Source organism: Muntiacus reevesi, chromosome 5 (genome assembly GCF_963930625.1).
Source record: "Muntiacus reevesi chromosome 5, mMunRee1.1, whole genome shotgun sequence".
Taxonomy (NCBI): domain Eukaryota; kingdom Metazoa; phylum Chordata; class Mammalia; order Artiodactyla; family Cervidae; genus Muntiacus; species Muntiacus reevesi.
In genome coordinates, this window is record NC_089253.1 from 87073148 (window position 1) to 87145236 (window position 72089).

The 72089-nt window shown below is 40.0% G+C and overlaps 1 protein-coding gene across 2 annotated transcripts; it reads right to left on the reverse strand.

Annotated features, from left to right (window-relative positions):
* Window positions 1-3207: 3207 nt before the first annotated feature.
* TNFSF4 (TNF superfamily member 4) lies at window positions 3208-23168 on the reverse strand. 2 transcript variants are annotated; one of them, XM_065936783.1, is made up of 3 exons: window positions 23019-23168; window positions 5709-5757; window positions 3208-3970 (listed from the first exon to the last, which is right to left on the reverse strand). In XM_065936783.1, the coding sequence occupies exons 1-3, from the start codon at window positions 23166-23168 to the stop codon at window positions 3621-3623; spliced, it is 549 nt and encodes a 182-aa protein (XP_065792855.1). In that variant the 3' UTR covers window positions 3208-3620. The 2 variants fall into 2 exon arrangements, with proteins under 2 accessions (XP_065792855.1, XP_065792856.1); XM_065936784.1 differs by lacking the exon at window positions 23019-23168 and adding an exon at window positions 21214-21335.
* Window positions 23169-72089: the final 48921 nt, after the last annotated feature.

Below are 72089 nucleotides of genomic sequence, written 5' to 3' on the forward strand. Positions count from 1 at the left end.
TGGGGGGAGATGAAGGCTCAAGAGGGAGGGATATATATATTGTTATAACTGATATACGTTGAGCTACAGCAGAGACCATCACAATATTGTAAAACAACTATCCTCCAGTAAAAAAAACAAGTCATATAAAATGGTGAATATATCTGGCATATATGTACTCATTATATGTTATCACAATTATACATGTTATTACAATTATACAGATGATTAAAGTAAGTGTGACCCTGGAGTAGGAGACATCTGAGCTGGAGAATGAATTTAGGTATCATTGGTGTATAAGCAGTGGTTGAAGGCATAAGAATCAATGAAATAGGCAAGTGTATGAAGCAGAGATCACAACTTGAATGCCCCATGGCCAGCAAGCGAGTGAAGTGAGTTGGTGTAAGCACATTTGCACACAGTATGAACTGGGGGAACTCTAGAGAAATGAAGAGTGCATAGTTTCTCTAAAGAGGGAGGCTGCTACCCAGACTGAGATGATTTCTGTCATGTCAAAATTGGGCCCAGTGTCACCAGATCTTCTGTTTTCCATTGTTTTGTTAAAACAAGTCAAAAATTTCCCAGTATTTAAGTGTTGGCGACTAAAGTCAAACTTAATAAGTAAACTGAACACGTACGTAAGCTAGATAACGGCTTGTCGGCTGCCAGACTGTGATCCCCCCAGTGTAGAGAAAGAGGGCTGAGGATGGAGCTCTATAGAGCATTATCACAAAAGAAATAGGCAGAGAAAGAGGACAGGTGAAGGAGATCAGACAGGTAGAGAACAGAGATGGAAAGAGTGGCCTGGAGAGAGGTGAATTCAGAGAAATTCCAGGAAGAGGAGCATTCAGAAAGAAGGTTTAACACCACCACAGGTGGCACAGGGATCACTGTGGCCAGACTGTGCACGCAAACGCATTAAGAGCTGGGACCTCTACTTAAGACTGCAGATATAATTACTTTGAAGGAGAGGGGATGTAATACTCAAGGAGATCATCCCAGACTTAGAAACAAGACAAGTAGTACTGAGGGAAAGGATAACAGTGAAGAGAATTCTATTTGAATCCACCTCTTGAACCAGGAAGAGGAGCCCTGAGAACTTATGGTGAATACATTTTCAAAAGCAAAGGTGGAGTCTGGCAGCTCAACTATCCCTTGGATATAATTCCAATGGCTGTAATTGGAGGCAGATAGGAAACCAGAAAGTTTTCCCAGTACTCCCCTATTTGGGGAACTAGCCAATCAGAACATGGAAAGGAAGAGAAAGATAAATAAAAACTCTCAACACTCTAACCAGTAGTGAATTCTAAGATCTTTTATTTGTTTTCATGTAAATATCAATATTATTATTAGCTATATTATTAATATTAATATTAACACTCTCTGAGAGCCAGGAGAGCACTAAATACAAAACTACGATTTAAAATAGGGGACCTGCCCGATATGCTTAAGAAAAATTACGATTTGACTCAAGACTGGAATCCTTTCAGTCATTCCCTAAACAAAAAGTCACTAAGTAACAACTGGCAACTATTCTCAAAGGAATCGGGGCCTCCCCGATGGCTCATTGGGGAAAGAATCCGACTGCAATGCAGGAGACACAGGAGACATCGGTTCGATCCTGGGCTGGGAAGATTCCCTGGAGAACGAAGTGGCAACCCATTTCAGTATTCTTGCCTTGAATATTACATGGACAGAAGAGCCTGGCGGGCTACAGCCTATGGGGTTGCAAACAGTCAGACATGACAGCACGCACACAAGCTCACAGAAATCACCAAAAACGCTGAGGGAAAATACTAGGTGGTCCAGAAATAAAAAAAATTACTCCACACATTAAAAGAGAAGATTATATATCTTGACTCACAGCAACCAGTACATAGGTATTTACTATGCACATTCACATTTAGTTTTATGAGCGTAAGATTCTAAAATGATCATTCAACAAGAGAAAAAAGCAGAATCCCAAGGTAGGAAATTAGTTGTCCAGGGTCCTGTGGCCAGTTAGTGACAGAGTCAAAATTAGAATTCCAATCTCCTGACTTTTCATTTACACAAAACTGCACTGTTTTCAGAGAAAGGTTAATTATCCCTTTGATTGAATGATTAAAATGGGACACATGTACTTTGATGGGTGGAAGCTGGCAGAAGTATCCCTGTGTCGCTGAAGGAGGCCAGCATGGGAGAAGCAGGCCACGTGTACCTAAAAGGAGGGGGCACCTGTGAGGAGAGGCCATAACGCAAAAGACAACCAACTCACAAAACAATTAAGCTTTGGCCTGGAATACATATGTCCAGAAGAATTACAGTCAGAAATTCCAAACTTAAAAAACACGTATTTTCTTAAATATTATCTACAGTGATAAACATGTACTTATTAGCAACCACTCTAAATAACTTTTGACTTTGCAGAACACAGTCAATAACAAACAAGTACATACACACACACACACACACACACATTTAAATCCTCTAAGTAGTCAAGACACATATCATAGAATATCTTGCTCAGAACAATTCATGTCGGGGACTTCCCTGGCAGTCCAATGGTTAGGACTTGGCACCTTCACTGCCGTAGGCCTGGGTTCAGTCCCTGGTTGGGGAACTAAGATCCTGTAAGCCATGCAGTGCAGCCCGAGGGTGGGGGGACAATTCAACTAAAGCATTTTTTTGAAACCAGCAAGGTGGTACCTGAGCACAAGATGTGGGGCTGAGTATGTATCTCAGCATTAGGCATGTGTTACACTGCCTCTCTGTGGCAAACAATGTGATTTCCTCCCCAGACTATTAAAATTTCCACTGACTTTTATCCTGAGAGGTCCAGTTTCACTGCACTCCTGTGTGATAAAGATAACCCTCACAATAAATTATCTTACTCTCCCAGCTTAGAAAAGTCCCATCAGCTTTCCTTAAGTCACTGATTAGGTTTTTCAAGCATCACACCCCCAAGATGGTTCTTTGAAGGGAAATATCTATCAAGAACATTTGGAGGCTGGGAAAGAAAAATGGAGAAAACGAGGGGGAAAAAGCCCAGAGCAGAGTATTCCTTAGCCAGCTATCCTCATCAAGTCCTGACAGCTGTTCATAAGGTGATTTTCCTTTTGAATTCCTCCACATGAGGGAGAGATCGGGGTTCTATGCAGACTACAACAAATTTCACCTTGGAGAGGCACCTCTGCTCGCAAGGAGTCAATCCACTGGCTTTGCAGATTCAAAACCCCTCTCCTTGGTCTTCTTCATTTTGACAGTGTCAGATGACAAATGGTAGTCAAGTGTCTTTTTCAATAATGAAAGTTTATTACGATAATTTCCTGACCAACAGGAACAACATCTTGAGGAAGAGGCACCTTTTTTCTTACTCTGGTGGAGGTGCCTAACAGGCTTGAGGCAATCTTGAGGGATGAGGAGGGCTAGGTGATTTAGAAGACATAGGATAAATACATAAAGTTAACTGGTATGTAAAAACAAGTTTTAAATATCCCTGAGTGGGGGTGGGAGTGATCTGCTTCTGGTCACATCTCACATGGCCAAATATGAGGGCTGAGCTGGGACAACGCCTCCACTCCCAAGGAAGAATCAGTGTCCTGTCCACCCCCAGTGTGGCATTCATGCTGGTTCCTGGCTTGGGTATAACCATCAGGTCCTCAGTAGACACAGAATCCACCAGGATTTTGATGAATGAGAATCAACTCCCCACCATTCACCTGGATGTCTTCGCAGGAGGCATTCTGAGTGGTCACATTCAGGTAGACTTTGTCCTTGAAACGCAGATAGGCCACTGTGACAGAGTCAACAAACTTGACCATGTTCAGGGAGAAAAGAGGTTCCCGACCCTTTCGGTACAGAAGCCTGAGGCTGAGATTCTGGGAGAAGTAGCCCTTCAGAGAGATGAGATAAAACCCATCACAGGTGATGATGATTGAGTTGTTCTGCACCTTCATGGTTCCATCCGTGTCTGGAGATGTGATGATGAAACCGTTCTCATTTTCACACTCTAAGGAGGGTAGGGTAAAAAAAAAAAAAAGAAAAGAATGATTCCTCAGCTCAGCGTTGGGCAACAACCTTCCAATATATCTAGAAACATATGAAGAAAAAGTCATAGGGAAAGATTTTGAAGAATAAAAGTAAGAGAAGACTATGTTTCTATATGAGGGTTGGAATCCACTTTCCCTGTGGAATGGAAGAGGCAAAGCTAACACTAGTAGTCAAGCGAGTTTCAGAGGGGGCTGGGATTCAAGAGTGGAGAGATTAAAGCAACTGGCAGTTGTCACAACACACCTGTGGCAGGAAATGGAGTCTCAAGGTTTCCCTGATTTTTCAAAATCAGGAGGGATTGGCAACTTCAGTGCATTGAACTTTGTTCAATGGATTGATTAGGGCAAAGGGTGGTGGAAGAGCCTCTTGCCTGGGTCCTACACACCCCGTCCACACAAAGTAATCGCTTTTAACTCTTCTCTATCCTCTCTCCAAGCTTCCCTGGTGGCTCAGATGGTAAAGAATCTGCCTGCAACACAGGAGACCCGGGTTTGATCCCTCGGTTGGGAAGATCCTCTGGAGAAGGGAATGGCTACCCACTCCAGTATTCTTGCCTGGAGAATTCCATGGACAGAGGAGCCTGGTGGGCTACAGTCCATGGAGTTGCAAAGAGTTGGACACAATGGAGCAAATAACACTTTCACTTTTTTTTTTATTCTTCTCTCCATGTCACCATGAAATGAAAATTCTTCACATGCCCTAGCAACTAGACTTCTCAACAACATGTATTACTGGCCTTTGTCAACAATCACTTAAGCTTAGTTATGCTTCAATACTAAGTGAAGCTTAGTCTGTGGGTTCAGGTTCTGATATAAGAGCTCAAGAACATAGACTTATTTCTCCCTTCTCTCTTCTACCTTTTTATTGTCAATTTTTACTGGAAGGTGCCTTGGGAATAGTGGTTACCACAGGAAAAAGAAAAGGAAAAGTAGCAGAATACAGAATGATAACTGTAATAGCTTTGTGTGGGGCCATTTCAAGCATAAATCAAAAACTAAATATCTTCTATTTCCACGGCAGCCTCAGTATCATCCCAAATGGTCAAGTAACGACACTTCAAACTCTCCATTCTGGCCCATGTCCCTTGGTGATAGGAAAGATTAAGTTCCCACTGCTGGGCACAATTCAGTAATTCTTGCTTTGAATCAAGTCCAAGGGAAATACTTCGAATTGAAAATGAGGATCACTTATAGAAGGCTAGATATACTTCCCTTTGACTCAAGAGGACTTAATAAATGAATATCCATACAGAAACCACTGGTGGTTGTCCTAGTATTAATCTTGGATCCAAATAATGCTCTCTTGTTAAAGATATCACATTACCTTTAAGTCCCCCAACTCTCATTAAGGTAAAATTTTATCTTATAATAGAATTACTGGGGAATGATATATCTTACAGACAGACTTGTAAGAAACCTTCATTTTCTTACCTAAAAAGTGAGAGTAATTTCTACTCAAAGGGTTCCTGGGAGGATTAAGTGAGGAATATAATGTACAGTGACAAGCACTTATCTGTTAACTAATTACTCCCCTTTTCTTCTTTGACCTTAATGAAAATAATATGCAGGCTCCAACAATTTCAGGATTTAACGTTTCCCTAAGAAAATGGAGAGATCATATGTTCTAGGGAAAATTAAGACGCTGGAGAGAAGATTCTTTTAAAACTATGAACCAATTAAACTTTTGACAATACTTACTGGTAAACCGTACTCTGATACTCTGGATTGGAGGGTACTGAGATGGCACCTAAAGGAAGAAAAAGCATATATTTTTAGGGAAAAAAATGAACAAGTAGAATTGACGCATCATATCCATCCTATGAAGCAGAAATGCAGCAGGTAAAGAGACTGACTTGAGACTAGACTTGCCTTTTTCTACGTGAGTTAGACGCAGCCTTCTTGACTGCCCCCATTGCTTTTCTGTAACATCTCATAAGGTAAGTTAGGAGTCTTCTGCTCTCTCATGAGAGCATCTAAGTAAGATCAATCCTCACTTGCCAAACTCTTCCTTGGTATATTATTTTGGCTCCCTGAGCCCCAATTTCCCATTTTAGATGATAGAGCACTTAGAAGTTATCTTGTTAAGAAACCCATTCAGTCATAGAGATTCTTCACGGACAAGGCTGTGACCAGTCAATCCTTCACGGCCACAGACTCCCAGAATGGACAGGGAGTGAAGTCTGGGAGCCTCCTGGCTGCTCGCTTTTTCACTGTAAAACAGGATTAAGCATGTCCTACATTCAGAGCCCACAGGCAATAAAAACTCTTCAAACCCTTCAGAGATGAGTAGATCTGTATGTCAATTTTTAAAATGTTGGGTCTTTCTGTACTCTTTAGTTGTGTGTAAAACCTAACTTGAACTCAAAAGCAAGAAAGAAGTAAAGCAACAAAGAAAGAAAAGCTAATAGATAAAACATCTATGGAAATTTGGTGGTTAAAAGAACAAAGAAGTTCAATATGGGGCAAACTCCAAAATATATTAAGTGAAAAAAGCCAAAGCAAAAGGGAGAATCACGTATAAAGTACATTTCCATTTGTGTTCAAAGAAAAAAAAGAATTTTTGTGTGGGCACAGAATTTATTTAGAAGAATAAAGCACTGCCTCTGGAGAAAGGAACTAGAAGCCTGAGGACAGGGGTGGGAGGCACATTTATTTTCCACGACTTACTTTCTTGTATTTTAAAATTTTTACATTACCTACTAAGAAGGGAAATAGAAACTAACAAACAAACAGAAAAACCTACCACCCATTGTGCCTGCAGAGAACAACAGCTCCTCCTACCAGGTTATTTTTGGCAAGATGTCCGGATCAAAGGTCTGGGGAGGAATTTGTTTTCATTCTCTGGGGTGTGGAGTCCCTGCTTCCCACTTTTCTGGCACTCAAGGCAGCAGCCAAACGGACTCCACTGTGGCCTGCCCACGCTGATGAAGAGTCCCCTACTTCCCTTGTACGTAAAGTCACAAGCCTCACCAAGCTGAAACCAACAGGCGGTGTAGGAAGAAGGGAGAGCCTTGCTGAGCCCTGCCAGTGGCTGGGCCCCTAGAGCGGTATTAGTCAGTGGTGAGCAGGCAGAGAGGTGCTGACTCGGGAAGACCAAACAGTCTTTCCTCTCTCCCCTCTGTGGACTGTTTGTGAGGCTGGTCTAGTGTCCTTCATGCTTAAAGCAATGCTCTGGAAGAAGGCCTCTCAAAAACTACATTACCCAAACACCGCAATTCCCTGGGTAAATGAATGCCCCTGCTGCTCTCAAGGCAGGCTGGTTCCTTGGCCACCTTGTTAAAGTCAGACGCAGACTGCGCAGTTGCACCAAGAGCAGGGCTCAGCATGCAGCAACCTGGTCCTAAGGCCAGCCAGGCAAGTACTTAGGCAGGTTTCATAACGTCTCTGGGTGTCAGTTTTTTCTATCTTTAGAAATTCCTCAAAGATCAGAGACACTCCTTTCAGCACTCTTTATGATTTAAAATTTAAAAGTTGCAACCCTACACCAATTTCAATGAAAGAGAGAAACAGGAAGCCTCTTCATCCCAGATTCACGTCAAACTCTCTGACTTAAAAGTCCTCATGATCTGATTATTTGACTGACTGTGCAAACTTTCCATAAGGTTCCTGCAAAACAATGACATTTCCCAATGTTCTGAAACACTGTGATGAAGCAGTCAGAGCGGTAATGATCAAGAAGACATTCTGAGATCAAGATGCTGACAGGCAGCAAGGAAGGCACACAGGACTTCCTCTTTTAGGGAGATTCACTTCTACTCCAGGCTTCCTTTCCTCCTGAAGCTTACCCAGCATTAGAAATTTGCATTTTCTCATCTTCCTAGCATCAACACCACCAGGCCTCGGTCATTTGTGGAATAAGATGGCTCTTTCTCTTGCTCCATGACCTTCCACAACCTCTCCCGTCATCCTCCAAACCTGATTACTTCATGCTGACTACCCCACTGCCCAGAAATCCCCCCACAGTGCCCAATTCAAGGCCTTCTATGGCCTGGTGCCAACCTCCTTGTCAAGCATTACTGCTACCCATATCCTATCTGTGCTTTATGCTCGGATCAACTATTTCCTCTAATCCTTTAAATAAAGCCTGGTAGGACAAAGAGGGTGCAGTCTTGGGAGTAACATTTGTTCAAATTGTGACTCCTCTAGTTCTGTTGAATTTGGATGTTATATACCACTTCTGAGCTTTAGCTTTCATGTCTGTGAAAATAAGGCATATTATTATTGGAATCCTCGAGGAGATGACTGTAAAGCTCAAAGTTAACATATATGAAAATACTCAGGAGTTTTCCTGGCACGTGGTAAGCATTCAAAAAATACTTGCTTCCTTTGTTCTCTCCACCAAGAATGTCCCTTCATCTACGTCTAAAAATATCAACTTCAAGGCCTAAATCAAATTCCTGGCTTCTGGTCTCCCATAGCAAGTACTTAAAAATTACTCTATTCACACATGGATGTTTATAATAGCTTTGTTTCTTATTGTTAAAACTTGCCAAGGAAAAGCAATCAAGATATCCCTCTGTAGGTTGAATGGGTAAATAAACTGTGATACATCCAGACAATGGAGTAACAGTGTTAAAAAGAAATGAGCTTTCAAGCCATGGAAAGACATGGACAAACTTTAAATGTATATCACTAAGTAAAAGAAGACAATCTGAAAAGACTACATAATGTATGATTTCAAATGTGTGATGTTTTGGAAAAGGCAAAACTATAGAGACAGTTAAAGAGCAGTGGTTGCCAGGGGTGAGGGAGGAGGGAGAGATGAATAGGTGAAGTGTAGAAGATTTTTAGAGTAGTGAAACTGTTCTGCATGATACTCTAATGCTGTTCATTTGTTAAAATCCATAAAATGTACAATACCAAGAGTGAACCCTGATGTAAAAAAAAAAAATTTTAATCACTCTACTGATTTTCATTCTACCACCACTGGGTACATGTCTCCTCTCCACTACAAGACTACCTAGCTGTGTGCTCTTGGGAAAATGTCATTACCTTGTTGACTTTTAGCTCCTTCATCTATAAAATGGAAAGAGTAAACCCTGTATCTCAGAAGGTTGTTGTGAATGAGATCATGTACGTAATGAGATCATGTAGCACTGTAGCATCTGACCTGGAACACTGTAAGGAGTTGATAAATGTCCACTATTATTCTTGGACGCTCATGGGAGACAAGATCCATGTCATGTTCTTAATTTAGCCACTATAACACTAATTTAGCTTTACATATGACTACAGAATGAGAGAACTAATAAAAAAAAAAAAAAGGAAGTCCAATCAAATCCCTAAAATATCAGCTCTCTGTAACCCAGAAGATCATCACAAAATTATTCTGGCTTTATAAGAAAAATTACCAGAAAAAAATCAGATAATTTTACCCACAGGCATAGTTGTTTTTTTATATATCAAGAAAATAAAAATCCTCATATCTTCTCCAGATAATAGAAAAAAATGGACTATATCAAAGATCCCAAAGCGCTTTCATGTAAGGACAAGCTATAGAACAAAGCTTCTTCAATCTGCAAAGTCTGAAGAGCTCATACTATCTTCAAAGGGGACTAGAAATTCTTGTAAGTCAGTACACCAGGATCAAAGTACAGTCCTGAAGTTTCAGTGAGATGGCCTCAGAAGCATGAGTATAAAAGAAGTCATCTTCCAACTGAACACTGTATTCTACAGATGAAGAAAATGAGACCTACAGAAGTAAAGGGATTCGACTCCAGCCACTTGGAATCCAGAGCAATTTTCATTGTTTCACACAACAACAGTTTTTCTTCTCCTCATGCAAATTTTAAGTGGAGAGAAACTTCTTTGAAGATTTTACCAATAGTCCATTTCTTGTGTCCACTTTAGTGCCGAGTTGGAGGAAGGAAGATGTGATCATGCACAGCAGATTGGCAGGGTGATGGTCTCATGATGACCTCATCATGGGAATGCAAAGGGAGAGCCAAAAGTTTAGGCTTCCCTCCTGGGTATGGGGGCTGTCATAAATAGAGCCAAGAACACAGAGTACTCAGAGGCAGCTGATACATGGGCTATCTGACCAACTGACTGAATAATGCATATGCCCTGTCTAGGAGCAGCTGACGATGCAACTAAAGGTCAGCTGGCCCAGTGTTATCATATACATTAGTCACCTGGGAAATCTGTAAAAATGTGTAGATGGCCAGTTTATTCATAAAGATTCAGATTCAAAAAGTCTAGATGGACGCAGTAATCTCATTTTTACAAGCACCCAAGGTTCAAGATTTGAGAATTACTACACTCTACTGTGAACTCCTGAAGGCCCAAATCCAGAAGATGTATCTTCAACCATTCCCTTGGCAAAAATCATGCCTGTCCTAAAGCTGGTGCTCAACTATCAATATTATTTAATAGTTGATTGAACAGATTATATGATTGCCATATTATTGGTGATTTGAAACAGTATTGACAATTATTGAGTACCTACTATTTGGCAGGTATTACATTCAACTCTAAGAACACAAAGGGAAAGAATACACAATCCTTAGTTTTGACAAACTTGTATGTCAACTGGGGAGATAATTCCTCCACATAAAACCACTGGTAAAGAGCAATAGGCAATTTATGCCACAAGGTTCCAGAGAACAGAAAAAACCACTGCAGGCTTTGGCAGCTCAAGGAAGAAAGACGTGGGCTTAGGCCTTGAAAGAGAAAGAGGACCCAGAGAATCCAAAGGCACTGCTTAGAGGAAAGGTCTAGAAATGAGACCATTTTTGGTGTATTCAAGAAAAACAGTAAAAGCTTATTCAGAAATTAAAACATGCCATGCACTGCATTACTCTTTCTGAAATCCATTACCTTGTTTGCTTTCAAAATAATACTATTAAATAGAAATAATATTTACTCATGTCTTGTAGATAGAAAGAAATGAGAATCAGTATTGTTAAGAACTTGCTCAGGAATAAACAGGTATTAACTTGAGTTTGATTGAACCTCAAGTTCATGATAACATCCTTTCTCTTTATCCTATTCTATCTTGAGAGTAAAAAACCGCTATGAAAACATTTGTCTGAGGGTTCAAGATTAATTTATTTTTAATTTTCAATACTAAACAAGATTAAAAGATTAGGTTTTAGATAGTTGTCAAAACACTTCAGATACATCTCAAAATATCTAAACATTCTCCAGAAAAGAGCTCTTCAGTCAACTCTCCAAGGTTGTTTGTATAGTTCAGGTTGGCAAAGTCGTTAGCTGGACTCTAATTAGATGCGACTGTCCTGGCAAGGGGCAGCAAGACAAATGAAGTAGGTAGCAAGTACGTGATGCAAACAGTCAGAATAATGTCCTTTCCTGACCTCTCTCAGTACCTCAAACACTGAACTATCTAAGAACAAAGATGGAAAATGTCTGATATTCAGCATTTATCTAGCAGCCTGTACCATGTCCCCCAAAAGGTGCTGCTTACTTCATGAGCTCATCTCTAGAATGTGTGAATTTCTTATTCTGACTCACTGGGATGTGACATGAGGCTGCCAACCTTATACTCATGTGGCATTTGTCCTGGAGGGGGTGTATCTGTGGCAGGAGGGAATGATACTCATCAAATGTGAAACCAGGAAGTGGGCTCTGCATTCACTATGTGGGCCTTGCCCTTCCTCACTTGCTATCAGTCAAGATCCCAGGTCGGAGTGGGATGAGATGTGAGTCAGTGGAGGGCAGTGCAGAATCAGGTATGCGATCGTGGTTCAGCATGCAACCTCCACAAGGATGTGAATGTCTCCTCCCCCAACAATGGGCTTCACGTCAATCAGAGAAGACCTGAGAGATTATGAAAGCAAAGTCTTATAGGCTCTGAGGGTGTTTCTGAATGAGCCTCCAAAGAGGAAGATGGAATTTTCCATATTTACCCATTACAGTAGGTTGGGAAGGCAGACTCTTCTCCTGGTGGATTTATATACTCAATGGAAACTCCCTTACAAAGCACAGGGCCCTAACTTCTGATCAGGAAGGTTCAGAATCCAACTCAGAGAAAGGAATAGGAAGAATGAACAAAAACTGATTATTTGGCCAGTCTTCCATAATCAGGAAAGTTTATCCTCAAAGTGATATTTCTTAGACATGAAGATGTGTGACTTTGAAAATCATGTCGAGTAAAGTCTATTAAGATGAAAGAACATAAAGAAAAGCCATTTTAACTGCCTTTCTAGACTTTCTTTTTCTCTGTCACCACCCTTCACCATGGCTGCCAGCACCTTTCTGCTGTAATCCCTCTTTTTAAACTCTTACTATAATCTCTACTACACAGCCCATGTGATATTCTAATATAGCCCCCTCTCTCTAACCACTTCCACTTTTCTTGTCAAATTTATTTAGTAATGGCTAGCCTCTACTCACTGACCCTCTCCTCTCTATCTCAGGGAACAGGAACTGCGGTTTCACTGTCCCAAATGCTTAGCAATTAATGGATCCCTATGAGGGACGGGGGTGGAGAAGGAAATGGCAACCCACTCCAGTGTTTTTGCCTGGAGAATCCCAGGGACGGGGGAGCCTGGTGGGCTGCCGTCTATGGGATCACACAGAGTTGGACACGACTGAAGTGACTTAGCAGCAGCAGCAAGAGAGACGGGGGAGCCTGGTGGGTTGCCATCTATGGGGTCCCACAGAGTCGGACACGACTGAAGTGACTTAACAGCAAGAGGAGTATCAGGTATTCAGATAAACAACCAAATGAACCAAAAGCATCCATGTGACATGAATGCACCTTCAAAATTTTGTGATTTGCAATTCTTTATATCCTCAAGGGGAAGATTTTCTTTTATCTGGGTTTCCCTTTCCACAGTTGCTGGTAAATTCCTTAAGTACACTAACAGAGGGGTCTGCCAAAACATTTCTAAGAACTCCCATAGAATAGTGAATATAACAAAAAAAGAAACAGACTCACAAATATAGAGAACAAAATAGTGGTTACCAGTGAGAGGAGAGGGAAGTGGGAACTGTAAAGTACAAACTACCATGTATAAAATAAGCTATGAGCATGTACTGTACAAGGAATAAAGCCAATATTTTATAATAACAATTAATGAAATACAATCTTTAAAAATTGTGAATCACTATTATACACCTGAAAAAACTTACATAATCTTGTACATCAACTATACCTCAATTTTAAAAAATTAAATTGAAAAAAAGAAACAACTTCCTTCCTCACCTTGGGAATCAGGTAACTTTCAAAATATCCTAGTTTTTACCTTGATGGCTCAGCAGTAAAGAATCCGCCTGCAATGCAGGAGGCCTAGGTTTGCTCCCTGGGTCGAGAAGATCCCCTGGAAGAAAGCATGGCAATCCACTCTAATACTCTCGCCTAGAGAATTCCATGGACATAGGAGCCTGGCAGGCTGCAGTCCATAGGGCTGCAGAGTCGGACACAACTGAAGCGACTCCGCAGTAACAGCAGCAAAGCAACGGGAAAGGTTGACTTACAAGGTACCTATTGCATTATCATAAATTTTACAATGCCTTCAACATAATGGCATTTATAAATAAATGGTCACTGAATCCCTTAGACTGTACCCTGACACTTACTCTGTGCTGTGCATAGTCACTCAGTCATGTCCAACTCTTTGTGACCCCATGAACTATAGCCCACCAGGCTCCTCTGTCCATGGAGATTCTCCAGGCAAGAAAACTGGAGTAGGTTGCCATGCCCTCCTCCAGGGGACACTAGCCAACACCATATGTGGCTCAAGGTTTTTTTAAACTGCCCCATTCATCCTTGAGTACAAAGGGAGTAGCACCATTATTATGATCAGTATCTTTCTATCTGAAGTTACTCATTCCCCATCTCACTGGCCATATAAAAGAGTAGGCACTATTGCTTTGGAAAGGCAACCTAGTAGAAATGGACCAGGCATTGGGCTGGGAACAGGAACACTCAGGTCTGGTCGTAAGCCAGAACAAGTCCTTTCCTTTCTCAGTTTGGAATTTCCTCATTTTTATATCCTCATTTTTTAACTCTCAATTAAGATGGCTGAATAAGCAGAGTGGAATGGAGACTGTCTAAGGACTTTTTCAATACCAGAGATTAGGAAAATCCTAACATTCAAAAGAGAAAGCCCAAATTATTGGTGGATAAGAAGATCCTTTGAACGGAAGATCTTTTCAACACATTAATACATGATAATAAATCCCTCAGCCACAACAAAAGAACAGGTTTTCTCCCCAAGTGGCTCCCTCTGATGGTTAATGAAGAATCATGAGTATCTTTTGTGTTGTTTATGCAATGAAGCTCTTAGCCTCATTTGCAGTAAGGCTAAATAATCCTCAAGCTACATTATGGTGTGAACCAAGACTGGTGACTGGTAAAAATCATCACAGAACAGCAGTGGAATGATGATGGTGGTGGTGGTGACAATAATGATAATGACATTTTAAACTAAAGCCTTCCTGTTAAATAATGGAAGAGAAACGAAGCACCTGATGCAAAAATTAAAGTACGCTTGCTTTAGAATCCCAATCGAGAAAATAGTTATTGAAACTAGCCCTCTGTGAAATTCTTACTGAAGAGTTGTATTCAACTAGTTTTACCCAGTACTATCAAGCCAGGAACGCTAAGGATTGCTGGGAGCCCTCAGAAGCTAGAAAGAGGCACGGAAGGATCCTGGAGGATTCTTCTCTACAGCCTTCAGACGGAGCAGGGTACTGCTGACATGCTGAGTTTGAATACCTATCCTCCAAAACTGTGAAAGGTTAAATTTCTTTTAAGCTACCAAATTTGCAGTGCCACCCTGGTTGAAAAGATATTTGCATATAGTGTGAAATCACACTTACAACATTAAAATAATTCTTCGAATCAGTCTGGCAGAACTAGAAAAGCCCATGGAGATTATATAGTCTAATCTCCTTATTGTTAAAAAAAAAAAAAAAAAAATTACCTCTTGGAGTGAATAAATGACTGAGCCAATGCCCCAATCCAAGTCCCCTTTCTCTTCTATGAATGAATCACACATGGCAATGATTTGTTTTATCAAAATAACCTATAAGGTATTACACATTTGTTGAAGCTTCATTGATTGTGTTATCTGAATTTGTGGCAGGAGATTCAGATCTCTTTTTTAAAAGAATCTTTCTTCCCTTTATTCCAGGTTATAAATCTTCCCCCAGTTTTTCTACATAAGCAATTAATGTCAGGAAAGGAAAAAATTTTAAAACAGCCAGGTAAAATGCTTACAGCTTAGAGCCACAGAGTCTTCACCAGGTGTAATGGCCTAGTCCTGATTTATAACCAGACCTTCCTATATTGACCTAGACAAGTCTCTATGCCTCAGATTTCCTCACTGTAAAACTGCCTACGAATATCTATCACCATCCAAGATCGTAGTGAAGAAGTAAGGACAACGTAGGGACGAGATCGCAAAACCAGAGATGGTATTGCAAGTAGCACCAGGAGTGACACCTGTCAACCTCTCCCAAAAAAGAGCTGAGTTTCCAGTCTTCATCATACCACATACAAGGCCAGATTAAGATTTTTACAGGCCATGGAAATTAAAAACATTAACCACACAACACACTGCTAACTCAAAATATGTTTTACATTACTAAGCAGTAAAACATGTCTTTTACAACTTCTTTTATAACCCAGTAAAGATTTTATCATTTCCCTTGGTGACTATTTTGATGCTTATAATTTTTTGCAATGTTAATTGTCATTTTCATTTTGATCTTAGGTTCTGTAGGCTCGTGCTATGTGACCTACAGGACAGCCCAGCCTGAAAGTATATCATTTACACTCATCCCCCCAGATCCCCACCTGTATAACATCCTGGGAGTGACGCTTTCTATCCGTACCCCTTATTCAATTAGTATTGGAAGAACTAAAGTTTGGGTCGACTTGCCGCTCAGAGTGTGTTCTTAACTAGCATTTTCAATGTTATCAAAGCAAGACAAATTAATACAAATTAATAACACATCAAACTTGCATTTCAGAATGAAAGGTTTGCTGAAAAGAAAAAAAATACATAATTATGCCCCTCTTAGCTCCAACATTTCTAGCATTGTGAGCCAGACCACTCTTCTAAGTATAAGTTTCTGCCTTATTTGGAAACCAAGTTATTAGAGGATTGGATGAACTACATTAATGTAGGGGGAGGTGGAACCCATCTGGGCCCTGTGTTCTAAGTGAACACATCTATCTATTTTAGATTTCTGAACCACTTTCAGACACTAACCTGATAATTTTTATATGCTCATAAATTCTCCCCTTCAGTTTCCCTTGGCTAATACAGCCATGGCATCTTAATTAGACATCTAAATTCAAATAAGCTAGAATTATTTCAAAGGGTTTTTCTTAATCTTAAAAATTACAGTAAGAAAGCCAAATTCATGAAGTTAAGGTTGACCTTACCTATGATATGCTTTCTGAGTTTAAGTTATGGAGTTGCATGTGTACTACAAGGTAAACAGTTTAGTGGGTGGTATGCTTATAGAAGCATGTTTATAAATAATAATAATTTAAACATTTACAAAGCTCTGTAACAGAGTTGTTCCTCACAATAATCAAATTCCAGTTTTGGAGATGATTAAATCGATACTTGGGGAATTTCAGGGAATTTACCCAGAGTCACAAAGCTAAAACACTGGACTGAACTAGAATCTTCTAGTTCCTGATCCAATGTACTCTCTCCTATACCTCAATGACTCCCCTAAAATTTTGAGAAGATATGGTGCATTTTTGTATAAAAAGTGTTTTAATTCCTTCATTTAGCTACAAACAAAACACACTAGCCATGGGATATTGGGGAATCCAATTCCATCCCAACACTACCATATATTTTATCTGTGACTATGAGAAATAGCCTTTCTACTTTGCTATTCAGCTGCTACCCTTTCATTTCCTAAATAGGAATAACAACACTGTACCTGCCTCCTTAGAAATCTGTATGCAGGTCAAAAAGCAACAGTTAGAACTAGATGTGGAACAATAGACTGGTTCCAAATCGGGAAAGGAGTACGTCAAGGCTGTATATTGTCACCCTGCTTATTTAACTTACATGCAGAGTATATCATGAGAAATGCTGGACTGGATGAAGCACAAGCTGGAATCAAGATAGATGGGAGATATATCAATAACCTCAGATGTGCAGGTGACACCACCACACTTATGGCAGAACGTGAAGAACTAAAGAGCCTCTTGGTGAAAGTGAAAGAGGAGAATGAAAAAGTTGGCTTAAAACTCAACATCCAAAAAACTAAGTTCATGGCACCTGGTCCCATCACTTCATGGCAAATAGATGGGAAAACAATGGGAACAGTGACAGATTTTATCTTTTGGGGCTCCAAAATCACTGCAGATGGTGACTGCAGCCTTGAAATTAAGACACTTGCTCCTTGGAAGAAAAGTTATGACCAACCTAGACAGCATATTAAAAAGCAGAGACATTACTTTGCCAACAAAGATCTGTCTAGTCAAAGCTATTGTTTTTCCAGTAGTCATGTATGGATGTGAGAGTTGGACTATAAAGAAAGCTGAGCGCCAAAGAATTGATGCTTTTGAACTCTGGTGTTGGAGGAGACTCTTGAGAGTCTCTTGGACAACAAGGAGATCAAACCAGTCCATCCTAAAGGAAATCAGTCCTGAATATTCATTGGAAGGACTGATGCTGAAGTTGAAACTCCAATACTTTGGCCACCTGATGCCAAGAACTGACTCATTAGAAAACACCCTGATGCTGGGAAAGATTGAAGACAGGAGGAGAAGGGGACGACAGGGTGAGATGGTTGGATGGCATCACTGACTCAATGGACATGAGTTTGAGTAAACTCCAGGAGTGGTGATGGACAGAGAGGCCTGGCGTGCTGCAGTCCATGGGGTCACAAAGAGTCGGACACGACTGAGCAACTGAACTGAACTGAACACTGTACATAGCTCCCTCAACCTAAATGGTCTCAGAAGATTAACATTCATTAACCATGAACGCAAAATTCCTAAAGTGGGTGTGAACCTGCTGGTTCTCTGAGAGGCAGGGATACAGAAATAATTTCTATTAAAAGAAACAGAATTGGAAGGGCAGGGTGGTCAGCCATTAGGCAAGGCTAGGTCTACTCAGGGCTAGCAGCTAGGAGCTGAAGTCAGAGAAAAGCAATAGGGAGGTTATATTCCAAGGTCTATACCAAGAGCCTCTCTGCTCACTTTACATCTCTCCTCTGAGTGTGTACATTTGTTTCTACTCATGTGTATATACGTGACATTTTCCAGCATGATTCCTGTCCAAACAATCTCTGTCCTATTTTGAGTACTTGGGTCAGAACCTATATCTAAATTTTTCTTGTAGAAAATATCATCATTGCATAAACAGTGAACAATATTAGGTGCTCCTTATATTGTTCATCCTCTTACACACGATGAGCACTTGGCTTCTTCAGAAAAGTGTTCTAATCTTAACTTCTGGGGGGGGGTGGTAAAAAAAAGAGTGGATTCTCTTTAAAAGCTATTTGAGAACTGTTAGTTTTACTGTGGTGCCCCCTAGTGCTACATGAGATGAGACACATTTTCTGTATTTGCCAGCATGTAGACCATGTAAGAGAAGTGAAATCTGGAGAAGCAACAATTTGGGTAATTTTTCCTGTATTTTCTTTTGTACAGAATGGAATGAAGTTTGTTCCCTTAGCACATGTCACAAGGCCCTTTGTGTCCTGTCCCCACCTAGATTTTCATCTTCGTCCACTTTCTCCAATGAACACTCACCTCCAACCATTCTGAACAACTTGCCTTTTTACCTAGAAAGCCTTCTGCCCCTACCCAGCCACCATCATTCCTCTTGTCTATTTAAAGCATTTCTACTATTTAAGATTTTTTGATATGGATCATTTTTTGTCTCTACTGAATTTATTACAAGATTGCTTTTGCTTTATGTTTTGGTTTTCTGGCCCCAAGGTATGTGGGATCCTAGTTCCCCGACCAGGGATCAAATCTGCACCCCCTACATTGGGAGGCAAACTCTTAACCACCAGACCACCAGGGAGGTCCCTCTACTCCTAACATCAGCTGAAGCATCACCTCCTTCTCCAGCTTCTACTCTCCCTGAGTTTCTGTTTTCCTATCTGCAAGTGGACTGTGTCTAATGTCTGTTCAACCTAACAAGTCTATATATTTTCTGTAGTATCTCCTTTAAGAGCCTCAAAATACTTAATGACAAATCAGTTCAATACTTCAGGTGTTTCTTTTTAATTCCCATAAAACTGCCATTCCCTCCTCCAGGGGGATTTTCCCAACCCAGGGATCAAACTCGGATCTCCTGTATTACAGGTAGATTCTTAACCATTTCAACCATCAGGGAAGCCCAGAAAATTGCTTCAGTTCAGTTTAGTCGCTCAGTCGTGTCTGACTCTTTGCAACCCTGTGGACTACATCGTGCCAGGCTTCTGAGGCCCAAGATACTGGAGTGGGTAGCCTATCTCTTCTCCAGGAGATCTTCCCAACCCAGGAATTGAACCAGGGTTTCCTGAATTGCAGACAGATTCTTTACCAACTGAGCTATCAGGGAAACCCATAAAATTGCTTATAAAATGCAAATTCAATTGCACTGAAAATTATTTCTTTCCATGTCTATCATTAAAAATGTCTTTAAAAACTTGTTAAAATCACATGGGGACACATCTAATTTGACCTAAAATCTGAGACAAAAATTTTTAAACAAAAATGTCTCTTATTCTTTCTAAAGGATATAAAGTCCAAGTTATAGTCTGAAATTTCACCAAGAAACTGAATTCTAACTCTGGCCATTGTTGATACAGAGCTGGTCAGCTCAATGACCTCCCCTTCTGTCTTCTCCAGTAATAAGAGTGATAAGAATATAAACCTTTAACTGTGGGTGGGATTGCTGATAAATAATCACTAAAAGCACATTTTTCAAGTGTTCTGATACAGATCTTGGAAAAGCCCAGCATCAATAGCTCTGAGATACATGGGTATAATTTACAAAAGCTTCTCACCTTATACATCAACTTTTTTCTGCCATCATTCCCAGCTGAAGTTACAGGGAAGCCTGGAAGCCTGAAAGCGGCAGCCCCAATAATTGTACTGGTTTTTGTGACTCAATTTTGTAACTTGCATCATGGATATTATTGTACAGTATCTATTTCTTTCCCCTTTCTAAATAAGGTATTTTGCTAATCCAGAATAAGTTATTTAGAAACGTGCATAGTATATGAATAAATACAGATTACACATATATGTGCAAATCTGATTTCCCCCAGTCCCTTCTTAAGAACCAGGGTATCCATAAGCTTAGGCACAAAAATCTGTTCACTTAGATTTGTATTTCTCAGATCCTCATACCCATTTTATGAGTATAAACTACATATTCACAGGAAATTGACCTGGAAGAGATATTTCTGACCATTTGATCCAAATGCCTCATGTTTCAGTAGAGAAAATCAGGGTCCAAAGAGGGAAGTGAATTATATAAGGAGTGGGTAAAGTCTTTTTATCTGCCATCTCAAAAACAAAAACTTCTGCTTTTCACATAGTAAAACTTAACCAAGTGGTAAGAAAACAAATATTACTAAATAAACTTAATTGAAAGGAAGCCTGACTGCCAAATGGAGTTTAACAGTTACATATCTATTTTTTTTCACAGAGTCTTCCACACCGGAAAATTTTTATGAAGTTAAAAATTAAATCTAAGAAATAAGGAAAAATCATGATTATTCCCCAAATAACTTTCCCCTACAATAAAAGATCCAATTTAACTAGGTAAATGATGAGTATTTCAGCTCTATTTCAACTCCTCTATAGATCACTGTAATACAATGTCTTATAAAAGCAGAGCTTTGATAGGCATCCCCACCTACCTATCCTTCAACCAAAATCCCAAACAATCTTATCCATGAATTTAGAAAAGCTCCTAGTCTATGTTCCTTCTTCAGCAGTTACTTTATACCGTTTTCTCTCAGTCTCTCTCCTCTACACACTGCTGCCACCATGACTGATCAAGTTCTGGGAAAAACACACACGACCTCTCTAAGCTATCCTTTCCCTTAACAAAGTGTATGAGATCACAATTAAGGACACATCCTACTGCCTTGGGTCCCATTAATAGTGTGAGAAACTGTTAGCTAAAACAGTCTAGTGAGAAATAAGAAAATAATTAATGTCAAGTGAACAACTCCAAATATCTGAGCCAAAGAAAATTTTGTATCTAGAATATATAAGAACACAGTTTTTGAGCAAACAGCTCTAACGTACCTCCTCCATCTTTGCTTCCCTCTCTGTGCCACGACCAGAGAAAGCTAATTCTCTCCCAAAGATCAGCTCACCGTGAATTCCAGCATCCTAGAAGCCAGCATTCAGCTGCCCTTCCATGCTCTAGCACAGAATTGCTGAGTGACTTGCTAGAAAGAACCCCTCTCCAGCTGCCTCCCCTGGGAATTAATATTCCAGGGTGGCCCCCTGCCACCAGCTAGCTACACGTCTCTATCTGTTTCATGTTTTGCTCTCTCCCATCCTCTAAGCCCTAGTGCAATTAATTGTTGAGGCTTGACTAGGGCCATCTGTTCTGTTTTTCTTTTTTTTTTTTTAATCATCCCACAGTGCAAGGAAATATGTAACATTGTGGTTGTTTCAAAAGCAGTCTCAGGGCTCCCGGACCTTGTGAATAAACTCAGCTGTTCTATTTTGGGTTACTCTGTTTTCTTCTCGGAAGAGCCTAATTCCGGTCTTGTCTTGGGCATCCTGCCATGGACACCTTGCTCCTCCCCCCACACCCTCTCCCCAAAATCACCTACTCTAATTTCACCCAAAGAGTTCTGCGCGGAGAAGGAAATGTGTGGCATGACGAAGACAGTACGGGTGTGCTGGGGTGCTCACTGGTCTGCAGACTTGAGCATGACACTAGTACCCTTTGGGAATTTGGAGACACGAGCACCCTCTGCGGGACAGTGATCACGACCGCACCCCCACTAGACTGCAGGCACCGAAAACCCGTTTCCTGTAGACAGAGACAAGCCCAGGCATCGTCTAGGACTCTGCTCATCTTAGCCTGATCTAATGTGAGGTACCCAGTCTCTGACCTGGCCATCAGAAATGAAAGTTACCATTGTCTGACCTTTACCAGTGAGAGACTTTTCTAACCAAGAGCAACCCCCAGGCAAACAAGAATTATCAGACTAGCCCCAACAAGGGAACACGGGGCCACTACACATTTATTTTCTTTTTCAGTGGAATCTCCTGCAGTGAAGAACATCCGTAAAGAGCTAATAATGTTTTTATATATGAACAACTATGAAAGAAAATAATAATGTAAACAGGACCAGAATAAAGAGATGGAAAAATGGAAAGAATTTCTTCATTAAGCAGCTGCGGCGGGGGGGGGGGGGGGGGGGGGAATAATAAAATGATGATCTTCCACTACTTAATGTACTGGACAAAGTGATGTCAGTAAGTTGTGATTGGTAGAGAAAGACTGTGAAAAACAATGTCTGATTAAGTTGTTGGGATAAACATTCAGCCACGTGCACATACAGACATGAACACATATATCTCTGCCCTTAAATATATATAGGTTAGCTATTTAAAAGAACTTAATATTGATACCTTCAGCATTCTTCAGAAAGCATATCTCCTTGAGTCTATGGGGTTTATGAATACAATGAGAAAGTATAATAATGTACAAAGGAAATAAAAAATTTATTATTTCCTTTTTACATTAATTTCCTGATCAGTTGCTTACTAGCAGAACAGATAAACCAAGTAGGTATGTCAGGGACTCAAAGCTTCAAAGTGACAGTTCACAAAAGAATACCAGGATTTTTGTGTTGTAAAGAAAAAGATTAATCCAGAAGCAGTGCCCCTGCCCTATCTCCACTGTGCCTCACCACTGCCACCTCTGAAAAAAAGGAAGGAAAAGAGAGACACGAGGGTGCTTGACCACATTTTACAATCGCCGAACAGAAAAGGGAAAACAATTTGGTGTCAGACTATTTCCAAGTGACCATTTGCAGCTGCCATCAGCCTGAGCTGGAGGAAAGGACATGTTGGTTGGTGCATCTTACCTGAGCATAGAAGTGCAGACAGATGTAGGTGAGACACAGGAGAAGCCCCAGCCCCTGAATTATGGAGGCCACCAGCAATAGCTTGTTCCTCAAGAATCTCCGTCCTGGTGCGTTTCCCACATTCTCGTCCAGGGGTTGGACCCCTTCCATCTTCACAATCTGGATGCAGGGACGATGAAAACTGTGACAGAGGGAAACCTGAGGGAGAACTGACTTCTTCCCCACAAAGAAGGAGATGAAGCCAACACAAGGTGTATCAATTAGAAGATACACAGAGGTCCCAGGACCAGAGATAAGAGGCGATTGAAAGAGCAGAGAGGACTCTCTCAGTTTTAATGCTTCAGCTTTTGCAGGCAGGCGGGGGAACTTCTTTGTGACTAATCTGAATTTCCCCTTTACTTTCTTTCTTTTTTTTTCTCTGGGCTAACAGGGAGTTGTTTTTGTGGCATTCCAGTTCTGATTTGAGTGACTGTGAAAAGACAGTCATAAAAGTGTGCTATTTTCTTAATTTCTCATTGCACCAGTAACCAAATTGTGGGTCACTTGATAAAGATAAAAATCATCATCCGTTGATGTAGAAGCTCACCTATCTCTTCCCCAAGGTGTCTTAAATCATAGAAGAAATTTAAGGAAAACACTAGCTTAAGTTCTTGCCTGCACTTCATTGGGTAACTAAGCATTGAACCCATTCTACAGATTCAGGAAAAAAAGGCACACATAGACCATCCTTGAAGTGAAAAAAGAAAAAGAAAAGATGAAGATAGGATGGCAAATTATGCAGAATAAAGGAGTGAGATCCTCTAGTTTTAGTCCAATGCATTATAATAAATAAACTAGTATATACTGAGCATATACAATGTGTCAGGCACTGTGCTAAACAGCCTTACTATCTTTTTCTCATTTCATCTTTGAGGCAAACTCAGTAAATACTTACATGACTAATTCTAAGCATAGGAGGAAGGAAGCAGAAGAGTATCCTGACTTTTTCCCCTCTTCTCTACTTTACATTTTCTCCATACTTAATTTTTGCATGAATGAACACATGCATAGCTTCAAATAAGCTATGTACCTTTCTTTGAGGTCAGGGGTAGACTTAGAATTTGGAAAGTAAGAGTATCCTACCAGTAGGCACTACTTACCCTTTACCACTGAAATGAATGATAAAATGAAATAAATGATAAAATTATTGATAATGGCAAGTTCAAATTAATAAATATTTACTGAGTACACGGTAAATGCTGTGCTATACTGGACAGCCCAGGTACAGCAGAGGGGCTGTTTAAGACACAACTCTTCCATGAGCCAGTGTGTCTCTCTGGGCTCCCCAAAGCTGCTCAACAGATATTTAAAGAAGGGAAGGAGGGAGGAATTTTCTAATATCAACAAAATAAATGAGCTGTCATATGCAACCTATTTTTACAGAAAATTGGTATGAGGCACACTCAAAAGGAAAACAGCTTATAGAAAATGGAAAGTATGTTTATTAATACAATAACACAGTTTAGATCAATTAGTATATGAATTGATACCTTCATTATAATCATCATACCTTGCATTTGCAGAACACACCGGTCTTTTAAGTTTTTGTCTGAAATGTACAGTGACTGAGACACTACACTACATACTCCAAGCCAAAACTGGAAGTCAAGTTCCATCTAAACTTATTCTAAATAGTTTTTAAATTCTAAATAATTATTCCTATGAGAGTCTAATTCTTGAGTAATAGTTAATAGTCCTAAATAAATAAACATTAAAATCAGTAACTGTTTCAAAAACTGACTAGAAGAGCCACAGCAATAACAACAAAAAAGCCTAATATAACTACTGGAAACAATAGAGACCAGCTGAAAAATAAATAGTGAAAACTATTAAGGCTGAAAATAAAAAAATAAACATTTACAGAGTTCATCCTTGTGGCCTAAGCAGCATGTTTTCTCATTAACAGCTTGGCTTCTCTGAAGCAAAATGGACAATTACTAATATACAAATTACTGTCTTTACAGACCAATGAGAACTCTGCAACAGAATGAATTTCCAGTTTGGCGATGTCCCAGGAAAGTTAAACCAACTATACCAACACTTGGGCCTGCACATCTGAGGCACACCTCTCATCTCCTACCTGCCATATTTTACCTACTTACAATTTTTTATTGACACTTAAATGATGTTTTACAATTAACTGTTTCTTTTTAAATTGAATACATTCTCACAACTGTTTTAACATTCTTTTTGCAAAGAGGAGAAACACACATGGAAAGATAAATAGCAACTGGGTTGGAGGTTCTGGGCAAGAACTTTTGACAAGATTATGAAAGCATTTCAAAAGTTCATCATTGGGTTAGTCTACATTTGGAACAAATGAAGCCATCAATCAGAGATCAGTGTTGGGCAGATGGACAGAGTCCTCTATCTCCAAAGTTGACATGTTTTTTAGAGGTCAAGTACGTCACCTGAATCTGTGTGCAATTTTTTAAAAGCATTTCACAAAGATCAAATACACAGACCCACCAGAGCAAATCAGCCTTGGAATGGCAGCCTCAGATTTCATTCAAAGCAATTATCTTCTCACAGATCTTCAATCTCCAAATAAACAGCCACTTCAAGACTACAGAAAAGTATAGCGGAAGGCGTTAAGAAAAAGCTTTAACTGACAGGACACCTCCTGTTTAGGAAGCAGCAAAGCTTTTTTGTGTAGGAGGGTGGTGTCTGCCTTTTTTGTTGTTTTGTTTGGGGGGAGACTTTTGATTTGGGGGGGTTTGGGTGGTAAAATCCACACTTTTCACTTGTTTCTTAAGTCGTCAGTCTATTCGACAAGCATGAGCTGGGTGCCTACACCGTGGTGCTGGGGGAAAAGAAATTACTAAAGAGGAGGTCACAGACTGGATGGAGAACCAGCATAACCAGGAAAGGACTGCATCCGAGGTGCTTATACAGGGCTGGGTTAAGAACTTTGAACTGTAGCCTGAAGACACTGGGGAAATACAGAAAGCAGGGCACAACAGTATTACATTTCAGGGAAAAAAAATCACTGAATGAAACAGAAATGGCAGGGTGGGATCCAGCAGATCAACTGGGGGACTTTTCCAGGGTGTTCTGTGCCAGTTGAGGGGATGGGTAAGCCTAAAAGCCCACCTCTGCACTCGGCTCTCCATGCCTGCCGACCTAGAACAGGAGGTTTCATTCTATGAAAGGGAGCCTTTACCTTCCCACAAAGGTGTGCTCTGCTTCCCAAGTCCTGAACAAAGGGTTGCCTCCACCCATATAACTGTACCTTTCTCTAATTGATAAACTCAGACAGGGCTTCTTGTTCTAATTCACCCAAAGAATGGGAGCTGGCGTAAGAGCAGGGGTGGTCCTCAAGCCTGTAATTATTCGAGAGAAATATTACAAGGTCCTGGTCTAGAGCCAAGAGGTTAAGAGAGAAGATATTCACAGCGGATATACAAATTCATCAAACATTTTGAGCGCTTACTTCGTGCTACCCTGCAAGTGTACAAAGGGAGTCATAACTAAGCTCTGACCTGGGACAGGTTACAGAGTAAGATGGTAGGTGATAGAAAAAAATGCATTTCAAATATCAAAAACAACTGACTTGCCATCTGCTGTCACTATCTTCTCTTGATTTTAATGTTCCCATTCTAGTTGACTTAGCACTCCAAAATCTCAAAACCCCAGAATCAGCTTTCATTCCTCCTTGCCTCAATCAGTCAGACTTCTAGGCCTATCCTTGCAGTATAGCTCATATTTACTGCACTAAGCTTTGCTTCTGTTCCAAGTCCTTACTACATCTCATTTGAATCTCTGAATTAAACCCACAGTTGTTCTCCCTACTTCCATTCTCCTTGATGTCTAATCCACACTGCTTTGGCAGGATCAGTATCCATCTCACAGAGGATTAAGTTGAAACTCTTTAGCATAACACTCAAGTCACTCTGTAATGAAACCCCAAGTCTCTTCTCCAAATTTATCTCCATTTTCTGTTTATTTCTGATGATCATTTTCCCTCAAATATCCTTATCCTCCATCTCTGATGATCAAAATCCTACACCCTACACACTTTCTATGAAGGGCTAGCTGCCTTGTAGGTAGTGAGCTTATAGTACTCCAAAGAGTCTAAACAAAAATCCTGAGGGAATGAGTACTATTCACAGAATTCTGGCACTGAGTACGGGATTTGTAGGATCAGAAGTTCGCAAAGCCCAGTTGATGATCAGAATCACTGGGAGAGCTTTTGAAAAAGTCAGATTCCTAATCCCTATCTCTAGAAACTCTGATAAATTTGGAATAGTGCCTGAGAATCTGTATTTCGAAAAGCTTCCATAAGAGCCAAAATTATGAATCTCCCCAAATGACTACTTAAAGTCTATTTCATTGTTACAGTTCTAGGATATAAATTCTTGCTCAGGGCCTCCCAGAAGGATGCAATTGTTCCTGCCCCTGTGTAGACAGCATTTTTCATGCTCTGTCATGTCTTACAGAACTATTCAAATCTGTTCCCATCCCCCTGCCCGCCCCCATGATATTGAAAGATCTTGAGGTTAAGAGTCTTCTACTTGCACACACTCACATGGCCAAAGTAGTATAGTCTTTCTATAAAGATTTGCCAAATTAAATTAAATTTGCTTGCAACAGATGTGAAGTATGCTATTTTCAGGACCAAAGAAGAATGAGAGTCTAAACAAAACTGAAAATGGCACGATTAAATACAGAAGTCTCCTGATAACTGGACTTTGATCTTAGATGTGAAAGATTAGCAAACCTGAAATGTGTACTTTTCATTGAAACCGGATGCACACCATTAGTGCAAATGTACATGTGAACTCGTATAATGATATTCCGTTGGGTTTCAGACTCATTAGCCCCTTATTTGTCAACTTCTCTTCTTCCGATACTGATTTTCCCTTTCATTCTTCATGTTTGTTCCTTCTCTTTATCTTGAATCGACCACTGGAAGTTATTTTAGAGCATGATGATAGATTCTAAAACTTAGTGGCACGGAACTGCTGCAGAATCTTTTTCTCTCTATGGAAATATGCCCGTGAAGTACTACACCGTTATGGAAAGCAAATATATAGACAGTATTTTTGGCTCACAAAATTACATTTTAAACTGTGCATTTAAAATATGTATGCAATGCCAAGAATACACAAAAATTTGTAAGCAAAGCTTTCAACTAAGAACAGTATAGGCAATTTTTTTAAAAATCAACTTTACTGAAATAGTTACAGATAAAACTATCTACTTCAAGTTAACAATTAGATGAATTTTGACAGTTGTACATTCTCAAGAAACCACTATCACATACAGAACATTTACTCATTCCCAAAAGAAAATTTTCTTTAAATAACAATCATTCCACAAACAAATTTAAACTGAATACATAAGAAATTCCCTTCTCTTTCCAAAATATTTTAAATTGGTTATAAATTGTGTAAACCAGTGATCCTCAACTGGGTGATTTTAACTGTTCCCCCCGAGGAGTCATTTGGCAAAATCTGGAGATGGTTTTGGTTACCGGGATTTGGGGTGGGTGCTACTGATGCCCAGTGGTTAGAGGCCAGGCATGCTTGCCGCTAAACATCCTACAATGTACAGGACAGCGCCCACTACAACAAAAGATTATTGGCCTAAAATATCAGTAATGCTGAGGTTGAGAAACCCTGGTATAGATGTCCATGTCCATAACTGATTAAATGAGGCAATGCAATATCCACTTTCTGAGCCTTCACATTTGCTTATTGTCCTGCCTTAAATGTCTCTCCAATGCCCAACAACAAACCTGTAAAGAGGGCACTATTTTTCTCCCCATTTTATAGCTGAAAGAAACTAAGGCTTAGAGGGCTGAACTAACTTGGTCAAGGTCACACAATAAGTGTGTGGCAGGGCTGGGATTTGAAACCTGGTTCTTTTACTCCAGAACCTGTTCTTAAATTCCATGTGACACTATTGATTTTTCCAAATAAAAATATAAGCTCTATGTCTGGCCTGGGCAACTCAGTAAACAGTCAATACATCTAAACAGATATTAACATGCCAAATGTATACAACCACTATTCAATAAGAGAAAATAACTTCTTTTATCAGCTAGAGATTTTTTTCCAAATTGTTGGGGAATGTTTGTTCATAGCACTGAAGCCTCTCTTCATTCAATCTTCCTAGGAACACTGCACATGAATTACTAACCACATCTTTAACATGAGGAACCAGAGTCTCAGACAAAATTAACCACAACAGTGTTGGGATTTAAACCGAGACCATCTGGGTTTGTCTATTCGTTTACTTGTACCAAACCCTCAATAGCTGGTATTATAAACTGCAAGTCTGCATCTCTCCAAAATCTATATGTTGAAGCACTAACCCCCAATATCATGGTATTTTGAGATAGGGCCTCTGGGAGGTAATAGATTCTGAGGGCAGGACCCTGATCAGCCGGGATAAATGCTCTTAGAAGAGATACCAGTTGCCTTTTCTCTCTACAGCCAAGCGAAGCTACAGTGAGAAGGCAGACATCTGCAAGCCAGGCGGAGAGTTCTCATCAGAAGCTGATAATGCTGGCTCTTTGATGGCCTTCTAGGCTCCAAACTGTGAAAAAAAATGAATTTCTGTTGTTTAAGTACCCACTCAAAAGTATTCTGTTATGGCAACCCAAGCAGACCAAGACAGCTGAAAATAATAAAAACTGTACCAAAAGAGCATTGTTTCTTAAACTCTCGTTTCTACCCTTAGATATACCCACTCTTACCAATTTCACCCTATCATCTTCAATGTCCTTCTAAGAACTGTTTTTTGAATGTTCTTCCTATTTTGTAGCTAGAATGAAATAAGCTATACAATACACCAAGCAATGGGTCTAGACAGAGTAGGCCCTAAACAGATGGTATTGTTTTGTGTTTTTTTAAACTTGTAAGTGCTTTTCAATGTTTATCCTTTCACTGATATGTTACATTAACCACTTCTTAAAGCTTCTGGAAGGTTCAATCAGCAGTCTCTCTGTGAATGTAGTATTCACTATGTCTTTACCCCCAATACCACTGTATATGGTTTGTTCACTCATTTCTGCCTCCCTAAACTGTACTGATAAGTCCTTAGGGTATATCTTTCTGCAAAAATCACATACACACAAAAACCCCTATAGCTTTATGCAAATCGGCTTAGAGAATTCCTCCAGGCCTCCCTTTACTACTATCTGCTGTGTTCCTTGGTGCTTTCTGCAGTTCCTACCATTTTCCTTCCTGCACTAGCTCAAACTTATCTTGGTTAAACTTGGACCCTAGATCTCAACTTCCTGTTTTATAACTGATCCTGAAGTCCCAAAGGATGTCCTGCTAGGAACTGCTCAGGCTCCAGGTCTCTCCAATCCCTCTGCCCTAGTGTTTGGTTCTTCACCATACCACCTTCCTCCTCCTCTAGGCTCAATCTGGGGAAGATGGATTAGGCTCTTCTTTTATCACAGATCACAGTCTGCCCTATGTCAGAGTTCTGCATGTATGTGCCTGTCTCCCCACATGGAAGAGAGTCCACGCCCCATTCATTCTCATATGCCTGTGCTCCCCCAGCCCTGTCCATGGCTGTGCTCAAAACTGTAGGTGAATCAGACCGAACTGGGGCTACAACTGTACTCCAGTTCTTCAGAGCTTTTAGCCTTCTTTTCTTCTATCCTTCTAGCTTCTTCTTTGATTCCACTTTGCTTTTATTCTTGACAATCTGGACAAAAGTCAGAAGACCTGTATGCAAATCAAAGCTTTGCTACTTGCTGTTGGACAAGTTATTTAACCTCCCAGCCTTCATGCACTCATCTACTACAGATGAGAGTGAATATCTGATATAAGTTAGCATTCAACAATTGTTAATTGTCACTATTAGTATCATTATTGTAACTTGAAAATTGCCATGGTGAGAGTATTTATATCACTGAAATTAGTTAACACTTGGGATTTTTTTTTTCAGACAGCTGCTTTACCAGCACACCATTAGGCTAGTACTGTATATTGAAATGATGATATGTTTGATCTATTACGTTAAATAATTATCAAAATTAATTTCACTTGTTTCTCTTTACATTTTAAATATGGCTACTAAAGAATTTTAGATTACATTGTGATATTCTTTTTGGATAGCACTGGGCTTGACAGACCCTAACCCACACGGTAGCATGAACCCATCAACACCCCAGAATGTGGTTCCCAGATGTTTTGGGGCATCCAGGGAGAGCGCAGGTGCTCCAAAAAATGGTCCACGTTGATATCTGCCACCTTTAACAGCAGTTCTGTCTGTGAACCATTGTCCTTCCTGAATCATCATCCAATCACCTTGACATTCCAGACTGATCTCTCTATATTCTTGTTCAATTTGCTGCGGGTTAGGTCCCTTCCACAGCTATTAGAAATGTCTACTCACAGGACCCAAGAGCCCAATATCTCTACTTTAAGGGTCTCTATCCACTTCATCACAGTTCCACGTGGCAAGGTAAGAGAAAACTCAACACCCACCAATGAAAAAATCTTAAGGCTCCTTATACACAGAAGTCCCTTCTTCTTTTACACTCTCTCCCCAGTTACTGAGACCTCATGATCTATTCCTGGTCCAGAGAGAAAAGGAAAAAATTCCACAAGGGACAAAATTACCCTAACATACAAAAAACTTTGGATGTTAACTACTGCCCCCTCTTCTAACTTGTTCATTAAAGCCGCTTCATAATGTGTTAAATATGAGGTTCTGTTATTGCAAGTTTAGTAAAAATTATGTTTTTCCTGAGTCTTTTAGTTACTGCTTAGATAAATGAAAGGGACAAAGATTTACTTGTTTCTTTCTTTTTTATTTGTTCATTAACACTGATAGAAGCAGTTAAGACCCAGTAGTCCAGGTATGATGTGAAATGGCTTGATTACTTGGGTCATGGTAATAGAGATGGTGACAAATGACCAGATGTGGGCTAGACTCTGCAGGCAGAACACTGAGGCTTACGGGATTAGATGTGGTAGGTGAAGGAAATCAAGGACTCAAAGGTGATTTCTGAGTGATTTGGCTGAGTCGTTGTGCAGTGGTGTCATTTACTGAGCATAAGAGGAAGACAGGAGAAGCAGACAGGAGAGGCAGTTTGCAAGTCAGGAGCTCTGCTTTGGACAGTTCCTCATTCAAACACCACAGAGGTGTTCAAAAGGACTCCAGGCATCATTTTATTTTCCCCATTTTACAGATGAGGAAAATAAATCACAGAGAGGTTATGTAATTTGGCCAAGATCATTTGGCTAACTCACTCCGTGTGATATTTCCCATTACACAGCAGCACAGAGGTTAAGATTGCTGAATCTGAATCCCAGGACCACCATATACTAGTCATGTGACCCTCTGACAAGGCATTTTATTTCCCTGAGGTGTGATTTTGTCCTCGTGAAAATGGAGAGTTTCAGGATCCATGTGAGGGTTAAGTGAGACAAGACAAAAAATGTGCAAGACACGGCATATAATAAATGTCAGGTAAACATTAGCGAATATTATAGTTGGTCACTTTCAAAGTTAGCAATACTGCAGCACTATGATCTTGGGTGTACTCCAACTAAAAGGACCCATCTAGGAGGTATATTTTCTCTATCCAATTATCCTTCAGCTTTGGCACTAGTTGAAGACTGGTTATGACTCATTATGAAGACTACATACCAGAATGACAATTTAGTTGCCTATGATGTATATATTCTAACATCTAAAAATTAGGTGGGGTGGGAGGAAGGGGACAGAGATGTACTAAATGAAACCTGAAATAAAGCCTGACTAAGTAAAGGAAACATCAGAGACAAAAGACAAGATACAAAAACTCCACTGAATGGGTCTGAAATGACCAAAGAGAAAAAGTCCCAACCTTAATCAGGGAAAGTTAGTTGCATCAGTGAAAAAAAATAACCACACACACGATACAATCATGCAGTAGACATCTTGATACTGGAAAACTAAAGGTGAGGAGTATTCAAGAGCCTTTCCCCTACTCTGACCTCACAGGAAAAACTGGTTCAGAATTAGCAAGATTGAGAGGTTCTAGTTTAAATGCCTGGAAAATTCCTTCCCTGGTAGCAACCTCTTGCACCATCCCAATGGACACCCTAATTTCAGAATGTTTTTGGTGATATCATCCCTTCTCCATCAATGGCCAAAAATACCAGCAGTAAAAAATCAGTGACAACGGAGGGCAGGCATAGGGAAGGGGAATGACCCACTACACAGCCACCAAAATGGTGCCTTTTCAATAACTTAGAAAAGTAAAATGAGGACTTGACTATTAATTTTGGTATGAAAAGCTATGAGAGGAAGTAGGGCAAAAGCAAGACCACAGAGAGACAAGTGAAAATGGCTGATGTGTCATGCCTTTTTTCAGAAGTATAAGGTCCACCCCGCCCCAGGCAGGCTTCCTCCAGGCTGGATCCTGGCTACACCTCTGGGGTGGGGTCTCTGGTGCCTGCAGTCCGGGGAGACAGTCTAGTAGAACTATTAAGAGCAAGAGTTCTGCAGGCAGGCTGCCTGAGTCTTAATTCCAGCTGGTCTCAAGCTTTACAAAGTCGTAATGGAAGAATTATTGGAGTAACCAGGAAAATTACTTAACCTTTTAAAGCCTTTGTTTTTCTCAATAATAAATGAGGGAAAGCTATAGTGACTGAATCTAGTATCTAACTCTGCAAGGTTGCTCTGAGGTATCAGTGAGGTAATGGATGTAAAGTACCTGGCACATAGCTTTTAATAGGCATTTGCATTATTATATCATTATCTGTGGTTTCATTCTGATTAGACCAGGATTTCTCAGTAGGAATAAGTCTTTAAAAAAAAAAAGTCACGAATTTGTTCCTTTTCAGTCCACTTCTGTGGCTTGCCACCATTCTAGAAATGAATATTTATTGAGCACTCACTAAGGGCCACTCCAAAATTTTTTTTTAAAATTAGTAGGAAACCATTACTTAAAGTCGCAAAAATTAAAAAAGAGAGACAGGAAGACTGGACAAAGGTGTATTTCATAAGTTCTTTGAAAGAGATGAATCAGTGAGGAGGGGTAACAAAGGCCAACTTTTACATGACTATGAAGGTTAGGATCATTTCTAATCTGTCGTAAAGAATTGTGACTTCCTCATGTAAATTAATTTTATTCTTCTTCTTTCTTTTCCCAAACATATCATAGGAAACCCACGCAACCAGAAAAGCTGTGTTGGTTGGAAGCAAATATGAAAGGCAAGGGGAGAAACCCTATTGTTTCTTTATCTTGTTTCAGTAAGAGCCTAGGAGGAGAGAAACCCCAGGGGAGAGAGTAAGTGGTGGCCGAAAGCAGACAGCCAGCCAGTCGATCCTGGGGACCCCCTGACAATAAAGACACAAACGAGGTGGTTGCCTGGGGGGATGCCTGTCAACTCCCCAGCTTCTCTGGAGGGATATGCCCCAGTCCAAAGCCCCCAGGTGATTTCCTCCCCAGAAACGGCAGCGTGGGATCACAGCTAGAATGCTAGACTGGAGGGCAGGAAGGTAATGGCAGTACTAGGGTAACTTATTGCCAAAACAAGATTCTTTGTGAGGAAAAAGAAAGACTACTCAAAGTAACGCTGCTCAACAGCTCATACCAAGAGTACCTGGGCAAGCCAAGACAAGACCTTTGTCAACACCCATTGTCTTACTCTCTGCACACATACATAACTAGAAATCTAGAAGCTGAATGTTGGGGAACAAAGAGAAGAGTAGAAGGCAGGAGGCAGGTTCAAGAAGGAGAGAACATATGTACGCCCAAGGCTGGTTGATGTTGAGGTATGGCAGCGTACGCCCAAGACTGGTTGATGTTGAGGTATGGCAGTGTATGCGCTCAGTCGCTCAGCCGTGTCTGACTCGGTGTGACCCTATGGACTGCAGCCCGCCAGGCTCTTCTGTCCATGGGATTTTCCAGGCAAGAACACTGGTGCACATTGCCATTTCCTACTCCAGGGGCTCTTCCCAACCCAGAGACCAAACTTGCATCTCTTGCATCTACTGCATTGCAGGCAGATTCTTTACCACTAGCGCCACCTGGGAAGCCCTATGTATGGCAAAAACCAATACAACACTGTAAAGCAATTATCCTCCTATTAAAAATAAATGATTCTTTTCCAAAAAAAAAGTGGATAAGTGATGTGAAAGGTAACAAACTTATCATTTTTTCAAAACAACTTTTTATTGAAATATGGTTGATTTACAATGTGTTAGTTTCAACTGTACAGCAAGGTGATTCAGTTTTCAATATATTTGTACATTTTATATATATATATTCTTTTTCAGGTTTTTGGAAACAAACTTTTTTTAAAGGCATTGCTGGTGTACCAGGCCTCTGTAGAGCAACTTTATATTCATGATCTCACATAATCCCAGCAGAGTGGGAACTATAAGGGTAGTGCTATTGCTGGAATGTGAACTCGGGACTGTCTGAGATTATAACACTTCACCCCTTCTTGCTCCATCCTACCACCCTGGTCCCAGCACTCATCATCTCATTGTCAGGCTGCATATGGCCATAGTAACTAGTCCCACTGAGTGCTCTGAAAATGCTAATGGATACATTGTAGATGGTGGTTCATTATAATTATCAAAACCCTGCAAGGCAATAAGGAAACCTAGGTTCAGAGAGGTTAAGGGCCACATAGGGGTACTAGTGAAGCCAAAACTCAAACTCAGGTCTGTCTGGTTGCAAAGCTCACGAGGCTGTAAACTGTAATGGGATTAAACTGAGAGTGGAAGAGCAGACCTGCAGGGCTATGCAGCACAAGCAGACAGAGAGAGCATGGTTGCAAAAGCAAACCTTCCCACCCAGTCTTTGGCTCGAGCCAGGCTAGTCCTCCCTGACACTTCGGCCCCTGCACACAGGGTCCTTGCCCCCTTTGCAATTAATTGGCCACACTCTTCTCCCACTTATAACCATCTCTCCCTCCTCTCTGCCAATCTATAAATTAGCCTTTGTCTTAGTCACACTTTATTTGCGTCACAGTGTTTTACCAGTATGTTCTGTTTCTTGCTGGTCCCTGCGGGCTGCAACCTTTCTTTGCATAAAGACTCTAAGTGACTTTCAGAACTGTGGCTCTTGGTCCCTTTGCTATCCCACAGTGACTAGAAGGCTACTGTCATGTGGTGAGAGGTTGGTTAAACCCTCTTGCATTAGGCTGCATGTTTATAGTGCTCTTCCTCCCCTGACCCCAACATCGAAAGAGGAATTCCCCAGGAGAAAGAGAAGTCACCCTTTCTCACACACACACACATCCTCTTCTAAGTCTCTTCTGACTTCTAAACATCACCAACTCAATTTTCAAAGACTATGGTGGAATGACAAATTCATTAAAATGAAAAATATAAGTAACCCCCAGATTTTTAATCATTAATTTTAGTCATTAATTTCTTCCTCCTCACTTTGAACCAATCTTTCAAAGTGACTTCTGTCTCTAACACATGCTTAACCCAAGCTTGACCTTGCTCTTGGGCCAGATTTTTTTCAAAATGCACCAAAATTCACTAGATGATATGCTCCAAAAGGAGAGGGACCCGTGTTTCTCAGTGCCTGACACACGTAGGTACTTTACATATTTTTTAAATGAATGAGGTCCAAATGGATGATGGCTGTTCTAACAACACCAGGTTAGACAGAGCCCCAGTAGTTTCTGTGTGCTATGTAAGCCCCTAGGATTTAGGTTCAATCTGAGCAAAAAGAGGAACCATGAATTGAAATTAAGTTGCCATGCCTGGGCCAAAATAAGTGAGGGTTAAAAATAGAAATTAGGTTGGTTACAATTCTTGAACACAGAGGTTGTGCAAGAAGACTCCTATCAGCTACAGAGGTGGAGGAGGAATAAGAATCCTCTAGTCATTTTACTAGAAAATGAAAGAACGAAACAAAGACTATTAGGCACCCGGTAATCTAGTAAATCCTCAAAACAAGTTTATTTTACCTGACTTACAAAATGTGAGTAATAGTGGTATGTATAATCTTTCTTAAATTAAAGAAACAAATCAGGTATTGATTTGGTTGGGGCATAATTTGGCATACCTAATTACAGGTACATCATCCCTTACACCATATATTTTTCAGAGTATGATCACAGAGTCAGTTTTGCACAAACATTCGTGGGGCAGTTAACTAGTCGTCCCTCCTCTTATTCCTGGACTCTGTCACCCAGGTAGAGACTACATTTCCCCGCTTCACTAGCATTTGTGATCATGTGATTTGATTCTCCCTAATAAAGTGTGAGAGGAAGTGATAAAAATGCAAGGAGATCAAACAAGTCAATCCTAAAGAAAATCAACCTTAAATATCCATTGGAAGGATTGTTGCTAAAGCTGAAATTCCAATACTTTGGACACTGGATGTGAAGAGCGGACTCACTGGAAAAGACCCTGATCCTGGGAAAGACTCAAGGCAAAAGGAGAAGGGGGATGGCAGAAATTGCAATGGTTAGATAGCTTCACTGACTCAATGGGCGTGAGCAAACTCAGGGAGATAGTGGAGGACAGAGGAGCCTGGCATGCTGCAGTCTGTGGGGTTGCAAAGAGCCAGACAAGATTTAGCAACAGAACAACAACAAAAAGTGATAAATATAATATCTATATCACTTGCTTAAAAAGAAGCAGTCTGCTTTAGGCTTCCTCTGTTCTCCTTTGAACTGAAACATGGATAGACCACATGATTTAGCTGTGTCTATGCAAATGAGTATTACTTCGTAGAAGGCAAAGGAACAAGGTGAAAGGAGCCAGGATCCTCATATAAGAGAGACATGATTTCTGCTTTAAGTCACTGTATTTTGGAGTCCCTTTTCCCATACCTGCCAGCTTTTTCCTTAACTAACAGAATTTGAGAGAGATTTATCTATCTTCTTAAGGGCTCCCTTAATCCTGTGTATCAAAACCATTCTTCTTTGAATCAGCTAATCATGTTATCATCTTTATCAACTCTTCTTCAGTTGTCACCCCATGAGGATGGACAAGTGCCTATCTCTAAGTTCATCTGCCCACTCCAGAAGTGTTTACAGAAGTACTCTACAAGGCAGCTTACATATGTTGTAAACATCACAAGGATGTTGCAAATAAATGATTACACCCACTTCACATATGAGAAAATTTAAGCTTAGTGATGCAAATGACTTAATGTTGATCACAAACCCAGTGAGTGGGCACTGGCTTATATGACTTTGGAGCCCACATTATCTCTACCAGACTATTCAACCTCAAATCATGAGTATCAGTCCTCTTCTGATGATGACTACAGATCTGATGATGCAATCATATAGAAATACAAGTTTGAGCCTAATGCCTATGAAATAGGAACATAAAAAGAAAATATTAGAGGACTGATTAAAAGTCTATGGATTACAGTACACCATTATAGATGCTTTTAAAATGAAGAGAAAGAAACTGGAAATGACCAAAATATTTTTTGAAGTGAGTTACACAGAGTTACTGATATGGCAAAATATTACATTGATATATATACATATTACATATATGTATTAAATATTACATATGTATGTATGTACATGTATATGGAATATACATATAAACATGTATTTTATATACATTTTTTTCATCCATTCCTTAAAATCTTCACATTTTTTCATTTTCAAGATATGACTTTTGTTTTATGTATTGTGGTTGAGGAAAAAAAAATGCCCATGTACATATGACTAATATGTTGTAAGAAAAAGAACTTAAACCTCTTACTTTACAAATCTTATACAAGTTATTATACAGTATTCTTAAAAGATGAGCGATCACCAATCTCTTAACACCTGGTAATTTTCCTTTATATATATAAATAAAGTATAAAACTAAGACATATAATATAAAACATAATATGCAAAGATAAAATTTTACATATATATAATATAAAACTAAATTTTATATATAATATAAAACTAACCAGTCCATCCTAAAGGAGATCAGTCCTGAGTGTTCATTGAAAGGACTGATGTTGAAGCTGAAACTCCTATACTGGCCATCTGATGTGAAGAGCTGACTTATTTGAGAAGACCCTGATGCTGGGAAAGACTGAAGGCAGGAGGAGAAGGGGACGACAGAGGATGAGATGGTTGGATGGCATCACCAACTCGATGAACATGAGTTTGGGTAAACTCTGGGAGCTGGTAATGGACAGGGAGGCGTGGTGTGCTGCAGTCCATGGGGTCGCAAAGTGCAGGACATGACTGAGCAACTGAACTGAACTGAACTTCAGTTGTCAACTGATCTGAATCTGCCAGAGCTTCCTTTTTCAGAAGTTTTGTGATTCTCCCATGCATTTTTGCACATGTAGACTTTAAAAAGATCCACAATGTGAGAGTTCTGAGTTAAGTTTTATTTGGGGGGAAATGAGGACTGCAGTCCAGGAGACAACAACTCACACAGCTTGGAGAAGTTGCTCCAAACAGGTAGAGGAGGGAAGGTCAATACATGTGATTTTGGTGAAGAGGAAGTACCTTACAAAAGGTTTTCTGCTAGTCACAAGGAGCTGGTGCCACCATGAAGATGTAGTGCTTTTCTAGATATGAAGAGATGCAAGGACGGGCTCATAAAATCAGTTCCTGAAAATATCTAACCATCTGAAGACCTGTCTCGCCAGTTTTCCCAGAGCACAAAGTGCCTCATTCCAGCTCTCCACACTGAACTCCATTCAGGGCATGTTGAAGGTCAACAGCTGCAGCAGCACCGGATTCAATCCCCGCAGAGGCAGATGACAAATGCCCTTGGGAAACGCCTATCTGTAGTTGGCAGAGACTTCTTAGTATCTTGACTCTCTTACAAGATTTGCAGTTTTACTCATCACTCAGTTTATTCTGCATTCAAATATTCACAATCGTGGACTTAGAAAAGTCAAGGAAGGATATTTGTGTGTGGACTAATTCCACTACTAGCCAATTCATTAGTGAATATTTTATGCTGTGAAAACTTTTGCTTCTCCCTATGATCTAACTGCAGGGACTTGGGTAGTGATACTTAAGTGCCAAATTATCATACCTGAGAAGAATTTCAAGAAGTATTCAAGAAAAGGAGAATTTTGTGCTCTCTTCGGCAGCACATATACTAAAAAAGAAAGGGAGAATTTTTTGGTATCTATTCCTTTTGTGGTTAATCTAAATTTTTTTTTAACATGCAAACTTAACAAGCTCTGAATTTAATAAATACTTTTAGCCTTCTCAGAAACACTACATGTATCCTACAATGTTTCAACCTTTACCAGCATCACTCCTTGAATTTAAATTCTACAATTATCTAGTATTTTGGTTCTATCTTGTATTTGTCTAACCAATTAGACATTAATATTGTTGTTGCTGTTTTATATTATGCTTGTTCTTATTTAATAATCTATTCGCTCACCATTTCTTTTTGCAACTCAGACTTTTCATTCACACTCAAACCCCAGAGAAGATTGAATTATGGCTATAAAATCTTAAGAGAGAATGTTTTCCCTTCATTCAAATCATGGCCAAACCAGACAAGTTTCCTTATTGTTCCATTCCACATGACAGGTTCATTTTGAGATTAATCTCACACTGATTTGGGTTTCTTATGAGAGCCCCCAAGATAGACAATCTTACACTTTACCTTTTGGCTTCTAAGTCCTGCGTATCCATCAAAATAAAACCTCAGGGTCATCAAGGTTTGTCAAATAACCTCAAATGAAATCTGCTCGGCATTCATTTGCCTTCAAGGTTTCCACTGTCAGTTAATTTTCAACTTCTGTGAATGTCTTCCTTCCTTTCTTGCTCAGAGAAGTGGTTTTTAAATATTCTCTATATTCCATTCATTTATTTTGGATGTTTTCAACCAGGGGATAATTCAGGATACCTGATTCTCCTGCTGCTGGAGCTGGCAATCTGCAACCCCTCATTTTATACAATTAACATTTTCCTAAATAAGGAACCTGCCATCGTAATAGTCAAAAATAGCTAATATTCACTAAGCATTACTATAAGCTGAGTACTGTTAAATGCATTTTACTTTATTAAGTCAAATAATCCTCACAATATCACTAGAACATCAAACCTAGATAATCTGATTCCAGAACTCATGCTATTATTAGGTTAGTGGGAAAGTAATTGTAGTTTTGTATTGTTGAAATTTGCCTTTTGCTATTGAATACATTCCTAAATAAATGTGCATTTATACATCATTTTAATGTGCATTTCTCCTTTTATGTTTTTTTGTTAATGACATTACTTGCTGTGTATTTTATATTTGTTTTAGTCTATGGAAATGATGTTAGACAAAAAGCAAATTTGAGCAATTTTCTTACTCAAGTTCAAAATGGCTCATAAGGCAGCAGAGACAACTCGCAATATCAACAACACATTTGGCCTAGGAACTGCTAGTGAACATACAGTGCAAAGGTAGTTCAAGAAGCTTTGCAAAGGAGATGAGAGCCTTGAAGATGAGGAGTATAATGGCTGGCCATCAGAAGTTGGCAATAACCAACTGAGAACCATCATCAAAGCTGATCCTCTAACAGCTATACAAGAAGTTGCTGAAGAACTCAACATCAACCATTCTACAGTGATTCAGCATTTGAAGGAAACTGGAAAGGTGAAAAAGCTCAATAAGTAGGTGCCTTGTAAGCTGACCAAAAATTTTAAAAAATCATCTTTTTGAACTGCCGTTTTCTCTTATTCTCTGCAACAACAAAAAACCATTTCTCAATCAGACTGTGACATACAATGAAAAGTTGATTTTATATGACAGCTGGTGATGACCAACTCAGTGGCTGGACTGAGAAGACGCTCCAAAGCACTTCCCAAAGCCAAGTTCAGTTCAGTTCAGTCACTCAGTCATGTCCGACTCTTTGCGACCCCATGAACCGCAGCACGCCAGGCCTCCCTGTCCATCACCAACTCCCAGAGTCCACCCAAACCCATGTCCATAGAGTCGATGATGCCATTCAACCATCTCACCCTGTCATCCCCTTCTCCTCCTGCCCTCAATATTTCCCAGCATCAGGGTCTTTTCAAATGAGTCAGCTCTTCTCATCAGGTGGCAAAAGTATTGGAATTTCAGCTTCAACATCAGTCCTTCCAATGAACACCAGGACTGATCTCCTTTAGGGTGGACTGGTTGGATCTCCGTGCAGTCCAAGGGACTCTCAAGAGTCTTCTCCAACACCACAGTTCAAAAGCATTAATTCTTCTGTGCTCAGCTTTCTTTATACTCCAACTCTAACATCCATACATGACCACTGGAAAAACCATAGCCTTGACTAGACGGACCTTTGTTGGCCAAGTAATGTCTCTACTTTTTAATATATTATCTAGGTTGGTCATAACTTTCCTTCCAAGGAGTAAGCGTCTTTTAATTTCATGGCTGCAACCACCATCTGCAGTGATTTTGTAGCCCAGAAAAATAAAGTCAGTTACTGTTTCTACTGTTTCCCCATCTATCTGCCATGAAGTGATGGGACTGCATGCCATGCCAAACTTGCACCCAAAAAAGGTCCTGGTCACTGTTTGGTGGTCTACTGAACGTCTAATCTACTATAGTTTTCTAAATCCCAATGACACCATTACGTCTGAGAAGTATGCTTAGCAAATCAATGAGATGCCCCCAAAACTGCCATGCCTGCAGCCGGCACTGGTCAACAGAAAGGGCCCAATTCTTCTCCATGACAAGTTTGAGGGCACGTTGCACAACCAACGCTTCAAAAGTTGAAAGAGTTGTATTATGAAGTTTTACCTCATATGCCATATTCACCTGACCCCTCGCCAACCGACTACCTCTTCTTCAAGCATCTTGACAGGTTTTAGCAGGGAAAAAGCTTCCACAACCAGCAGGAGGCAGAAGATGCTTCCCAAGAGTTCACTGAATACCAAAGCACAGATTTATGCACCACAGGAATAAGCGAACTTATTTCTTATTGGCAAAAATATGTGGACTGTAGTGGTTCCTATCTGGATTAATAAAGATGAGCCTAGTTATAATGATTTAAAATTCATGATCCGAAATTGCAACAATGTTTGCACCAACCTAATAACTACTACACATTCTCTGTCTTTAAGGTTTAGATGACAAAAGAGGGTTCAATTTTACGTGTATAGGAGGAAAACTAGGCAAACCTTTTCTAGTGAATGCAACCAGTGAAAACTTCACAGATAGCCAGTTGTTTTTATAGGACTAGGAATGAACCATAGAAAACTTCTTGACAGGCTCTGTTTGAGATGAGGTTACAACATAAAGTTAGGCTTGTGGTACGGTTTCATCATATATGCCACATCCTTTCCAAGGAGTGACTGTGTAGGACCTGGTCTTGAGAAGGAAACTGGGGCTACCTCTAAACTCAATGAGAAAGAGAGTTTTGACCGGTTATCAAGGTCTGCCACGGACTAAGAAGCAGAAGTATCATCTCTGGGCTATTCCTGATCTAAGAGGTGGATGAGGACAAAATCCAGTCCTTGGGTCAATCTTCCTGCCATCTACTCTGGTTAACTGAGCCAACCTTCCTTGGACTCCCCAGTTATATCTTCTTTCTGTCTCCTTTTTAATCAGCAAGTGAAAAGTCTTACCCAGCTAGGTCTAAAGCCATTTTCTCTCCACATTTCCTTTCTGTGGACTGTGTTTTACCTAACTTTATTAAATGCAGTTTTGCAGATAAACTGGCCCATGTTTTCAGAACTGAGAAGAAACAAGGATGAAAAAAAAAAAGTGAGCTCAGAAAATCCTGTTCTGTGTGTACGGGGGGTGTGGGGGTGGTGAGTGCGGGTGGTGGTGGGAAGGGCGGGGGGCTGGGAGGGGCAAGTCACCACTGTCCTGAGTTTTCTAAGCTTTCTAAATCCTGAAATACCCAAAGGCATTTTCGGTGGTGATAAATATAAGTTCTGGAGTCATTCTTCTGAAGTCTGAATCTTAGTTCTACAGAAACTATTTGACTTTGAGCAAGTTACCTAGTATCTCTAAGCCAGTTCCATCATCCCCAAAATAGGGATAATAGCTGTACATATATTACAGTTGTTCTCAAACTTTTTAATATCAGGACCTCTTTTTACTCAAAAGTTATTAAGAATTCTTAAGAGCTTTTATTTATGTATTGTGCATCTACTGATACTTACCACCACAAAAATTTAAGCTGAGCATTTAAAAAATAATTAGGCCTCTCCTGCCTCCTAAGATGGTCCACACTCTGTCTATGGACTGTGTTTTCTCTCTGAATAAACCTTCTCTTAAAAAACTATTTATTCACTAAAATTAGCCCTATTACATGTGAACATAAAGAAGTTGTTATGGAAAAAAAACTGTATTTTCAAAAAATTAAGTGAGAAGAGCTCTACATTTTTGTAATTTTTTAAATGTCTGGTTTAATGAAAAGAAGTGGATTCACATATCTGCTGCATTCAATTTGTTGTGACATGCTACTTTGGTTGATGTATACAAAGAAAATAAAATCAACTAGAAATGTGTAGTTAGAAAAGAGGGGAGTATCTTAATATTCTTTTCAGATAATCATGGATTTGTCATTTGATTACACACCAAAACTCAAAAGTGATAGTTTATTAAAGGTTAGTTGTCATGTAGAATCAAAACTCGCATCAATGAACTTAGTATTCTGTTACTTGAGGATACATTGGAATATCTTGCACTTTGAAAAGATCTTTTACTCATGTATGAACTTGTAACTTTTTTCAAGAGTCATTTTAAAATACTAGTTTACTAAGTTACGCAGATCTTTCAAATACTGACCTATTGCCTTTTGCTATGACTAAATAAATAGCAAATAAATAAATCACATTCATTAATATTACCACTAAGCTCACCATAAAAGCCTTTTAAGTATTAGAAAGCTGTCAATCTCAAGGTCGCAGATGCAAGTTTTCCCAAGGTTAACTTGCACTTGAAAGCCTGACTTTTATCATTGACAAAAAATACTGTCAGTTGTTCTTCAAACAACTGTTCTTGAAACAGTTTCAAGAACTGTTTCACTTCTTCCATTTTAAAGAAAATGTCTGCCAAATACTTCAGCTGGAAAAATCAAAAAGACCAACTCTTTTCAAGTAAAAGTAAAATTTTTACTTTTTCTCAAGTAAAACTTGTGTTCTGTGAAAAAAAAAAAAAAGAAAACAGTGAGTTTAGCTCCCAACTCAGTTACACAAGGGCTTTCCCTTCAGACAAACATCATACTTCAGTGTGCAACAGAAGCACTTTACTCACACGTCCCATTTCACTACCTAGAATAATAAAAAGATTTACACTTAGTCAAAATTTAATAAAAATTAATTTCTGTTGCTTCATCAGGACATCTGAAGTAAAACTGGTTTTTCTGTTCACTGTGGGTACTTGACAAATATGATGACTATCACAATGTAGCACCAGTACCTCAAATGACCCAAAACTGACAGCAATTATACCTGCCATCAGTTCAAATGTCAACACAAGAGACTAAGGCAAGAATGTCTTAGTTTGTCATGAAAATAGTTCTGACCTCACAGACCTACTTAGGAACCCTAGGATTCACAGACCACACTTGAAAAAATTACCGGGCTTCTGCAGTGGCTCAGCAGTACAGAATCTGCCTACAATGCAGGAGACATAGAATATATGTTCGATCCTGGGTTGGGTTGGAATGATCCCCTGGAGGAGGGCATAACAACCCACTCCAGTATTCTTTACTGGAGCATCCCATGGACAGAGGAGCCTGGTGGGCTACACCCTATGGGGTTGCAGAGAGTCAGACACAAGCACGCACTCAAGACCACGTGTTAACAGACTTTTTCTATAAATAGCCAGATAGCAAATATTTTCAACTTTGTAGGCCAGTCTCTACCACAACTACTTAACTCTGCCACTGTAGCACAGAAGTAGATGTAGGCAACACATTAAAAAGTGAACATGACTATGTTCCTGTAAAACTTTATTTACAAAAACAGGCAGCAGACAAGAGTTGATTGCAGGCCACAGTTTGTTAATCCATGATATAAACCAAATGAGATAATGAATTAAAAGTACTTTCCACAATTCTTGGAGTACAACTTAATTATAGTAATTACGCAGCTAATGATAGCTATGGAGACAATTTTTAACTATCATACACACACGCACCTCACAGCAAGATTGGCAAGCCTTAACAAAATGACACTGCTTTCTGTTTTCTGTCTTTTATAATAAATTGACCATTAACCCAACTTACTGCTGAAATGATCAGTTCAAATTAGTTAAATAAATAATAAGGAGGCACTAACAGAAGTTCAGTAAAAAGGTATTACATTAAGAATTCGGGGAGTTTGTAAATTCACTTTGTCGCAAGGCACAATTTATTGGCCAAGCATAGGTCCAGCTAGCTACCTGGAGTTCTGAGTTCTAGTTTCAGACATGTCACTAATCAATTTTAACACTAGATTTATGTGGGTCTCAGTCTGCACATGTTCAAAATGAAAGACACTGAGATAGATAGTCTATTAATTTCCCGTTACTACAATAATGTTGTGTAACAAACAACCACCAAATATCAGAGGTACATAACAATAAGCATATATTTAGCTCAAACATTGTGGGTCAACTGAGGGGTCAGCTGATTGAGGTTTGACTTGTTTGGGTGATTATGACAGGGACAGAGTAAAGGGGCAAAGTAGGTGTTTAAATAGTTAATCCTACAAGAGAATTGTAAATAAAGAAAAAACATGGGAGACCCCTGTAAATTAATGATTACTCCAGAAAGCAGGTTAGCTTAACCATAAAATCAAGCAGACTAGCTCAGCATCAAAACCCATGCAGCAGAGGCATAAGACATGACCCGAAACAATCAAACATTGGTGATATGAGACCCACATCCTGCCCAGTGAGCTCAATAAGTTAATGACTCCTAGGATATGCTCTCTGCACACATAAAAGAAAAATAATTTATGAAAAGGTGACACTTCAAAGTAAAGACCCTCACTGTACTGAGACCTGAAATAATTTTTCCATAGTGTCATGACAGTCCTGGCTTGATCTCATGTATGTACAAGGAAACTCCCGTGCCCACTGTAGCACAGAAGGGCAACAACCTGGAGGAGAAGTTGATGATGGAAGCATGATTATCTACTCAAGAATGAGGAAGGAGGTGGCCTTTTCCCTCTCCCCACTTTTCCTTTGATTATAAAACTGTAGCCCACTAAGCTCTCAGTGAACAGCACCCTCTCCCCTGCTCATTTGTAAATCTCACAAGCACCCTGTTCTAATAAATCATTTATTCATCACTTTGCCTCTCACTGAATTCTTTCTGCACTGAGACAAAAAGGCCTGGAGTTCCTTGGAGCCCTCTGAAACACCACCTAGCGGTTTTAGTTATGCTCCACCATGTCTCTCATCCTCTTTCTGGAACCAAAAGAACAGTCTGGGTATTATCTTCTGGTAATGACTGAGGTACAAAAAAGCAAAACAGAAACATTTAAGGCCTCTTAGGTCTCAGACTTGGAAGTGGTATAACATCATCTCAGCCTCATTCTATTGGCCAAAGAAAGTCACGTGGCCAAAATAAAGTCAAAGGGTGGGGAATATATCTCTACCTTTTCAAGGAATACAACTTCATAGTCACATGGCAAAGAATATAGCTACAGAGAAGAACCAGGACCATTCATGTAACATACTATAATTTGTATCTAAGATCACATTCATCTCTAAAAAATGTATCTGCTGTGCTGTGCTTAGTCACTCAGTCACGTCCAGCTTTTTGCAACCCCACGGACTGTAGCCCCCCAGACTCTTCTGTTCATGGAATTCTCCAGGCACGAACACTGGAATAGGTTGCCATTTCCTTCTCTAGGGATTGAACCCAGGTCTCCCACATTACAGGCAGATTCTTTACCATCTGAGCCACCAGGGAAGCCCATAAAAAGTACAGCATATCACAAACTACAAGGCTTGCCAATGTCGTTTTTTCAAGATTGAGACTTTTATTTATATAATTTCTTCAGATTCACTTGGGTCCACGAAAAAAATGAGAGAGAGACAAAGAAAAGGCAATGAGATGATTATGGAAATAGGAAGGAAGCATGGCATGTAGGAGTGAGGAGATATGAAGAAGAGAAAGGTGAGAGAGAGAAGAGAGGGAGAAAGAAAAGGAGACAGATGTGAGAGAGAAGGGAAAACTAGAGGGATGAAGAAGGGATGTGAGGAGGAAATTAATGACTAAATTTGTTCTTGGAGAAATGCTATCAAAATGTAACTTCAGCCAGCAAAGTTATCAGAAGCCTATTAGAAAAAAAAAAATTAGCTCATTCTTAGGAACTAGGTTTTAAAAAGACATCTATTATGAGTCCACCCAGAATAAGCTGCATGGAAAATGTGACTGTTGAATATACATTTTTAATCTTTCTGTAAAGCTGATTTAGCCAAACCATGACTAATTAATTTAAACTTATTAAATTAATAAGCTTTTATTATAGAACAAATCAAATTTCACAGAAAATTATTCATGTCTAAAAAATTAAAAGTGAGATTTTAAATCACACTTTTTTATTATTGATGTTATTTTCTACCACAGTTTCAGATCCTATTCATATAGCTTTACCTCATCTTTTCACATTTACTGATTGGTGTTGGCACTTTCAGACTCTAAGTCTCTGATTTGAAACTAAATTTGATTTTAAGGCATTTCCAGCACTATGTTGTTAGTTTCATCTTGCATGTTTTCTCCTTATTTTCATATGTCTTCTTTATTAACTGTTTCCTACAAAATAAATTTAGATCTGCAAATAATATTTTGAAGAGGTCACCTAATTTAGTAAAAGAGAAAATATGTTTCCAACTCTTTATTTTTATTAAGGCGCTATTATGACAAAAGTTAAGACATGTTTATAACTGAAGAGTTAGAAAGCTGGAATCAGCCAAGAATCTGAAACCAGTGATTAACATTTTCCATCTGCAAAGTTTCTAAATTCTGAAACTAGCTTGAATCAATTTGTGTTTGGAGGCAAGTGATGTGTAGGAGGCAAGAGCACAAACCAAGTCTCAAGCATATATGTTCCAGCCCTAACTCTGCTACTAATAACCTGACAAGTGACCTAACCTCTCTGCACCAATCTTGCCTGAATCATAGCAGGAGGAAATCTGAAAACCAAAGACCATGAAGTTTTCTCCCAGTAGCCATGTCCTGCAAAATATTCTTACCAATTTTCATTGAGCTATTTTTCTTTCTGTTGCTTGATGGCCCACTGGAACCATTGAGATTTTTGTTTTTTTAAATGACTTTGGTCTTTGCTATTATCAGATACCCATTTAACTATATCTCAGTAACAAAGAGTCTCAAGCATCCATTAGATAAACATTGTAAAGGAACAATCTATCAGCAGGGGAAGAAAAATCTGTCCTGAACGTATTATGATGCGCCAGGCACTGTGCTAGGTATACTGAAGCATGTTATTTAATCTTTACTGCAATACTTTGAGGAATATTAAATTTCCTTTGATGAATGGAAAACAGAAACTGAGGCTCAGAGACAGTTACCAAGTTGCTCAAAGTCACCAATTCACTCTTTTATCTATCAATTTAATAAGGATTTAGTGAGCAAATTTAGTCTCCAACAACACAAGAGAACACTCTACACATGGACATCACCAGATGGTCAATATAGAAATCAGATTGATTATATTCTTTGCAGCCAAAGATGGAGAAGTCAACAAAAACAAGACCAGGAGCTGACTGTGTGGCTCAGATCATAAACTTATTACAAAATTCAGAGTTAAAGAAAGTAGGGGAAACCACTAGGCCATTCAGATACGATCTAAATCAAATCCCTCACGATTATACCGTAGAAGTGACAAATAGATTCAAGGGATAAGATCTGATAGAGTGCCTGAAGAACTACAGATGGAGTTACAGATGGAGTACAAGAGGCAGTGATCAAAACCATCCCCAAGAAAAAGAAATAAAAAAAGGCAAAATGGTTGTCTGAGGAGGCCTTACACATAGCTGAGAAAAGAAGAGAAGCAAAAGGCAAGGGAGAAAAGAAAAGATATATCCATCTGAATGCAGAATTCCAAAGAATAGCAAGGACAGATAAGAAAGCCTTCTTAAGTGATCAATGCAAAGAAATAGAGGAGAAAAACAGAAGGGGAAAGACTAGAGATCTCTTCAAGAAAATTAGAGATACCAAGGGAATATTTCATGCAGAGATAGGCACAATAAAGGAAAGAATACACAGAAGAACTATACAAAAAAGATCTTCATGACCCAGATAACCATGATGGTATGATCACCCACCTAGAGCCAGACATCCTGGAGTGCAAAGTCAAGAGGACCTTAGGAAGTTTTACTGTGAACAAAGCTACTGGGGGAGATGGAATTCCAGCTGAGCTATTCCAAATCCTAAAAGATGATGCTGTGAAAGTGCTGCACTCGATATGCCAGCAAATTTGGAAAACTCAGCAGTGACCACAAGACTGGAAAAGCAATGCCAAAGAATGTTCAAACTACCACACAACTGCACTCATCTCACACACTAGCAAAGTAATGCTCAAAATTCTCCAAGCTAGGTTTCAACAGGATGTGAACCCAGAACTTCCAGATATTCAATCTGGATTTAGAAAAGGCAGAGGAAATAAGAGATCAAATTGCCAACATCTGCTGGATCATACAAAAAGCAAGAGAATTCCAGAAAAGCATCTATTTCTGCTTCATTGACTATGCTAAAGCCTTTGACTGTGTGGATCACAACAAACTGTGGAAAATTCTTCAAGAGATGGGAATACCAGACCACCTTACCTGCTTCCTGAAAAATCTGTATTCAGGTCAAGAAGAAAGTTTGAACCAGACATGGAACGACAGATTGGCTCCAAATTGGGAAAGGAGTACATCAAGGCTGCATATTGTCACCCTGCTTATTTAACTTAAATGCAGAATACATCATGCAAAATGCCTGGTTGGATGAAACATAAGCTGGAATCAAGATTGCCAGGAGAAATATCAACAACCTCAGATATGTAGATGACACCACCCTTATGGCAGAAAGAAAAGAGGAACTAAACAGCCTCTTGATGAAGTGAAAGAGTGAGAAAGTTGGCTTAAAGCTCAACATTCAGAAAACCAAAGAGTATGGCATTCAGTCCCATTACTTCATGGCAAATAAATAGGGAAACAATGGAAACAGTGACAGACTTTATTTTCTTGGGCTAAAAAAATCACTGCAGATAGTGAGTGCACCGATGAAATTAAAAGACGCTTGCTCTGTGGAAGCTATGACCAACCTAGACAGCATATTAAAAAGCAGACAAAGATTAAAAACCTTTGCCGACAAACATCTGTCTAGTCAAAGCTATCGTTTTTCCTGTAGTCATGTATGGATGTGGGAGTTGGACCATAAAGAAAGCTAAGCGCCAAAGAACTGATGCTTTTGAACTGTGGTGTTAGAGCTGACTCCTGAGAGTCCCTTGGACTGCGAGGAGATCAAACCAGTTAATCCTAAAGAAAATCAACCCTGAATATTCACTGGAAGGTCCGACGCTGAAGCTGAGGCGCCAGTACTTTGGCCACCTGATGCAAAGAACTGACCCACTGGAAAAGACCCTGATGCTGGGAAAGACTGAAGGCAGGAGGAGAAGGGGATGACAGAGGATGAGATGGTTGGATGGCATCACCAACTCGACGGACATGAGACATGATTTTGAGCAAGTTGGTAATGGACAGGGACACCTGGCATGCTGCAGTCAGTCCATGGGGTCCAAAAAGTTGGACATGACTGAGCGACTGAACTGAACTGAGCATGTGCTTCATGGCAAGACATCATTCTAGGGGAGGAATGGACAATAAAAGAGTACTCAAAAAACCAACAAGACAAATAATGTACCAAGTATGGTAAGAACTAGGAAGAATCCTAAACAGGGTAGGAAGCTAGGAAGTGGATATACACACTTGCATGATATGAAGGAAAGAACCAGACAGAGATTTGGAGTGAAAAAAAGAGTAAGTACAACAACCCTGAGATGGAAACGTGGCCACTAAGCAGTGGAGCTAGGATTTAAAATCAGGTCTATATGACATGCAAAGTCCATGTGTTTCTATCATGTCAAAAAACAAAGCTGCATTTAATTGATTTCTGTGGAACAGGCTGTGAGGATAAAAATCTCAAAATATCTTAAGAAAAATAAAATGTGTACTCTATCAAAAACATCAAGTTAGAAAAGGGGGCTTCAAAGGCTTCATTAATAGTTAACAGTGAAGAAAAATTTTCCAGAATGGGCCGTAGAGAAAGCCTGTAGAAGCGCCTTCTATTAAAAGGGATTGCCAAGTATAATCGACAATTGGCATAGGTGTATGAGAATGTACTCCTGCCCTTGTGGCTTTCAGGCTTATAATTTAGTGGCAAAATTTATCTCTTCCAGAAGACGTACTGAAAAGAATGCAGAATGAATACATCAGTAAGGATGAGGTGTTACAGAAGACAGCTGTTAAAGGACCTCTGTATTATTACTTGCTTTTTAACTCCTACTTTCAGCATCAGAGAATCATTCCAGGTTTAGAAAGGACTTTTCTATGACATATTCCATTGAAATGCAGCCCCCACACATCAACCATACCATCTGCCCTCCACAAAAGACCACCCAACTCACAACTTTGTTCAAAACCAATCTGCTAAAGCTCTAATGCATAATACAGACTTAACAACGGCATGTCTGTGAGCCTGCTAGCCAGTCCTGATGAAGATGCAAAACACTATCACCCCCTTCTCTGAAAGTCACCCTTCCTGCTTGTATATAGCTGTCCTCATCCCATGTCCATCCACACCAGGGCTGAGCCATGGAACTTTCTATGCTAATCATTCTTTTCCAATCCTTTCACCTCGTTTACCTTGTTATAATATTATCTGTCCTTCTTAAGAATGTATGATTTGTCTCATACTCATACCCCTTCTTTCCCAAACCATCCTCACAATCCCCTCTGCTCAACAGCAACTTACACTCCCCAGGAACTTGTATCACATCCGTATCCCCTGATGAGGGAGGCTAGTAGATTTTGACATAGTAACTAGAATCTCATATGATCCCGAAAGAAGAACCTGGATTAGGAGGAAAAAGGAGAATGAGACAAGTAACTTCAGACCTCCTCTGATAGAGCACAGAGCAATCATGTGCAGCCTTCTGGCACTTTCAAACCCCTTTGAAGGAAACAGTACTTATATAAAAGGTAGAATGGCTTGTTGGAACCTGTATTTTCCTACTGAAGAGCCATTTAGGTGAGAAACTAGCTACAAGCCTTGAAGTCAGCATTTAAGAAATATCCATCCCTCCAATCCCTATTTATTTTTGTATAAACTTTGGGTATTCCTACCAAGAGTTTCCCAGTCTCAGCTTCAACAAACTGAACGGAAAGGACTCATTATTGTCCCAGAGAATGGATTCTATCTGTGTATACTCTGTAATAAATGCCTTCGTAGGGGTGCCTTCAAATCCAACTTCTAGTCCTTAGTTCTTTCATATTTCTAGATGGAGTGCCTAGAAATTCCCAGCCACAAGTGCATTCTGAGACTGTCTATGCAGCAACAGATATTTCCAAAAAGAGGGCACATCACAAGCTGTAGTAGTGAAACAGAGGGTAGCAGATCTGGAAAGAAAGGCATTAAGGAATAACTGTCTTTAAACAGTGTCAATTGATTCTTATGACCATAACTAGATTACATATAATTTGATTTTATAACCATGGGAGCATAACTGTGGCAGGTGGTGGAAGGCAGAGCACCAAGGCACCAACCCACAATTGTCTGTTACCTAGCATGTGACATAGAACAACATGGGTCATCTCTGGGGACCTCTTTTTTCACATCTGAAAGTGCAGGGAAGGATAGTAGAAGAGGATAAGGTTGATTCTCTAAGTCTCCTGGGGATATAGAACAAAACAAAGGGCTTTAATCAACTGCAAATTCCAATTCTGTTACTTTATGTGTGATACTGTGTGGCACTGAACACATTTTAAGCCTCCGATCTGTCTCTAAGATAAGGACCATGATGGCGACCTCACTGGACTATAGTATAATTACATAATGTCTCCAGTGTTGATTTTTGGCATTCAAGCAATGCAACTTTCTCTTTCTTCCTCCTTTCAGTGATTCCCCTCCTGTCACCCAGTACATTTGATTTGCTCAGGAGTCAAACCAGCCTCATGTGTCCCAGAATACAAACCTGGTGAATCAAGGATCTAATTGTTGACATCCCAAATTAACAGCACTAACAAAGAAGAGAAAAAGAGGGGAGAAGGACGAAAAGGAGGGAGGGCATCAGGGTAGGAGAGGCAATTAGGAGAAACTTCATTAGATTTGGTTTTTGTCCTCTCCCTCTTTCAGGGTGACAAAGACTACAGCAAATTGACAGCACATGAAACAGCTCTACTTTCCTTCTCTCAACTAGAATCACCAGTCTGCCTCCAGCTTAACTATGGACACATCATCTGATATTTATGAAAATCTTTCAACATTTCCTGTCACATTTTCCCCTAATTTCATTCTCCCAAGGACCCTGCAGAATATGTAGAGAAGGTCCCATTATTTCCCATCTAAAGGGAGTATCTGCGACCTAATAAAAATCATTCAACCAGCTTGTCTTCCACTCCAATATCCTTTCTGCTAAACCCGAAGAGTTTCCTATTTTTCCTTTTTGGGTTCCAAAGTGGCTACAACAGAATTGGCTCAGTAGTTGAAAACTCACTCCCCCAAAGTCAGGTTTCTGGCCCCCATATTCTGTCCCTTACTTTCTTCCTTCTTTATTTCTCTGAAATCAAGTATATAGAATTGAGCTAGTCATAACTCCTATTTTGTGGTACACTATCATTTCAATTAGGATAATGCCCTTTGTCCATTGTATCTTATTTTATTATTTTCTCATCTCTATGCCCCATCCACAATCCCATTTCTCCCTCCCACTCCAATAACAAACAATTCATTCCAATCCACTTTTAATACATTTGCTTAGAGATATGTGAGTTTTTAAAACATATAGCACGTTTTGTATTTGAGTTTTAAATGACATAAAGAGGACTATCTAAAACTGTCATCCTGTTTTTGAGTTATTTTTTATTCAATATTATGTTGTGAGATCTAGCAATGTTACTAAATAGAAATCTAAACTATTTATTTTTGACTGAGAGAATCTGATCTTCTCATCAAATTTTATTTATCCATTGTCTTAGAAATCAGTGGTCATTTAGTTTAAGTCCAGTTCTTTGCTGCCACAAATACCATTTGACCAAATACCCTCATAAATATCTCCTGAGGATGTCTCTGGGATATATTCCTAAGAGCAGAGGTGCTAGTCACGTGTTCATGCTCAGTCACTTCAGTCGTGTCCAACTCTTTGTGACCCGATAGACTGTAGCCCACCAGGCTCCTCTGTCTAAGGGATTCTCCAGGCAAGAATACTGGAGTGAGGATGCCATCCTCCAAGTCATAGAGTATAGGCATGCTTATTTTCTCTACTAACTATGTCAAACTGTATGCTGGAACAGCAACACAAGTTTACACTGTCCCCAGGAATGCATGAGAAACTCAGTTTCTCCACATCCCCACCAGCAGTTGATATTATCTGACTTTCTAATTCTGCCAAATGATGAATTTAAAGTAGTACTCTTATTTTAATTTGCATTTCCTTGATCATTGATGTGATTTAGCATCTCTTTGAATATTCATTAGCCTTTAGGATTTCCCTTTCTGCCAACTGCCTAAATACATATTGGCCTAATTTTTTTTCTATTAAATTCCTTTTCCTTTTCTTGTTGATTTGTAGAAGTTCCTTTGGTATTCTAGGCATCACTCTCTTCTCAGTTGGAGATCTTGCTATTGAGAGAGTAAATTGGTAGGTTGATAAGAAGTCCAGGGTCCTCTAGGAGAAGAAAGGAGTCTGGAGCCCTCAAGAAGGAGAAAGGAGTTTGAGGCGCTCAAGGAAAAAAGGACAATCTTTTTTTCTACATTGCTTTGTGTTAGTCAATATAACAATGCATCTTGCTCAAGGACATGTTTCTCCTTAACAAGAACCTTCTGACTAATCTTGTTATTTTAAGAAGTATGTTGTGGGAGTGGGTCTGGTAAGACCTTTCTAGTTAGTTGTAATCTTGTTAATTTAAGATATATGTTGTCTTGGAGTGGGTCTGATAAAAGAATATAAGGCCTTGATAAGACTAATGAGGGGGGCACTCTCCACCCCCCTACTGATGTCAATGTCAGAAGCTTTCTTTGTCCCTTTTTATACTTTAATAAAACTCTGCTACACAAAAGCTCTTGAATAATCAAGCCTGGTCCCTGGTACCAAAGCTAAATCTTCTTCAGAGATCACTTATCTGACATCATTCACCATAAGCTATTACCACCACACACATACTTTCTATTTCTACAAAAGTCAAGACCAAAAACTTTATTGGGAAAGTGAGATGGAATGGGGCTTTGTCTTGCCAAGAATCAATGTCTCTCCAACGCGTTCCAATGTCTATTAACTTAGTGAGAGTCCAAAAGGTACAAAGAAACTAATGAGCTGTGTGAACCAACTAATGTTCTGTCCTCTGTCACATTTTAGCACTCTTACTGGAGTCCTTAGAAAAGTCCCGAGGGCCTCTGATCTCACTGTGTATTGACTTCTTTTCCTTTCACATGAGGAAGACTTGGCCTATGGTTCTTACTTATAGGCCGGGAACATTCATGGGTCTCTTTCCAGAGAACAGATTCACAACAAGGAAAGGAAACATGTTATGATCACTCCCTATTCACTCAACTGGCAAAGGAGGAACTGACTTCCCTGAATAGTACAAGATGGCGGAACACCTGACACCTGACACTGGACAGATGAGGCTGGCAACAGGTGATTGGGGAACATATGCTCACAGCCCAGAGGAGTGAGTACATCAGGGACTGTGGGAAGCAGTGACCTTTGGTTCCTCTGGGAGGGTGTGATTCACTTGTTTGAATAATTCTATGGGCTGGCAGGAAAGTGAATCCAATTAGGTTTAAGACTAGGTGGGGTGAAGCAGGTCTGGCTGCTATGTGAACTAGCCAGGTGGAGAGCCCTTCTTGTTAGACTGCGGGCAGATGTGGTAAGAGCAGGGTAACTCATGCCGCATCCTCTAGGGTTCTTGAGGCTAAAGAATGTCAAAAAAACACTTACACTTTAGGTCTTACAATATGTAAGGTTTGTAGTTTTACAATGAGAAGCCCCTTTCCACTACTAATCATACTTGGTGTTCATGCGTGCTCAATCGTGTCCTACTCTTTGCAGCCCCATGGACTGTAGCCCCCTAAGGCTCCTCTATCTATGGGATTCTACAGGCAAGAATACTGGAGTGGGCTGCCATGCCCTCCTCCAGGAGACCTTCCGAACCCAGGGACTGAACTTGTGTCTCTTATGTCTCCTGAATTGAAAGGTGGATTCTTTACCATTAGTGTCACCTGGGAAGCCCAAAATGAGGTAAGAGTGTCGTAACTGGACAGACTACAGGCCACTATATCTTCCCTGAGGAAAAAATGATAGTGGTCAATATACTCATTCTCCTTTTGGAATAATCTGGCTGTGCTGACAGAAGGCTGCTTCCTAGTCACAATTACTCCTGCTTCGTACTCTACCCTCCAAACACCAAGAAATTCAGTCAGTCCTGGGACTGACCATTCAGTTATTTACAGACTCCCATCTTTAGACAACTCTGGGAGATAATGATGGACAGGGAAGCCTTATGTACTGCAGTCCATGGGGTTGCAAAGTTCAGCTGCAACTTAGCAACTGAACAACAACAACAATCTTTAGACAGGACAGAAGATATTGCTTAACAATGAGTTTTATAGGAAATAGAAAAAGAAAAGAATTCATTTGGCTAGTATTAGTGTTAGTACTAGTGTCCTTTTTAATTAAAGAACTAGAGTAGGCCAGAGAAGGAATCATCCTGTGGTGGGCAAAATAATGCCCGATGAAATGTTACTTTGCACAGCAAAAGGGATTTTGCAGCTGTGATTAAGTCAACGGCCTTGAGAGATGATAATGGATTAATCCAGTGGGCAATCCAGTGGGCCATCCAGTGGGCCCAATTTAATCACATGAGTTCTTAAAAGCAGAGGATCTTTCATAAACTGGGGAGATGTGAGACCATGGAAGAATGGTCAGAGAGATACCAATATCGCTGGTTTTGAATATAGAGAAAGAGGTTCACAAGTCAATGAATGTGAGCAGCCTCTAGAAGCTGGAAAAGGCAAGAAAATAGATTCTCTCCTAGGGTCTCCAGAAGGAATAGAGTTCTACTGACACTTTGATTTCAGCCTAGTGAAACTCCTATCAGACTTCCAACCCATATAAAAACCCATATTTGAGTTAAGTCACTACATTTGTGATAATTCATTATAGCAGCAATAGAAAACTAACATGCATCTCTAATTTTGGCAAGCATGAAAATAAAAGGCATCTAGCCATCCTCCAAACAGCACAGGAAAAGTCAAAGATAAAAATCTTTCCATTTCCTATGACTTCCCCTTTTCTGTCACCACCCTCTCATTGTCTGCCTTCTCCCACTGCATTCTCACACTTCACTTACCAACTCACAGTGGTGGCATCTCCATCTCTTACAGTTCCTTCTCTTATGCTTTTATGTTTGTTCCCTTCTACTCCGCAACAATTTCAATCATCTCTCCCTCCTTAGGAGAGACTATGCAAAATTTGTCCTGATAAGTCACTGGGAGTTTTCCAGAACTGGTAGTAGCCACTTGTAATTTCAAATAATGTCAGTGCACTGAAGTTTTTACTGGCCCTGTCAAAGCTGCTCCTTCTTACCCTGATCTTACTGTTTAAATAGTAAGGAGAAAATAAACATTTAAATCATAAAGCCCAAAATAGAAAAATGATACATTTAGAAGAGAAAACTGTCTCTGGAGCTTTAATAGGAGAATCAAATAAAAACATTTCAAACAAAAAGGATTATTTTTTAAGCCTTAGGGCTCAGTCCCATAACTGATGGGACACAGTACAAAGGAGGAAAATTATTAGCTAGACAGTGTAACAGTTCATAAATTTGATTGGTTAATTCCACTTAAACAGAAGTTTTGAATCAAAAATGACTATGAAAACATAAGCCCTGGAATCAGTAAAAATCTCAAAGTGTACATGGAATATACCATCCTATTTCCTTAATAGTCAAGGTATCCAGGTGACATCTGGGTAGGCATATATAGTGTGTTCATTACTCTGTGCTACATAACTTTGACTTCCTTGGTGGCTCAGACCGTAAAGCGTCTGCCGACAATGTGGGAGACCCGGGTTCAATCCCTGGGAATAGAAGATCCCCGGAGAAGGACATAGCAACCCACTCCAGTACTCTTCCCTGGAGAAGCCTGGTAGGCTACAGTCCATGGGGTCACAAAGAGTAGGACACGACTTAGCAACTTCACTTCATTTCACATAACTTTAATGTCTTTTTGCACAGGTGTCTATATCACCATGTATGTGTATGTGAGAGACAGAGACAAAGACTGTGTGTCTATAGTTAATACATGTTTATAGGATGTGTTGAGGCTTCCCTGGTAGCTCAGATGGTAAAGAATCTGCCTGCAATGCAGGAGACCCAGGTTCGATCCCTGGGTTGGGACTCTGGAGGAGAGGATGGGAACCTACTCCAGTATCCTTGCCTGGAGAATTCCATGGAGAGAGAAGCCAGGCGGACTACAGTCCATGGGGTCACAAAGAGTCAACCACTGAGCCAGTAACACTTTCACTTTCAGGAGGTGTTACTTCTTAGCTCTGTTTCTCTGTAACTGAACTTTTCCTGCTTATGCTATTTCAGAAGGACATGTGATATAGCAAGAAAAGCCTGGCATGGTCTTAACTGGATCTATATGATGATGGGTTATACAGGATTAGTAGTTTTCAAACTAAATTCCAAAGAGCTCTCAGTTTCTACAGAGAGGAAGAGGAACCAGTGGACAGAACTTAGAGGGTCCCACCCCAACTTTAATCAAAACAGCTTTGCTTTCAATTGTTTTCCATTTAGTTTTGACATGATATTTCATTTAGGAGGTAAAAATAAAACAAAGATCAGCTTTCTTTTAAAGCCACTGGACGAGGTGATCAGTGAAAGCTTTTATCCAGGGTATTATTATTGTTGTTCTTTAATTGCTCAGTCATGTCTGACTCTTTGCGACCCCATGAACTGCAGCACACCAGGCTTCCCTGTCCTTCACTATCCTTGGAGTGTGCTCAAACTCAAGTCCACTGAGTCAATGAAGCTATCCAACTATCTCACCCTCTAGATACAAAGAAATTATGTTGATAATGACAATATTTATTATTTGTCCTCATTTTCATTTCCCATAGAAGCAATTTTTGCTTTTGAAGACATTCTGAGTTTCCTTGACTTTCCTCATCATTCGGAATGTTCAGCTTATTTTTTAAAGTGACAGATTCTTAAGAATTGCTTAGGAAAAACTGAATGTAAATTTGCTGTACGTATTTGGCAACAGTGTTGACATGAATTATTTTATTCCACTTACGAAAATACATGGTGAAGTATTAGCTGCAAAAATCTTTTTTTCCCCCTCTTAGAAACTAAGAGCCATTTACAATAAAGTGTGTGCAAATTATAATATAACTTTGCAACCTCCATTCCCTACTGCTCACCCACCCCCCAAAACAGACACCAACACCACCACCACCACCATAATACCACTGAGGGTTACTCTGTAACCCTTGTCCTCCAAACATCCTTCCTATCTTTTCAAGCATTCCCAAGTCTTAAGACAAGAACTTAAGTCAACTTGGAAGTAGCTTCACTTTCCTCAAAGTACCAGATCCCAATTTCTATCCCTTTTTCCTATTTCTATAGGGTTTCCTTCTAATCTCCTTCCCCCAAGAATCCCAATGCCTTAAATATTATCTTATCTTATCCCCTATCAAACCTGGTCTCAGAAAAAGATGGATAAATTCCCTTAAAATCTACACTGGCAGTGAGGACAAATGTCTTCTCCCTCCCAGGGATGGGTGCTCTTGCTGTAGGAGCTTCTGACCAAGTTGTACCATCTGTATGGGCTATCCCTGGCAGTAGGGAGTTTCACGCCACTGGTGCTGGATAAACTTTGACATGAAAATGAAAAGGAAGAGTTAAAGTAGAGAATGGTGAGCTATACCAGAAGTTGCCGAGGTTTCTTCCAAACGTATGATTCAATGACTCTATGATAAAGTGGAACATAGCATGTGTTCTGGAGGGGAAGAGAAGGAAAGGATACAGCTGAGGTGACTTTTTTTTAAAGATTAATAGGAAAAACTTAAAATTCTAAAGGTAACAAGGCCTACCAAGTTTTCAGTTGAGAGCACTGGGCAAAAGGGAGAGAAATTTTAACCTCAGTCACCTGACAATATGGACTACTGAATTTATCTTTTCTCCATTTCACAGTTTCTGGTAGAGACAGACCAAAATTACAGACACCTCCAACACAGTTTGGGGACTTTTTTATTTTTATTTTTTAAAACCAACAAGCAAAGCGAAGGCTAGTAGAGATGAAAGTTCTGTATACACAGCTTTCAGTGACTTAGGTAGGTATACCTGCCCCTACTTAAGTCTTTTATTTAACTATTAGCTCTATCTTGCCCCTTCTAAGTGCAAAGCCATGTGATACATTTATGAACAACAGAATATGGTCTCTACCATTTCTGAGCTTATATACTAACAGATAAGACAGATTATTAAACAAAAATTTATAATAAAGTGACAGTGTTACATTAGAGAATTTCAAGACACTAGTAGCATCACACCCTCCTTCATGTAGAAAAATAGAAAAAGAATAATAATAAAAAAAATTCTTAAAGAAATAATTAAGCTGATGTCAGAGGTGTAAGTAGGAATTGAGGGGAGAGTATTTTAGATAGAGAACAGCATATACCCGGCCCAGATGAGAGAGAATGTGTGGTCCTTTCAAGAAGCAAAAACGCATTCATCGTGATAGCTCTGTAAGTGGTCAGAGACAAATAAGAGAGGTATACAAAGTCCAGTCATGGCATCCTATAAGCCACAATAAGAGATTTAAAGCTTATGCTAATAGCAACGAAAAACTGTTAGAGGGTAGTTAAGTAAGAATGAGACATAAATTGTTTTTAAGGATCACTTTGATGACAACATGAGTAAAAGATGAAAGAGTAGCAAATAAAAAGAGCAAGGAGGGTAAATGCAGTGTGTTGGGAAAAGAATGGATAATCTTTTAGGAATTAGAGTTGACAAGATGATTAATTAGTTGGGATGAAGGTAGGTGGAGGAAGCCAGAGTGAAGGATGGATTTCTGGCGTGGATGACTGGGAGCATGACAGGGTCATTCTTCAAGGCTAGAAACATCAGAGGGGTGTGGTGCATGTTTATAGGGAACGCAGTATAGTTAGTTGTTTTGAACAGAGCAAAACTGAGATATATTTCAAAAAGCAAGAAGACTTGTGACTGCTGAAAAGTTGATCTAGATGTCAAGGAAAAGGTCTTTGTTAGTATCTGAGGACTCTCTCACATTATCAAGATGCAAGGTTGAGGAAAATATCCAAAGACAAAATTGCCCATTTAATTTCTCCAAAACGGCCTACCAAGGGGGAGCTAGCCTCTTGGTGTCTGAGGATGGACTACATGTCCCAGTCCTTATGATGTCACTCTTATCTAACAATGCCACATCCTGCACACCAAGGGTGGGAGGACACAGGAAAAGGGCAAAGCTTAACTGGGTTTTAAAGTCAGTGGGAGGACTTGGGCAGAGCACATGTGACTGCTGAGAAGTAGCCTGAGTCTACCCACTCATTTCACAATACACGCCCTCCCCCAAGCCAAAGTTTTGCACCTGGACACCAAAGCTTCCTGCCCTTAGCAGTAACACCAAAACCTGGTACCAGCAAGTAGTGCTGAGTGCTTCCAAGCCTCAGTTAAATAGAGACAATGACAGTACCTCACAGATTTTGTGAGGAGTGAAGAGAAAATGCACATGACACACAGGAAGGACCCAGTAAATATTGGGGGGGGGGGGGCGGGGGTGGCAGTGTTGGTGGTGGCCATGTTGATTATCAGAAGCATTACAGATCTTGAAATGCCTAAATCATCAAATCATCTAATTTTCATGTATTTTTCCAAAACATATAGTGCAAAAAATCCTTAATTGCATTCTAAGCATTTAAAAATTGATAATCCAGGGGCTTCCCTGGTGGCTCAGTGAAAAAATCCACTTGCCAATGCAGGAGACAGGGGTTTGATCCCTGGTCCAGGAAGATCCCACACTGAGGAGCAACTAAGTCTACCTGCCACAAGCACTGAGCCTGCTTCCTGGGAGCCCCAACAGGAGACGCCACTGCAGTGAGAGACCTGTGTCACAACTACAGCACAGCCCCCATTTGCTGCAAGTAGAGAAAAGCCCGTGCAGCAACAAAGACCCAGCACAGCCAAAATTAATTTAAAAAATTGATAATCCATACATGAAAACTCCCTGTTCCTCAATGTGTGTGTGTCTGTGTGTGTGTGTGTGCCTGCTTAGTCACGTCCAACTCTTTGCGACTCCACGGACTCTGGCCCATCAGGCTCCTCTGTCCATGGAAACTTTTCAGGCAAGAATACTGGAGTGGGTTGTCATTTCCTACTCCAGGGGAATCTTCCTGACTCAAGGATCGAGCCCATATCTCCTGCATTGGCAGGCAGATTCTTTAGCACTTGAGCCACCTATCCACATATAGCCTTTCCATATAGAACTTTTCTAAGTACATGGCATCTAGTGGCTAACTTGAGATCTCTATTTTAATTTGCTCAATTGGTTTGTTTTATGAAAACTAATTTTGATCATTTTAGCACATAAAACTTGGATGAACTTTAATTTTTTATTTAGCTGATCATCTTGAAACAAACTTTCAACATTAAAGAGAATATGCTCATTTTTAAAAATTAGTGGATTACACTGAGATAGAGGTTAAAAGATAGATTTTTTATATAAATGTACTTATATAAAACTTCTAGTCATAGGGTCTTATTCACTTCAGAATCTCCAGTTTCTCAATATAGATTTCAATAAATATTTTTTGAAGGATGGAAGAGAGATAATTAAAGTGAGACTTGAAGTGTTTAAGACATCCAGTGATACAGTGGTACCACTGGTGGTACAGTGGATAGGAATCTGCCTGCCAATTCAGGGGACATGGGTTCGATCCCTGGTCCAGGAAGATTCCACATGCCATCGGAGCAACTAAGCCCATGCACCACAACTCCTAAAGTCTGCACGCCCAAGAGCCCATGAGCCGCAACTACTGGACCCAAGTGCTGCAACTACTAAAGCCTGTGTGCCTAGAGCCTGTGCTCCACAACCAGAGAAGCCACCACAAGGAGAACTGGAGAGTAGCCCCTGCTCTCTGCAACTAGAGGAAGCCTGTGTACAGCAACGAAGACAGAGAGCAACAACAAAAAGAAAAGACTGTGAAGAGACTGAACTCATCAGGGATCACAGCAGAATTATTTCATAACATAACTAGGAAGGCTGAAATTACACGTGGATGATTTAACAAAGGTTTTCGAAGTGTGATCCTTACACAAGAACATCCACATCACCAGGGAACTTTTCAGACAAGCAAATGCTAAGGCTCCACCCAAGATTCACTGAATCAGAAACTAGGAGTGGGGCACAGCAATGTTTAACAAGCTCTCTGGATGATTCTGACACACCTCAACTTTGGAAATATTGAGGTGCAGGGCACAAAGTAGGTCATGGGCTTTACAGAACTGCTAAGCGTTTAAAATGGCAAATACTAGATAGATATGTAGATCTTGGTCAAATTCAAGCAGCTTTGCTCCCAGAATTCTACATTCACCTGGCATATTTCACACGATTTAAATTAACTGCAGATTCTGTAGAGGCATCTGAGTTTCCACTACTGATTAATTGCCCAACAGAGAGATCTGAAAAGGAATGTTATTACAGAATGAAGTGGGGAGAAACTGAATTAATCTAGGAACTCCTTGAGGACTGAGACAAACGTTTTTTCCAAATTATTGGAACTCCATTTTCTATGAGAATGCTAGCAGATAAAAGATACCTAAAATCTATTTGTTGAATGAATGGAAACATTCTACATGATGGAAGCACTGACCAAGATGGTCCCTCAAGACAGTCTAAATAGGAGGTTGATGATAAAGACTGAGGCTTGAGTGCCAGTTCCAGTCCTTGCAGCTGTGCAACCTTGCACTAGTTAACCTCCCTAAGCTTTGTTTTCCTTATATGTACAATAGAGATGATAACAGTCTCTGTCTCCTAGAGTTATTCTGAGAATTAAAAGAGAAAATACATGTTAAGGGCACAGGAGAGGGCCTGGGGAAATAGGAACCTGTCAGGTTGTAATGTCAGTTCTTACAGTTATTTTTTTTATCATATTTGTTATTACAGTGGTACTACTTTGGATGAGTCAAGGCTTAGGAGTTAGGCCTCTATCTCACTCAATTTACATCATAAGGTTTATTTACATCATAAGGTTTAAGCCTACCCTACATGGCAACATGCTTTCCCTGAACAGAAACATAGGGCTTGTCCTTTACTGAACTCCTTTACAGTGACAGAAAAATACAGAGACTAATGTAAATGTCCTATTATTGTGTGGCTTTTGAGTTTTCATCAGGTTTCAGTTAACTAACAAGGTCAAAATATTTTAGGATTATAAAGAATCTCTGCCAAACTATAGGTTTGTCTACTTTTGTGCTATTTCCAGTTCTTAGCTCTCATGATACAAAAGGAAAACAGAAAAGAAAGGGTGGGGAAGAATGGAGGGAAGGAAGAAATAAAAATTTTCCTGAAATTCTATCTTAAAGGACAAGTCCAGTGGTTAATAATTATGTTGGAGAAATGCTGGACTAAGATTTTAACAGCTTAATTACAGATCTCTTGATGTATCTTCATACAATCTTTATACAATACTAATCGGAGATTTGAGGCTCTGCTGAAGTTGCAGAAATTCAAAATTATTCATTGAAAATAAATACATGGAATTACTTAAGAAGCCCTTCCAGCATGGAACGTCTCATTTTTCTCTTCCTTTGGGATAATTTTCTGTGCAATACAAGGCACTAAAAGGTTAAATATACCCTGCGTTCCTGCCTTGAGTCTAAGTTGGAGGAATAATTTTTTTGCCTTGCCCAAGAGTATCTTGATATCTACATTGCTATCTCCTGCAGGATGATTTAGTCTCCAATCAAGAAGCAGTTTTTCCCATCAGAAGAGGATGTGTGCTCCATCACTGTGAGCAAACCAGTTCTGAACACAGAGAGAAAGCAGGAACTCAGGCACCAGAGGGATCACTGATCCCAGCGAAACCAAAAGAAACCTCCCCAGGTGGACAAGGTGTTAGAGCAAGTATTTCATAGAATACTTTGAAGATAGTGAGCCTCCACCAAAATTTTTGGTAGTAGTTCTACTTAAAATGCATTTTAGAAGTTGCAGATGAAATTATTATCAGCTTACTTGCAGCATGATAAGTTTCAGAACTTCCTTGGAATCTTTCATTACGCCCTTCTACATCCTTGTCCCTGGACAACTATTAAAGGCTCCTGATCCATTGTACTTCCTTGCAAAGGGGAATATGTTCAAGGTTTTTATTTCTCTTGCACCCACTCACTGTTTTATCAGCTTTTTTTTTTCTTACCAATCCTTCAACTTTGATCAACATGCTATTCCCCTGTTCATTTGATCCTGATTATTTCAGCTCTCCCCTCACAGCCAAATCTTCCTTAGTATTTAGGTATCAGGTTTCTTTAAGTTCTACATCTGTCCACCAATCACGTACATTCCAAACACAAGAGCTTAGCTCTGAGATCGCCACTTATCCAAAAGGAAAGCTAAGAGCAAGGATCTTGAAACAGGAGTGAACAAATTCATTTGAAAAGAATGCAGCATGAAGGACATTCAAAAAGGGTCAGTAGAAGCTGAAGAATAGGAATAGGTAGCAGACCAGTGATTGCTCTTGGCTATGTTGGCAAAGAGTTCTCACAGGATACCCAGGAGTATGAGTATTCAAGACCCAGAGACCCACTCAGTCACTCTCGCATCAGGAAGTTTTCATAAGCCTCTTATCCTTATCCATCAGAGGGCAGATGGAATGAAAACCACAACCACAGAAAACTAATCAAACTGATCACATGGACCACAGTCTTGTCTAACTCAATGAAACTATGAGTCATGCTATGTAGGGCCACCCAAGATGGATGTGTCATGGTGGAGAGTTCTGGAAAAAAGTGGTCCACTGGAGAAGGGAATGGCAAACCACTTCAGTATTCTTGCCTTGAGAATCCCATGAACAGTCAGTTCAGCTCACTCACTCAGTCATGTCCAACTCTTTGTGAACCCATGGACTGCAGCACACCAGGCCTCCCTGTCCTTCACCAACTCCTAGATCTTGCTCAAACTCATGTCCATTGAGTCAGTAATGCCATTCAACCATCTCATCCTCTGTTGTCCCCTTCTCTTCCTCCAAAATGTCTTGGTGAAACAATAATTATTAATGAGATTCCTCCTGTACAACGTCATGAACCTCCATCTATAGATATTCAGGCACTCTATCAGATCTAATCCCTTGAATCTATTTGTCACTTCCACTGTATAATCATAAGGGATTTATTTGATTTAGGTTATACATGAATGGTCCAGTGGTTTTCCCTACTTTCTTCAATTTAAGTCTGAATTTGGCAAGGAGTTCATGATCTGAGCCACAGTCAGCCCCTGGTCTTATTTTTGCTAATGGGACCAGATGCCATGATCTTAGCTTTCTGAATGTTGAGTTTTAAGCCAACTTTTTCACTCTCCTCTTTCACCTTCTTCAAGAGGTTCCTTAGTTCCTCTTCGCTTTCTGCTATTAGGGTGGTGTCATCTGCATATCTGAGGTTATTGATGATTTTCCTGGAAATCTTGATTCCAGCTTGAGCTTCATCCAGCCCAGAATTTTGCAAAGTGAGCTGAGTTTTCCTCCAAATCTTCCATGTCACTTTAGCCATAGCTAAACAATAGCTGTAAGAAGAAACTGGGTGTGGTAGTTAACAAGCCAATATGCAATCATCAGTCCTATCCTCCCAGGTTTTCTGAAGGGCAACACAGAATGACAGATACAGAACTAAGGACATGGAGGCTTTAGGTCTAGTACTGAGTTTAGGGTTATGGTTGGCTGACTTCAGCATAAGACTTTCAACTCATTTATGTTCTACTGAAGAACCAAGTTCTAAGTGGAGCAATTTTAAAGAATGGATGTAATGCAAAGGTAACCCTACGAAAAAAGTATGGTGAATGCAGGAAAATCATTAACATTCAAATTCTTTACATGAGGCCCTGTGCCTGAATATAGACCTTTACCTTCTATCTCATTAACAAGGTCTAAGGTCCTGGAAGAGTAGAAATTACTAGATCAAGGATGATGGGGCAAACCTAGAATGCCATGAGTTTATTAAATTGCTGTTTAGAAGCATCTTTTGGATAAGATTGCCAAAACAAGACATCAAAAAAGAAATTGCCTGCAACAAAATGTAACCATAGAAAATGGAACCATAAAATATAAAAGGTAAAGGGAAAAAAAAAAGAAGCCTGGGGCTCAGAAGGAAGAAACTAGGCTTTAGGTCAGTACTAGACCTAAAGCCTCCATGTCCTTAGTTCTGTATCTGTCATTCTGTGATGCCCTTCAGAAAACCTGGGAGGATAGGACTGATGATTGTATATTGGCTTGTTAACTACCGCACCTAGTACATCTTTGCACTAGTACTGGTTCTCAAACCTGGCTACATTTCAGAGTCACCTAAGAATTTTGTTTTAATACTAATTCCTGGGTTCTACCTGCAGAGATTCTGATTAACTGGTCTGAGAAGCAGCCTGGGAAATGAGGTAAGAAAAGTCTTCTCAAGCACAGCTTGCAGCCATGTCTGATTGAGCTGCTAATCAAGATCAGCTGGATCTTGACATTCATGTCCATTACTAGGATGTTCACAAGGGTCGTAAAGAACAGACATAAAGGACAGCACGCCCTCCTGCCTTTTTAGCATATGTGCTTCACTTGTGCCTTCTTTTCAATTTGTTAATTACTTTAACACTCCTCAAAGTTGTGAACAGACTTTGGCAGGATGACTGATGCCAGAACAGTTAATTATGTAAGAAAGTAAAGATCAATTTATAATGTAAAACCTAACTTACAGGAATATTATTGCCAACCTCTAGAGGGAGCTCAAGTTTCCTTCTTTCCACCTCCTTTCCACTCCCCACGGAGAAAAACCATTTAGGTTTAAGTTTAGGATTTTACTAGCTCTTTGAAATTGGATGGAATGGTATGGCCAAGTTAACAATTTTTCTAAAGGGGGTGTGGCCTATTATGGATTACCTTTTTCTTTGGAAACAGAGGGGAAGGAGGTAAGATCTGTACTTGGGTTTTTGTTTGGAAAACAGAAATAGTTTCAGTTCAGTTCAGTCACTCAGTTGTGTCTGACTCTTTGTGACCCCATGAACTGCAGCACACCAGACCTCCCTGTCCATCACCAACTCCAGGAGTTTACTCAAACTCATGTCCATCGAGTCGGTGATGCCACCAACCATCTCATCCTCTGTCGTCCCCTTCTCCTCCTGCCTTCAATCTTTCCCAGCATCAGGGTCTTTTCCAGTCAGTTCTTTGCATCAGGTGGCCAAAGTATTGGAATTTCAGCTTAAGCATCAGTCCTTCCAATGAATATTCAGGACCGATTTCCTTTAGGATGGACTGGTTGGATCTCCTTGCAGTCCAGAGGACTCTCAAGAGTCTTCTCCAACACCACAGTTCAAAAGCATCAGTTCTTCAGCGCTCAACTTTCTTCACCGTCCAACTCTCACATCCATACACAACCACTGGAAAAATCATAGCCTTGACTAGACAGACCTACTTAGCAAATTAGGTGCATATTAGCAGAGCAAAAAGTAGTCCTTTCAGTGCTCCATCGCAACTTCCTGCTTTAGGCTTAGGAGCTAACCTAAGATTTCTTTGCTTAATTTTGCTTAACCTTCATCATCTGTCAGTTTTTCATTCTCTCCTCATCTTCCTACTCTTCCCCACCCTCAGTTTTGTTAAAAGAGAGATAAAAGAAATTGGGAAGAAAAGTCAAAAGTATCAAGGCTGAGCTTAGTTTAAATAATAGAAAAACAACAGTGCCTGACTTTGTCTCAATTGTCCACCAACATCATCTATGAAGACTAACACAAGCACACAGACGGAAAAACACTACAACATAAAATACGCAATAAAAGATTTACCATTACAGGCCAGTCAGGATGACTGCTATCCAAAAGTCTACAAGCAATAAATGCTGGAGAGGGTGTGGAGAAAAGGGAACCCTCTTACACGGTTGGTGGGAATGCAAACTAGTACAGCCACTATGGAGAACAGTGTGGAGAGTTCTTAAAAAACTGGAAATAGAACTGCCATATGACCCAGCAATCCCACTTCTGGGCATACACACTGAGGAAACCAGATCTGAAAGAGACACGTGCACCCCAATGTTCATCGCAGCACTGTTTATAATAGCCAGGACATGGAAGCAACCTAGATGCCCATCAGCAGACGAATGGATAAGGAAGCTATGCTATGGTACATATACACCATGGAATATTACTCAGCCATTAAAAAGAATTCATTTGAATCAGTTCTAATGAGATGGATGAAACTGGAGCCCATTATACAGTGTGAAGTAAGCCAGAAAGATAAAGACCAATACAGCATACTAACGCATATATATGGAATTTAGAAAGATGGTAACGATAACCCTATATGCAAAACAGAAAAAGAGACACAGATGTGCAGAACAGACTTTTGGACTCTGTGGGAGAAGGCAAGGGTGGGATGTTTCGAGAGATCAGCATTGAAACAAGTATACTATCAAGGGTGAAACAGATCACCAGCCCAGGTTGGACACATGAGACAAGTGCTCAGGCCTGGTGCACTGGGAAGACCCAGAGGGATCGGGTAGAGAGGGAGGTGGGGGAGGGATCGGGATGGGGAATACATGTAAATCCATGGCTGATTCATGTCAATGTATGGCAAAAACCACTACAATATTATTGTAAAGTAATTAGCCTCCAACTAACAAAAATAAGTGGGGGGAAAAAAAAGATTTACCAGATTCTGAGCAAAATTACCAGAAGCCATTGTCTTAATCTACTTGGGCTGCTATAATAAAATACAATAGACTGAGTTGCTTAAACAACAGCAATTGGTTCTGGAGTTTGAGGAATTCATGATCAAGATGCTGGCCAGCTGGGTTCTGGTGAGAGCTCTCTTCCTGGCTTGCATCCAGAGCCTTTCACACTGTCCTCACATGAGAGAGAGAGAGAGAGACTGCTCTATCTCTTCCTATTAGGGACACTGATTCCACCATGAAGGCCCCACCCTCCCGACCCCATCTAAACCTAGTTGTCTCCCAAAGGCCTTGTTCTGAAATATGATCATATTGAGGGTGAAGGCTTCAACAAATTTGAGGGGAGCACATAGCAACCATAGAAGAGAGAGGGTCAGTTTGAGGAACTTTCATTGCCTGATCTAACTTCTAACCCTGGAAATGAGTAACTTTGGATAAAACAAAGACAGAATAAGGCTTCCAACATCTCTTACTGCACTATAATTTTCCTTAGAAGCATGATTGCAACAACCAAAAAACAGATACTCCCCTTCTCTTTGGGGGAAGATCCTGTGAGGTGGATGTCAGGTACATTCCTCCTGCTCTATTTAACTGCTGCTAAGTTGCTTCGGTCGTGTCCGACTCTGTGCGACCCCATAGACAGCAGCCCACCAGGCTCCGCCATCCCTGGCATTCTCCAGGCAAGAACACTGGAGTGGGTTGCCATTTCCTCCTCCAATGCATGAAAGTGAAAAGTGAAAGTGAAGTTGCTCAGTTGTGTCCAACTCTTCGTGACCCCATGGACTGCAGCCTACCAGGCTCCTCTGTCCATGGGATTTTCCAGGCAAGAGTACTGCAGTGGTGTGTCATTGCCTTCTTCAACTTTTAACTACATACCTCTAAAGAATATACAAGTGTTTAAACACAACCCCTACACTTGAATTCATAGCCCTTCAAAGAAGGGTTCAAATATATGGTTCAAATATAAAGGTTACATGGAAGCTTTTTGTAGATGAGGCAAAAAGATTAAAATCATCTTGGATG

Excerpts from the sequence above, each read along its gene's own strand:
- TNFSF4 (XM_065936783.1), bottom strand. The coding sequence starts at position 23,168 with ATGGAAGGGGTCCAACCCCTGGACGAGAATGTGGGAAACGCACCAGGA. Across the intron at positions 5,758-23,018 it reads GTCTGCACTTCTATGCTCAG|GTGCCATCTCAGTACCCTCC; the intron begins GTAAGATGCACC and ends TTCTTCCTTTAG. Across the intron at positions 3,971-5,708 it reads TATCAGAGTACGGTTTACCA|AGTGTGAAAATGAGAACGGT; the intron begins GTAAGTATTGTC and ends TACCCTCCTTAG.